General features: G+C 41.1%; 2 protein-coding genes and 3 pseudogenes across 3 annotated transcripts; 4 read left to right on the top strand and 1 right to left on the bottom strand.

The window, feature by feature from the left end:
• The first annotated feature begins 33,760 nt into the window (after positions 1–33,760).
• LOC148035598 (uncharacterized) lies at positions 33,761–71,084 on the top strand. 2 transcript variants are annotated; one of them, XM_087677560.1, is made up of 7 exons: positions 33,761–34,216; positions 35,266–35,318; positions 35,492–35,695; positions 36,279–36,329; positions 70,254–70,321; positions 70,520–70,614; positions 70,698–71,084. In XM_087677560.1, exons 1-6 carry the CDS (start codon positions 34,167–34,169, stop codon positions 70,586–70,588), a joined length of 495 nt encoding a protein of 164 aa, XP_087533686.1. In that variant the 5' UTR covers positions 33,761–34,166; the 3' UTR covers positions 70,589–70,614; positions 70,698–71,084. The 2 variants fall into 2 exon arrangements, with proteins under 2 accessions (XP_087533686.1, XP_087533687.1); XM_087677561.1 differs by lacking the exons at positions 70,254–70,321; positions 70,520–70,614; positions 70,698–71,084 and adding an exon at positions 36,962–37,011.
• LOC148035602 (uncharacterized) lies at positions 37,985–43,768 on the top strand (annotated as a pseudogene).
• Positions 43,487–44,522, top strand: LOC148035601 (uncharacterized; annotated as a pseudogene).
• LOC148035600 (uncharacterized) lies at positions 44,613–45,068 on the top strand. Its single transcript, XM_087678790.1, has one exon. The coding sequence runs from the start codon at positions 44,613–44,615 to the stop codon at positions 45,066–45,068; it is 456 nt and encodes a 151-aa protein (XP_087534916.1).
• LOC148035599 (uncharacterized) lies at positions 52,269–54,940 on the bottom strand (annotated as a pseudogene).
• Positions 71,085–72,089: the final 1,005 nt, after the last annotated feature.

Here is a 72,089-nt window from a genome sequence, read left to right as displayed (position 1 = left end):
TGACAGGTCTCTTGATATTGTGGGCATTGGTGATGTTAGGCTGCAGGTTCCTTCTGGCAGTAGTTTTGTTATGCAGTATGTACGTCATGTCCCTACTTTGACACGTAGTCTCATGTCAGCTGGACAGCTTGATGATGCAGGATATCATGTATGTTTTGGAGACTTTGCATGGAAGATCACTCATGGCAGACTTGTGATTACGAGAGGTGCTAAGGCTGGCAGCCTCTATCCCTTGATTGTATCAGCTTCTTCCCTTGATCATGTTTTGTCTGTGGGTTCTATCCCACATGTATCTCTTTGGCATGCCCGTTTGGACCATATGTCTTTGAAGGGAATGAAAATGCTTTCTGGTTTGCAGTACTTACCGCCCCTTGATTGTGCATGTTTTGATTCATGTGAGCATTGTCTTTATGGTAGGTAGACTAGGTCTACGCATAAGAAGTTTGGTAGGCCACGCATGAGTGAGCCCTTGGCATTGGTACATTCGGATGTATGTGGGCCCATGCCTTGTTAGTCTATGGGTGGTGCAAAATATTTTGTTACTTTCATATTTGATTTTTTACGGAAAGTTTGGCATTATCCCATTAAGCTGAAGTCCGATGTCTTAGCCGTGTTTCAGAGATGGCTTGCATTGATTGAGAACCAGTCTGAGTATAGGCTAAAATACCTAATAATAGATAATGGGGGTGAGTATGTCTCACATTCTTTTGAGCAATTATGTGATGAGAGGGGTATTAAGCGTCAGTTGACTACCCCCTGCACCCCCCTTAGAATGGTTTGGCTGAGCGGATGAGTAGAACCATCCAGGAGCGCGTACATAGTATGCTTAGCCATGTAGGCCTACCACAGAGCTTTTGGGTTGAGGCAGTTAGTACAGTTGTCCATGTCATAAACAGATCACCTTCTAATGGTTTGGATTTCTAGGTTGCAGAGAAGGTATGGACTGGAAAACCTCCCTCTTATGCGCATCTCCGTGTCTTTAGATGTGAGACATTTTGCCATGTGCCCAAGGACAAGAGAAGTAAGCTGGATCGTAAGAGTGTCAAATGCATTTTCCTTGGTTATGGGGATGCAGGCGAGATGGGTTACCGTCTCTGGGATCCGTAGGTGCGGAAAGTCATCTGCAGTGATGATGTAGTCTTCCATGAAGACAAGATGTATCGGCAGCCTGAGAGAGTTGTTGAGATCCGCAGGGTCATATTTCAAGAGGAGCTGAGAGCTCCTGCATAGCCAGTTGGACAGCCTATAGCTGTAGTAGATGCTCATGGTCAAGGTGTTGGACAAGCAGCTGGGCATGCAGCAGAGCCTGCGGTCTACTAGAGACAGACGTCCACCTGATAGATTTCAACCCTCGATACATTATGTCTTGGTTACAGATACAGGAGGGCCTTTCACTTATGATGAGGGTATGCGCAGGGGTGACAGTCACTCCTAGGAGAGGGCTATGCAGTCTAAGATAGACTCCTTGCATAAGAATGATACTTGGGATTTGGTTTCCTTGCCTATGGGCAAGAAGGCTTTTCCATGCAAGTGGGTGTACAAGCTGAAAAGTACCCGTGGACACCCCAAGCTGGCATACAAGGCTAGATTGGTAGCAAAGGATTTTAAGCAGGAGCATGGTGTGAACTTTGATGAGGTCTTTTCTCATGTGGTTAAGATGACCACCTTGCACTTAGTCTTGGCTTTGGTTGCTCAGCTTGACTTGGATTTATACCAGATGGATGTCAAGATGGCTTTCTTACATGGAGACTTGCATGATGAGATTTATATGGAGTAGCCTAAGGGCTTTGCAGAACCTAGCAGGGAGCACCTAGTGTGCAAATTGAAGAAAAGTATTTATGGCTTGAAACAAGCACTTAGGGAGTGGTATCATAAGTTTGATGCCTTTATGCAGTCACAGGGCTACAGCAGGAGTGCTATGGATCTGTGTCTTTACAAGAAGAAAGACCGTGATGGTTCTTTATTGATTTTGGTACTCTATGTGGATGATATGCTAATAGCAAGGAAAGCTTGTGATGAGCTAGATGCTCTTAAGGCTCAGCTCAAGAAGAGCTTTGAGATGAAATATCAGGGACAGGCCGCTCACATACTTGGTATACGCATTAGACGCGACAGGCATCAGGGGCTCCTCTACTTATCACAGAGGGAGTACATTCATAAAGTCCTTGAGCATTTCCGCATGTAGGACATAAAGCCTATTGGCTGTCCATTGCCTTCTTATGTGAAGGTATCACAGGCTGATTGTCCGGCAGACATATGAGCAGAGGGCTGAGATGGCCAAGATTCCCTATGCATCTATAGTAGGCAATCTTATGTATGCCATGATTGCCACTCGTCTAGATATTGCCTTTACAGTTGGTGTTGTGGCATACTATATGGCTACACCTGGCAAGAAGCATTGGGGTGCCGTGAAGGGTATCATGAGGTACCTGAAGGGCACTGCATATATGTGCATATGCTATGACAGCTAGGATATAGGAGTCATGGGGTACATTGACTCTGATTATGCAGGACATGTAGATAGTAGGAAGTCCACTTCCGACTATGTATTCACCTATGATGGAGGTGCTGTTTCTTGGATGTCTAGTGTGCAGAAATGCGCAGCCCTTTCTACTATAGAGGCCGAGTATGTTGCAGCCATTGAGGATTGCAAGAGGGCCTTTTGGTTGGGTCGTTTGGTTGTTGACCTTAGTATTGATGCTATCCCTACACTGCATTCGGATTCTATAAGTGTTATTCAGTTAGCCAAGAATCCAGTCTTCCATGCGAATACGAAACACATTGAGGTGAGGTATCACTTCATACGTGGGGTCATTGAGGACAAGTCTATTGATCTTGTCAAGATCTCGACTAACCAAAATCCTGCAGATCTGCTCACGAAAAGCCTCTCTACACAGCGCTTTGCCTTCCTCAGGAGGTTGATGGCCGTGGGATAAGATGACGTCTTTCCTCATCCTATTGTACATGTGTACATGTTGTACTATCTTCTTCTTTTTTCTTTTCACTCCTCACTAGGGCAAATTCACCTTTAAGTGGGAGGTTGTTGGGGGTAAAGGCACCTTTGCCTAGCCGCCCGTGTATTACTACACTGACAGTCACCACCACTGCACACTGCAGGTGGCAGGCGCCTGTCACCGTCACTTTATTCTTTATTCTTTTAGTGACAATTTGAATAATGGAGGGCCCGGTCACATATTGTGACTGTTGGAGTTCCCATTTCTTGTCTCTCTCTTTCTTGCTCTTGCTCTCCCGCCATAGCTCTTGAGTGCAAGCTTTGATTCTTCAGCATGGTCCCAAGCCATTGAACACCATAATTGTAAAGCTAGCAAATTCCTAAATCATGAAAAAAATATAAATATAAATATAAATATTTGTATTTCTCTCCTCTCCTTTTGGGCTTCCATTCTAAGTATGCATAGATAGAAATGTGGGGTTAATCTCTCTCTCTCTCTCTCTCTCTCTCTCTCTCTCTCTCTCTCTCTCTCTCTCTCTCTCTCTCTCTCTCTCTCTCTCTCTCTCTCTCTCTCTCTCTCTCTCTCTCTCTCTCTCTCTAGCCTATGCAAAGATAGAATCGTGTGTGAAGGTTGTAAAACCAAGGTACCACTAGTGGTGAGGTGGAGGTAGAGGCTTTGAGGAAGTAGATTTGTGGAGGGCACAACTTGTGCAGGGGGTGGGTGTGCCTTACTGTTGCTACCTTCATCCATGTGACTACCGTTACCTCCAACTCCACAAGGTTGCTAAATAGCTTGTGTGGCGTAGCCCTATCAATGAACCTGCTAATCATGTTGGGCTACACCCTACGCATCAACTTTAGCCACCCCTTGTTGCATGCCAAAGTGCATATGTTTACCCACCCACACCACACAAACCCACCCATCAACACACCAAACCCCCCCCCCCCCCCCCCCCCTTTCATGGGAAATTTCCCACTCATTTGCTTGTAACATTCTATTGTATTGTCTACTCTTTTATAAAGATCTTGTACATAATATATGTTTTGTTGTTGATGAAAAAAGGTATTTGTTTCCTCAACTTTCTTTATTATATTGTTGAACCTAAATTGTTCACACACACACACACACACACACACACACACACACACACAAAAGCATATGCTCTTATTCAACTATCTATCTAGTCTTTGGTATTACGTGGTTTGGGTACCCAAAGATTAATAACATGTTGATATTGCTATAAAGGTAATACATAGGCATTGCAATTTAATAGAGGAAAGTATTTGTCCACTTAATATATAAATTTATACTATCTTATAATTGACAAATTTCATGAACCTAAAACCAACCCTATGTAGCATGCTCCTAAGCTAGCAAAATCCTAAATCATGTAAAAATTTCAAAAATTAAAAGCAAATATTTTGATTTCTATTCTCTCCTTTTGGGCTTCCATGCTAAGTATGCTAGAAAGGTGGGGCTACACACACACACACACACAATCTCTCTCTCTCTCTCTCTCTCTCTCTCTCTCTCTCTCTCTCTCTCTCTCTCTCTCTCTCTCTCTCTCTCTCTCTCTCTCTCTCTCTCTCTCTCTCTCTATGACCATGCATTCAAGGCTAAAAACCTCCTCACCATAATTCTGATCTCTCTCTTCTGTCCCTCCCTCCCATCTTCTCTCTTTATCAAAGTGACCTCCCTTCAATTTCTCCCTCTTCATAAGAGCTTTTGTTGTGCCACAAAATATCTTGCACCACTGAAGGATGCATTATAGACCAGACCCCAAACATCCAAATGCACCAACTATAGTGTTCTAATACTATTTTTGACATGTCTGACAAATAGAAGTTTTGCTTGCTTCCCAAATTGGCAAGTAGAGCATACATGTCCTAACTCCATATACTATTTTTAACATGTCTGACAAATAGAAGTTTTGCTTGCTTCCCAAATTGGCAAGTAGAGCATGCATGTCCTAACTCCATATACTTAAATTTTGGTAGACCAAGTATAATCTCCTTTTGTTGCATGGTTTTCAGTTGTGGTATGTTTATATATCCAATGCACTTATACCAAATTTCCACATCTCTGGCAACATCAATCTCACAAGCAAACATGGCTACCTTTAACTCAAGAATAGTATCATCCAAGCTAAACATTCTACCATCCCTTTTATATTTAGCAATAAGCTTGCAACCATTTCCATACTCTTCAATAAAAAAACCATCTCTATTAAATCTAACTTGCAAATTCTACTCTACCATTTTTTGAACAAATAACAACTTTTTAATGATAGATGATACATGCAATACATCATACATACTTGTTTCTTCCCATCATGCATGACTAGCAGTATAACACTTGTGTGCTTGATGGCATAATACATATCATCACCAATACATACATAGCCATGAGACCTTGTGATCATCTCATCAAACAATTCTCCATGCAGAGTCATACGATTTGAGGCACCTGAGTCAATGTACCACTTTTTATTAGCCTTGCATTGCTCAGGCATACCCTTTGATACATGTCATAACAAATAGCCTATTTGATATATCATTAGTAACATTGCTAGAGGATGCACAATTACCATGCTGTCTACCTTTTGCTTTCATGTCAATCTACTTTTTATGATAATATTTTGCTATATATCAATAACCATCACAGTAATGACAGTCTTTGTCTCTATTTGACTGATCATGAGACTCCCAAGAATCACTTATGCCTCTAGGTAATCTCTCCCTACCTCAAAAGGATCATGATCCTCTTTAACCTTGTGCATTTCTCCATGAGTCTAGCCACCTCTAGCTCTTTGACTAGAGTAAAATACGATATCTTAGCTCTGAGAGGTACTCGAACCTGTATTCAAACTAAGTTTGACTTCCTCATGTAGTAGTAATGCAAGTAACTTATCCTAATCAGGGGGGTTTTGTTGTATGGAAATCGATGTGTCAAAGGCTTTGTGTTCCTTACCCAAGCCATTCAAAGTAACTACAATCATATCATCATCCTTAACCTTTGACCCAATAGAAGCAAGCTGACTTGTAATGGTTTTAATTTCCATGGTATAAGCATGCATGCTTCTACCATTTCTTAACGTATTATTGAATTGTTGCTTCAATTGAATTTTTCGTGCATGAGTGGCATTACTATAGTTTTTCATAAGAATCTCCCATGCATCCTTTGGAGTCCAACAGTTAGTGATTTGTATGGCCATAACATTTGATATGCATAAGGAGAACCAATGAAAAAATTTACTAGCTCTTTCCATCCACTACTTATGAGCTCCTTGCTACTTAGGAGTAGGATTTATATCAGGAAATTTTGGATTAGCTTGATCTCTAGTGCATAAATCCCAATAACATCTTATAATCAGGAAGTTTTGCATTCTTCCATAGAACAAAGTTCTTATTATCAAGGTTCTTCCCCAAAATCTGAGTGATTATCTAAGTTCTTATTGCATTAACCATAATGCTACCAGTTTAAGGCAATGCAATGTCTTTACAACTAGGCAACAACAATGCCTTAAAACAATCTCCACAACCATGTTATAATTTACTAGTTGTAGCTGCAAATATCATCAACTGCTTAAGACATAAACCAAGTGTATTTACCACAATTAGTGGGTGGTGGTGTGACCAAGCTCCAATATAGAAAATGCAATTCAAATCCATAGCTTAAAGACTCCCATAAACATCTTCATACATGCACATGACACCCAAAGATTCAATACATCCATTGGAAGTACTTGATCAATATCAAACTGCTTTATGGATGACCTATCTAGATGAGCTGGCTATAAACTGTATTACAACAGCAAAATAACAATTTGGCTAAGCTCAAGACATGCCCGAATTAGCTCAAAAACATCTCAAGTAATCACTACAACACCCAACATCAAAACATGTCCATTTGAGTACCAGTAGATGCATAAAACTCATGCAAACAACGAGACATCCTTGCTAAGAATAGTAATGAACATAAGGCTTGCTATAAGTAGTAGTAAACTAGATCTAAAATGGGAAAACAATGCTCAAGGCATCAAAACATTGCAATATGAAAGCATTCAAAACATGTAAATAATAAAATTGCAATCATTATTAAACATAAATCAATGTTTGAAGTCCTCAACGAACAAGGTACAATAGCAAAATATCACGCAGGAGCTCCAATACATCAAATTTTACCATCCATAAGCATTCTTAAGCACTTTCCAAACATTTTTCTGACATCTCAAGCCAAAATGAGAGTGTTATCCATTGTGGTAAATAGTCAGTCTACATAGGTCTGTGATAAATATCTCAAAATCCATGCAAAATTTGGAAAAACTTTCTTTTGCAAAGTTGTAGAGCACATTGAAATGGTTGGGGAAACTAAGCCCTTTCTCCAAAATCCATTTTTGCAGCAAGATATGGCTTCTACAAAAAAACGGGCTATTATAGGGTTTCTCATAGATTGAAGATCGAGTCCAACTCCACACCTCCAACTCTTGCAAAGCCAAGCTCTCATACTGTGCTCACAGAGAGGGGAAGAGATAGGTAAGAATGGGAGCCATGAATAGAGAGTAGTGTACTCTCTCTTCTTCCATTAGTTAAGTTTGACAAACTCATTATTGTGCCACACATGATTGGTGATAGCTAGCTACAGTTGTATTAAGTATAGTTGGTGTCAATACCACTAATGAGCTTGATTTTCAACAATTTTGCCCTTGGCAAGGAGTTAATTGGATATAGGGAGATGGTTCCACACATGTAATGCTTACAAAGCATTATGCTCATGACATAGTCAAATGATTTTTGACCCTTGTAATTGTGCTTGTTATGGCTCAAGAGGCTTATCTTAAGATGTATTTAAGCATTATTTGTAGTCATTAGTGTCGAGCCCTTGCAAACTAACCATTTGCTTCTATCATCTATAGTTATTAGATTAAACCTTAAACATATCATGCAATGGAAAGACTATTTTGTAAAAAAAGCAAGTTAAGCAAATCCTTGCTTCTCATTCTACCCTTAAAGTCTAAGGTGGTCATTTCTTAATGATGATTCTGCACAACAAGGGTTGACTAAGAACAAGTAGGATTGACAAAGATTTGTATAAAAGCCATATGTTGTGCTTAAATTTCAAAATTTGGATTCTATAAATTCTAAATTCTACATGCTAAGGATTTTTAATAAACATCCTTTCAATCATTTTGAGTACTTCTATGACCCTAGTGTGAGTTTGAAGTCAAAACTATGCAAATAATGTGAGATTGTAGTATCAATAAGACCAAATAGTTACAACAAGCTCAAAGAGTGGTTGGAAATTCTCATTTCTTGAAATTTTACCTTGGATTTTGAAAGTTAGACAATCATTCTACACTTCTAGAAAAAAACAACCTTGCTTTTTTACAAATATACAAGGCTTAAGTGGTTTTAACTATGTAATTATTCTAAGATTGATAACCATGGGGCTAGCCTCATTTGGTGGGAACCTATAGCTTTCCCCTAAGTTGTAAGCCCTGGGGTTTGGTTCTGATGCCAAGGGTTGCATTGATTCTAATGTCTTGATAAAGTCTCAAGTATTAGTTATGCTTATTGTACTTGATCGGCTAGTTGTTTGGCATCTTAAAATACTGCTTATTTTTGCTACCTTTGTTATGCTTTTATGGTTTTAAATATGTAACCATAGAGAGATCTCAATAATCATGAGGCTATCTCATCTTGCTAGGAGCGTGAAGCTTTCCCCTAAGCAATAAGCCCTACAATTTCCAGGGTTGGTTGAGCTTTTTTAGTCTTATTTTTTGTGGATTCTAGGGGATGCTTTGATACTTGGAGGATACTTGAGTGGCTTGTGATTTGGATTTGTAAACTAATACTTGTTTTAAGAATTAAGGGCAAAAAAAAGGGAGATGTTAGTTGCAAACTTGTGGCTTTGGTACCCAAAGGGTGGGGTTGCCTTCATGGAAACCTTGTCTATGCAACAACCTCTTGAAAACCCACCTTGGCTTTATGCTTCTTCTCATGTAGGGGTTTGGTCCTTTGTGTTGGGGCTATTTTCTAGCCTTCTTTGTTTGAGGTTAAGGTTGTATTTGAGGCTTGATTGTTTTTGTACTTCTTTAGGCTATAAAAGTTTCTTTATGGTCTCTTATGGGGGTGTATATTAACTCATTGTTTTTTATTCTTCCACATTGATGCTCATTGGACCTTCATGAGGTCTATATTATTGCTGCTAGTCAAGGAATTGAGTTGAGGGGTTTGAAGGGTTTCCTTGGTACTTTAGCCTTATCATTGGACATGATTCCTTTGACTTAAGGCTATGATGATTTTGGCTCTTATTAAGCCTAATTTAACTCTTTTTGCTACATAATTCACCTTACAACTTGTTTAGTACTTAAATTTATTGCTGAGTAATAGTACTTAAATTGCTTGTAAGTAACAATTCCCTTCTAGCATTCTCAAAATTAGATAAAACATTAAAAAACACAATACACTTTTTGTTTCAATGGATAGAATGATTTTAAGTTCCTAAAAGTAAGTATGCTTGTGTTATAAGCCAAGCACATGTTTTGGTTGCCCTATCTTAGTCTAAGCTTTGTAAGTGAAGGTATTATGATCAACTATTTTCTTGATTTACACCTTGATCAATTGTTGTGGTGCACGTAGTGCTAACTCTCAATCTTACTCTTAGTATCTACATTTTTAAATCTTTCATTTACTTCTTTAAACGCCTCCTTGTCTCTACGAATGATCTGTCTATTATGAATAGGATATGTATATAGTCTAGCTCATCCTCTAGACTCAAAATGTACTTTTGATGTCCTTACATTTTGGATCGAGGCGATCATGCCCTTTATCAAATTGGATATGGAGTCTAGACTTGTAAGAGAGGTTTCCCAATTTGTATGTCCACACATACAACCTCTACTTTATTTCCAAAAATGTCTAGACTATTATCCCAATCCTTCAGGAATCCACAATTGAGATTCTAGAGTCTCTCTCGACCTATCTCATTGTTGATACCTTTTCTCATTGCTAGAGTCATCAATAGTCATACTCATACAATTTGCATTGGTGAATCCTTAAGTATGCTTGTAGATTGCACCTTTAATCCATTGACCACTTCTTAAGAACTCTCATATGTTTTATCTTTAATTCATCCAAAATTTGGGGCAAGTGCATGTTCTTTTTAGATGGATTTACCTGTGCTTTAAGAACTCGACTATTGACATTATTAACACGTGCCCTTGTTTCTATAATGCCCTTCCTTGAAATATCACATATCACTAATCACTTAAACTAGGAGCTTTGCATGATGGTCAACCTCTTCTTAGAGGTGCTAACTCATAAGGCAGAGAGGGTTTTGCTAGGTGTTATGTTCATGCTTAGTAAGCTAGTCTAGCCTTATCTTTGTAAGTATGTATATGGTCCTTGTCATGTTGTCTATCCAAGCTTCTAATGTCTATGTATATGGTCCTTGTCACGTTGTTTATCCAAGCTTCAAATGTCTTCCAAATGGTTGGTGTATAATTGTTACTCAGCCAAGCATTTTTTGCATAGACTTTAACAATTCTGTGTGACTTCTACCCTGACAAACATAAGAATTCGGCCTACTGCACAAAACATCATTTAAACAGCACACACATTGTTAATAACTGAACATTGCTACACTAAACTTTCACTTAAAGACCAAGATACACACATAGAGTATTGAGACAAAGAAGAAGATAGAATGTAAATTGCAAACTACATCTGTCATATTAGAATTTTGCCATAGGCTTCATAACTTCCGCCCCTTGCATCCACCTTACATAACTGAACACTGTTGTGCAGTTGAAAAGCCAAATGTCCATTTTTACTTCCTAAGATATGAAAAGTCACCATACATAAGCTAAGGTTCATACATATGCCAAAAATAATCCGATTGAGATGCTTGCCCTTATACACTTGGCACAACTTGGTGGCTTGAGCCTCGAGCTGACCTCAGGCCCACAATCCCTTGATTTGCTCAGCCACTAGCTTTGTCTTCAGAACCTCCTGCCTTTTTCATTGCATCCTCCATTCCAACTTCCACCTGATGACTCTCCACCGCATCCACCTTTTGAATTCAGTTGCAACTCTAACATCTTGACATATCTTCCAAAGGTTGACTTCTTCACAACCTTGTTGGGTCTTCCTCTGTGACCTTAGGAACAATAACAATCCACTTAAATGTGCGATATCCTCAACCCTATTCACCATCTAATGAGGAACGTCAGGGATCTTCCCATAAAATTTATTCAATCAAAATCCATTTACCGATTTCAACACCAGAGTCCCAAATACATCCTTAAATTTGAAAGTACCTTGTCCCAAATCTTCTATAATCTAATATGGCCCAAAGTATCACAATTTCAGTTTACCTGGATGTGGCCCCAACTTTGAGTTGTATAACATTACCTAGTCACCTTTCTGGAATATTTTAAACTTCACCTGCCTTGCCATCCATGCTTGTCTTCTATTCTGACTTATCTCTGTTGCATAAGCACTCCAAATCCAGTCCTTCTCCAATTTCATCAACTCTCTTTGGTGGTGTAAGATTGAATCCTCTGGACTACCAACACCTTGTTGGTACTCTTTGGTTGCCCATTTGCTTGCAGATGATACGGAGTTGATTACTTATGCACAATCATGTGCTTAGTTGTCAACTCTTCAATGACTGAATTCAAAAAATGCACACCTTGATCTGACACAAGCTCAATTGGACATCCAAATCTTGTCATAATATGCTCGTACAAAAATTTGGTTACACTTGCCACTTTGTTGTCCCTCAAAGGTACTGCTTCCACCCACTTTTGTGGCATAATCTGTTGGAACCAAAATATACCTTGCTCCTATTCTACTAGCTTTTGGCTTAGTTGGACCAACAAAATCCAATCCCCACTTTTGAAATGGCTCAAGTGGCAACACAAGGTGATCTTGCATCCTATCCATCTAAGTGGGTTGTCCAATCTTTTGGCATTGCGAACATTCCCTAGCAAACTGATGTGCATCCTTGAGCAACAATGGCCACCACAAACTTGCTTGCATAATCTTTCTACCTGTAATCTCTCTAGAGAAATGTCCTCTAGTTGTCCCATAATGACCTTCTTGCAAAACTGCCTTCTGCTCCTTGTCTGGAACACATCTCCTAATAATCTAATCTGCTCCTTTTCTGTACAATGTTCTAGCAATTATCATGAATGGCCTACTCCACAAGGCAAACTTCTTCTTTTGATCTTTTGTCATATTAGAGGGCAACACTCCATCTGTCAAGAATTGCATCATTTGGTCATACTAGTTGTGAAAAGCTTGTCCTTGCACTTGAAACAGTTCTGCATTTGGCAATTGTTCCAACGCCCGAAGTGACTCCTGACATGCTCCAACCTGCTAAGATAATCCGCCACAGCATGCTTTTTCCTAGGTGTATGCAGCACCATATAGTCAAACTCTTGCAACAAAAGTATCCATCTTGCAAGTGACTCCTGGCATGCTCCAACCTGCTAAGATAATCCGCCACAGCATGCTTTTTCCTAGGTGTATGCAACACCATATAGTCAAACTCTTGCAACAAAAGTATCCATCTTGCAAGTCTTCCTTCCAGCTTTGGTTTCTTCACGAGTGCTTGATGATCAACATGAAAGATCACCTAATTTCCCAACAAATAATGTCTGAACTTTTCCAATGCAAAAATCATCCCTAAAGCTTCTCGCTCTATAACTGTATAATTCCTCTCAACCAGTTTCAACATCCTACTAGCATAATACACTGGTCTGAACCAATCTCGGATCTTCTCCTGCATCAAAACTACTCCGAATGACAGCCATATCCGATGCATCTACAAACACATGACAAGGTAACTACCAATTGGGCGGTTGGATAATAGGGGAAACTACTAACATCTTCTTCAAAATATGAAATGCCTTCTCCTGAGCATCCCCCCAAACAAACTCAATATCTTTCTTTGTTAAACGAGTCAAGGGAGCACTAACATTTGCCAAATACCGCAAAAACCGATTATGCCATTTAATTTGTCCCATGAACTTTGAAACAACCTTCAAATTGTCAGGTGTTGTTGCCTTCTGAATTGCATTAGTTTTTTCTAAATCGATTGACATTCCTTCCTTAGAAATAATGTGCCCTAATAACTTTCCTCTTTTCACCAATGGCACACTTGTAAGGGTTCAAGGACATTATGAATAATTTGCATCTCTCCAGACATTTTCTAAGATACTCTAAATGTTTAGCCCTCTCACCAAACAATAAGAAGCCATCCATAAAAATCTGCATGAATTCTATCAAGTATGGTTCAAATGTCTTAAAAGCTGCTTTTGAAAATGATGAAGGTCCATTCTTTAGACCAAAGCTCATTACTGTGTATGCAAATACTCCCCAATCTATAATGAATGCAATCTTTGCAACATCCTGATCAACCATCCGGATCTAATTATACCTTGAAAATCCATCAAGAAAGTTATACATCTCATGTCTTGCTACATCATCCAAAATTGAATCCACAAATGGCAATGGGAATGGGTTAGCGATTGTTTTTGCATTCAACTTCCTTAAATCCACACATACACGGATTTTGCTTGACTTCTCTGGCACCACAACTATTGGTGATAATCATTTTGCCTAATCAATTGGCTTAATGAACCCTACTTGCAAAAGCTTATCTAACTCCTCCTTTACATGTTTCGCATAATGTGGATTCATTCTATATCTCTGCTGAATTACTGGAATTGCAACCTCTTTCAAATTTATCTGATGTTTATACACCTCCAAATCCATGCCTTTTAGGTTGCAAGCAAATACATCAATAAACTCCTATAACAACTTCTTAAGATCTGCCTTGAATTTATCATCCAAATTGACACTGACCTTGACCGTGAAACTTTTTCCATCAACTTATCATACAAAAATTATGTCTTGGTAATTGACTCCTTTGGTGCAACCTCCCCATCACTGTATTCAACATCTCCCTTTGTCATAGTCTTGTGACTGACTTCTAACTCCTTAATCAGATTTTGATCTTTACTTACTTATTCTGACAAATCAATTGTTCTCTTAGAGTCCTCCTGACCAACATATTTTTCAATAATTCTTTCTACACCTACTTTAAACGTTGGTACAACAATGGGATTGGCTTCCAAAAAACATGCATCTTCAACCTCTTTATGCCTAAGTCTTCTAGGGATACACCTTGATTGCCTAAGAAAGAGAAGAGAAAACAATGAAAACAACAACGGCAGTTGCAAGCAGTCGTAGACCCCAAGAAGATTGAGATCAAGAGTGCTGAAGAGCTAAGGAATAAAGCATCAAGTCCACCCACGAATGAACCCACTGCCATATCTCCTAACGTCGATGAAACCTCAGACACATCCGTGTGCTTTAAAAAATCAAAGCAACCATTACCATCAACGGTTGCTTGCAACACTCAATCCATTGACAACAGAACTCACATTGACCAATCAAAAGTGGATACAACACTGTCACAACAGGGTGACAAGACTATACTGGTCACATCCAAGGAGAACCATGACACAATAGTAGCAAGGCCTCAGGAGAAACATGGAAACCCCGAGGACATAAGCAATCCTACCATTGACCAATCTTGCTCATCTAGGCCCGACCCCCCAACCATGCTTAAGCCTAGAAAAACTCCCTAAACCTTGCAGGAGATAGCAACTGAGAAAGCCCTCATTGAACATAGAAGTGTTGCAAAATGCTTAACTTAGTTGGATGCTAAACTCAAAGTATTCGCACGTGTCTACATCCTTGTAGACATGGGTGCATTCCCTAAGGAGCAGCTTGAGGAATACTTGCTATTTCCTCTATCCTAGGAAGAGCAAGAATATCTTGATGAGCACTATGACAAGCTCCTACATGAACGCATGTGACTCATCTCTAACGAGGAAGTCGACGACTTACGCTTAACTGTGGCATTCAACGATGTGTTGTGCCAACCAAATCTCTTAGAGATAGAGCAACTAAAGCGACAATTAGAGGATCGAAGTCAATTTGAAAAATGTTAGTTTGAAAACCGCATTACAATGGCCGAACTAGAAGCCCAGATTATAACAGTCTCAAAGGAGTGATTGGCCAAATGGCGGTCTCAAAGAGACCCAACCTATGTGGCGCCAACTTCCTTTCGAGTAATGTGGACTTAGCTGGAACTAGCCAAGAGAACTCTCTGACTGATAAGGTTCTCACTAAGGAGGAGCTACATGTTGCAAGTAGACTCGGACAAGGTACCATGCTACTCGATGTTGCAAAATATCTATTGTTATTGAGTAAGTTGCCACGAGTACTGAATGCGTGTGCCACACTCTAGTACAATCCTGAGTTCTACAATTGGTTTTTATCCTCACGAAGTGACATGGATTCGTAAATATGTACATAAATAAACAATAAGTTTTGTGACCCTATATAGATAATATCAACACACACAAGCAATGATAGTCAAGCGCAGGGAGAGGAGTTGGGTTTGACAGGTTGAGCTCCTCAGGTCCTTCTCTCACCACACGTCTAGAAGTTGTGTGACCATTCCCACCTCCAAGTGGAGGGCATGCAACCCTCATTACCGCCATAAGAAGCCCTGACCAATATCTCTAATGGCATAGATGGGGTGCCATCCCCTTCTATACACCTTTCCCATTTTCGATCTATCCTTTTGGGGATAAGCCCTGCTCCAGTCCATGACAACCAGTCCACGCAACTTAGCATAAGGAAAGATTTTCTATAGCTGGAATACGCCCCGCAGTCGAAGCAAGACGAATATCATCACGGGGGCTGTCCCTCTATACCAAACACTGTATGCCTCACCTCACCCCTCCTTCTCATATGCGCTTGATAATCCACTGTTTAATCCCTTTCATGTAAATAATTCTATCCTGCCTCAAAGCCTAACCTTGATTCACATTTTGCAGATTTTCCCATAGTAGCCATCATGGAGCACACAATGCAGTTGGCATGCAAGGAAACTCTCCTCTGTAGAAGGAAGCATAAGGTACAAGCACCTCCACTAGAGTGATATGTGCCTACCCTTAAGAGGTACACACTAAAAAGAGGCCCCAAGTGACACTGCCCAGGATGCAGGCCAAAAACTCCCCAAGCCAGGAGGATGAAGGCTCAAGGGAGCGCTCGGGGTGTAGCAACACCTGCCATGTAGGCCCTCCCCAAGCATTCGGGCACGAGGTGCTCAAAAGAAGATAGGGAAGCTAAAAACAAGAAGGAATTTGATGAGATATTTCAAAGCATTCTTGAAACGGTAGCAGCCAGGGACTACACCATTTGGGTCCTAGCCGATATCTTCCCTATCCAACCTGATAGGAGCCCATCACTAGTACAGCCCTAGTCGTCTGATCACCCAAACTCACCCCGCTTCATACAAATAGAATAGGCCCTATGTTGTATAAGCTGCTTGCCAAATGCCATTTTGTCATAACTTTTTTTTCTTAAGTGGTTAACGGGGAAAGCTCCCTAGCTATAAACTTCCCTTACCGACTACTGATACATGTCATGCCATTAACAAGTGCCTACGATATGCATTGCAGTCAACACCATAGGATTTTGATAAAGTGATTTCTTTTTGTGATGCATCTGCTCATTATAATTGAGGCATGTGACTTGCATATACTCTCACGAAGTGTCAAGTGGACGCAGGACGACAAAGGTCTTTGTGCGAAAGTGTTCAATGTCCAAGTCACCGCAAGACCACCAACCTCACAAAGAACCGTAACGAAGCCACACTGTCGAAAGTGAAAATCACACTTGCTGATCGCCCATATCGCATGGCCCAAAGCATGATCAGTGGTGGCCACTTTCTCTTTTGGGTCAAACTTTACACCTGGCACTCACGACACATGTTACCTCAATTGTACCAACATCGCACGCTATAACAAGGTTTTGCAAAATCTCCAGTGTATCTCCCCATCTCAACAACTATTCCTTTAGCAACGAGGCTGGGACACAATCGTCGCGGTAATATCCAGCCTCACAACCTTTGAATCTCAACATTTCCTAACCCAATTGAAAGGCTGATAGCCTCAACGTCTTGCAATGGTTGTACTCATGTTATTCTTTTTAAAAAAAGTGGGAAAGAAAAGGAAAACCAAAAAAAGAAAAAGAAAAAGGAAGAAGAAAAGAAAAGAAAAAAAAAACACTCACAATCACAGCACAACACCTAGGGGTCCTCAAATTAGGTACGCCCAGTGACCTTGGTCAGCTGGCTCCGTCCCTAGTTCCCTAGCCCTCTACACATCCCCCACAATTGTTCAGGGCACATCAAGGGTAGGATATACCTAGGGAGCTTGTCTCGCCTATGGTTAGACCTATCACCCTGACCCATTTGCACGATTCCTTTTTGCACTCCGCCTTAGTACCATTGCAATCAATCGTGGTAAGCACTGTACAAATGGCCATGAAAAGTACACTGTACTCATCGAGCACGCCCAGTAGCTACCAGCTACCAAAAGTTTGGTGTCAATGAGTTTGATTATGCTACATCGTGCTGTCACAACACAAAGGATGTCTCATACACCTTCATGTGTACTTCTCCTCAACATGGACAACTTTGCTTCATCCACATGTTATTACGAGGAACCAGCCCGCAGTCTTCTAACTACGTAATATCTAAGTATGCACGAGCACTCACATAATGTCTACACCGAAATATATACACAATTTAAGCCCTCAAGTGCATGACATTACTCTCAGCATGCTTAGAGTTCGACTGTCTCCCAAACTAATCAAACTATGTCTTGTGCACGATAAGAAGACTAGCACTATCCTAGGCAGAGACCACATATGAGAGGTTTTCAATTGCAGGTATTGCAAACGCCAACAAAAGTGCCACCAGCTCTTCATCAACACTCAACTCTGAATTCTTATCCTTCATCATCGTGAAATCCCACCAACGAATCGTTGCCCGCCCGAATCGTCACCCGTCCCAGAATCCCTCGAACATCAACACCTATGCCAACCCATGAGTGCAACTCCCAACAAAAGCTAGCCCTATCCCCCACTTCAACAACCCTATCACCAACCACCCAGGCCAACAACGTGCCCCCAATGACCTTTCTCTGCACCACCACCAAAACTCCTCCAAGGCCAACCATAGCAGTCCTTTCCACCCATGTCTTCGATGCATGCCAAAGCCTGCTACCTACTACGGTGAGTGCCGTGGAACTAGCACTCGTCTAGGAGGGGGGTAATGTTAACCCTCAGACAAACAAGGTGGAAAATCCGAAAGATCTAAAGCAGAAGACAAAGGCCAAGGCAAAAGTAAACAGAAGACAAAGGCGCGCCAATAAAAATATGGAAACACAAGAAGTGCAAAAAAGTCCTAAATAAAGGAAAAAGGTGCACAAGAAAAAGTGCAAGTCAATACTTTTGTAAAAGAGCGCAAGCACATCATGATTTAATTTAAAGAGCGTTGGGCTCTCACCCGTACAATTTGTAAAGGTAGATGGGCGGTAGGAAGGAAGCTAGGAAGATAGGAGGACAATGGGAAAAATGGCTTAGGCCATGGCTGGCCATGTAAAAAAGGGGATAAGGGGATGACCACCCAAAAGGGATTTAGGGTTTTGTATATAAAGTTGAAAAGTGAATGAGAAGCTCATTCTTGTGTGTGGCCAAAAGTGGCTCTCCTCTTTTTCTTCTTCTTCTTCATCTTGCTTGCTTGAGCTTGTGCTTGAGAGAGGGAGTGTGAGACTATGAGGGAATGAGTGTGTGAGGGTGAGGGACCGGGGAGGAGAAACTCTCCATCTTCTCCTCTCTTCTTCTCTTCTCTTCTCTTCTCTTGCTCGCGGCAATGGAGCTTGGAGCGTGGAGCTTGCTTGAAGCTTGCACTTGGATCGTGGAGCTACCAGAGTGCGCAAGAGAGGAGGTAACTCGATCGGCATGGAGGTAAGCTCACTACACTCATAGAAAGATAGCGTGTTGGCTATGTGAGAGGTAGCCATTAGTGCTTAGCTTGGAACGCTTGAAGCAATAAGCCGTCCGTGGGTCTTGGCGGTTGAGCGAAAGCTCCCACACACCAATTTGTCATGCAATTGTTGGTCAAGTCATCATTAAAGGAAGGAAAATGCCTCTTTTGTGGATGACTCAAATACAAGTTTGATCTTGCGTGGAATCCTTGTAAAATCAATGACTAGGTGAAAAGTAGGAGAAACCTTTATGTCACTATTGCAAACTTGAAGGTTCTATCATCAAGAGTTATTAGAAGTTGGATGCCAACGAGAAGAAGAGAAAATAGCAACATTGAGCAACTACTAATGCATTTTGAAGCCTAGGTATAAGAAGAATGACATTGTACATTAGACCACTTTTTTTGGCAAAAGCTTGACTCAATCCTTGAGTGTAGTGGAATGAAGATATGTGGAAGTTAAAGCCTCTAGCATTATTGCATGTAAATCCATCCATGAACATATGTAAATGGGGTTAAAAGCAATACATAGCTTCAAGGACCATGCATTTACCCCAATGCAACTATGATACTTGAGTGCACAATTTATGCATGGTATTTTGACAATATTGTGACTAAGCATGCTAGCCTTCTAAGAAATTATTTTGGTATTTGGAAATGCCTTCATGCAAAAGGCTCTATTTGTCATACCAAATGTACTTGATAATTTATTCAAGTTTTTGGTAAAGAAAAGCATTATCCTTAAGCCCTCCTATTAGAAATTTATGTATTGTGTATAAAAACAAACATGTTGTCAATATCTATAATTACAAAAGAAAAGATTGCATTTTTATTTGGGGATGATAGACATGCCATTCATGGTCATGCATGATAATGACATATAGTTGCATCAGAGACCTCACCTCATGGGCTAGAGAATGTGGATGCCTATGAGAGGGTTGCACACAATGCATACATTGTTACTACTAGGTCTAAAGATTATGCTAAGTTGTGGCATGGGCATTTTGGACACTTGATTTGTGGCTCCTTGGTATGTTTGTTATGCAATAAATGATTTCTCACTTGCCACATGTATAGGCTGTAGGAAAACAAGAGTGTAAGGGTTATATTGTTAGTAAAGTGCAAATTATTGCAATACTTAAATATAATCTAATTGGGGAAACGAAAGAATTTTGCTTGTATATAGTGATGTTTGCAATCTTATGAGAATATATTCAAGTTACTTTGCATCATTGATGACTATAACAAAGTTGCATGTGTTTACTCCCTCAAGTTGATGCACATGTGTTTATGTACACGTTGTAAGTAGATTCTATTAGCTTGAGAAGGGAACACATTATATTCTTATTCCATTACACAAAGAGCATTGGCATGAGTACATGTACAAATAATTTCTTGTATTGTCAAGGCCCAAAAATATATCAAAATCTGTCTGCAATGCCTTACACTCTACAACAAAATGGAGTAATAAGCAAGGAATAAGACTTATAGAGTTGGCGTGATACATGCTAAAAGCACAAATGTTGCCTCATAATTTTAGATTGAAAATAACCATGTGTGATGATTGCATACTCGCTTCCATCTATTTGCACCTTATAAGGATTGGCCTAGTAGAAATCCTTCCATTGCACATATACATGTTTTTGGATAATTAGCTTATACACTTGTACATGGAAAGCAATACAAAAGTTGGATGATAAGGCGATGTCATGCAATTTTTGTGGGGTTTACTAATGGAGACAAAGGCTATAGAATTTACAATCCTATCACACAAAGAAAGTGATTGACAACAAGAATATAATCCTTGTTGAAAATGTTATTCAAAGCTTGCAAAGGCAACAAAATTCATCACTCAATATACATTTGATACCCTCCTTCCCTTTTGTAGTACTTGATAGCTTAATGGAGAGATTTTGAGCGTTTTCAATAATGATTATTTGCTACCTCCATCTATTACATGCAACCACATTTCTTGTGCATTGATTGATACAATCATTTTGGATGAGGTAATGCTTGAATGGGGACCAACCATTGACTCAAGTCAAAATGGTTGCACAAAATTAGCTCTATTACTATTGAGGATAGCACTAGTTACTTCATTGCTTAGTGGCACATATGTGAGAACTTATATGTATGCTTCATCTATGCTCTCGTTTCTTCATTTGTAATAGAGAGGAATTCATCTCATGTGAAAAGCAAAAGCTTAGTGTTGATTGAATGCATGCCATGCAATATGAGTACTTAAGAAAGACACATGGAATATCCTTATTGGTACTAGATCAATCTACGAGTTGAAGACATGAAAGAAAATGACAACATTGATTGCTACAAGGATCTACTTATAACAAAAAGTTATGATAAACAAAAGGGGATTGATTATGATGAGACATTCGCACCTACCTTATGTATGACAAGGATTTGGTGACTTATCACATTGAAAATTGATTATGGCTAGAGTGCATATTGACATTGAAGTTGCTTTTCTCAACGGTACATTGATGAGGAAGTATAGAGTTTACAACCTCATAATTTTTCTATTAACTTGCATTAGGAAGTAAGTGTTTTGCAACCTTGTAAATTTGGTTCTTAAGGAAGGAGCCAAATATATGATGATTGATGAGTGATATGTACGAATTTAAGCTAGCACCTCAAACTTGATGTGATAAGGTAAATGAACCTTGTTGGTGCATGGATTCTTCGACAATTTTATTGAGAGTACACCCTATGTTATGAAGCATAAATGTTCTCTACTAGCAATAAATGACATTAATGGTATGTGTATAATTTTCTATCCTCCACTGGTTTGGATGAAGTTGAAATTTAGCCGTGCAAATTAATTGGTATTCTACTTTTGAGATGCCATACTTGGAATTCTATAGTACTACTTAAGTATTAACTTTTTGTAGCAAAAGGATGTAAAACAATGTGCATCTAGATTTTTTTAAAAGATTGTGTTTATGCATGTAAGCTTGTGACTAATGTTATAAAACCCAAAGTATATCTTAGTCTTCAAGATCCATGTGATCTTGTTGATGCATTCTTATATCAACAAGATTATGGTATCTTCTTTGTGCCAAGCACACCTAGCCAAACATGTAATTTTTCATCTCACATGTCAACATATTATTCATAGCCTAGATTCAAAGCATTGGTAAGATGCAAAGTAAATATTTCATTATATGCATTGTGCATATGATTATGATTTATTCTATCCATGTGTAGGAACCCATATAACATGTTTTTGGGGATTCTAATTGGACAAGTTGTTATGACACAAAAGTGTCCATTAGCATGTTTTATTTTTGCCTTGGTGCCTTATGTATATTTTGGCTCTAGCCTCCTAGTGTGGCCAATTCCATCTACAAAATTAAGTATAGGGCAGCTAGCCTTCACAACCATATTTGTCTTTGACTTAAATGACTTGATTTTTATGTGTGCTTATCAATCATCTCCTTTCCACACTAATATTTAAAGTACTTTGGAAATTCTAAAGATTATTGTCTTCCATGCTTGTAGGAATCACACTATGGTATGCTATCATCACATATGGGAGTGGCTCGTCTTAGGTGAGACTCCAAAGTTAGTGGTTCTCTACATAAAAGGTATCATATATTTTTATATCTTCATCTTTCCATTACGTACACATAGCATGACAAAGTTGTGGGTTGGATTTGCAAGTTACATACATGGTGTAGTAAAAACCTTTAGACATAATATATTTGGAGTGGTATAGTTACACTTATGAAAGGATATTAACTTACTTGAAAGTGTGCTCAATAAGTTATCCAAAATCAAAGCACAAATGGTCAACTGTAGTCAATGACCTCAAATTTGACCTAATTTCAAAACCTAGTGTTTGCATGAAACTACTTTCTTATGGGTTATTAGACATATTAGTTTGTTGAATGTAGATTCAATTAACCTAATTGTACAAGAAGATTCGAAGTCCTCACAAAATGCTAAATGTACATACATTTCACACTATGGGATATCACCTCTCAATATATAGTGTCACCTTGATGATCTAAAAGGTCATTTTTTTGTTTCTCCATCATCTCTTTAGATTTCCACTATGTATGCCTTGCATAACTAAGTTTTGTTTGCATATGTAAATTTCATCCGTAATTTAGTAGAAGCTTTCACATAAATGCATTTGGAGTAGTGTAGTACAAACAATAAAGGACATGATATTTGGAAACATGAATGAAAGTGAAATCTATGGCTTTGTATATGTAAGCACACTCATATTGCTACTTGTTTTCGAGGCTTCTAGACATTGTCTCATGATATCACAAAGTTGATAATGAAATGACCTTCAAACTCCTCAAAAAATGGTAAATATGTAATACATTTATGTACTACTTGCTATCAACTATGTTGAGTATTGCTTTAATGATTTGAATGAAATTTGATAAGTTTGGGTAACATCTTGATAAATCAAATTGTTGGATTTAGGGTTGCATGAAGCTTTAAGAAGAAGAAGAAGAAGCTTGAGAGGGCGCAATTCAAAAGTCTATTGAGTGATATCACAAGAGAAGCTTTACAAGACTAAGTATGCCCTAAAGCAAATAGGCATATAGACAAGGGCAAGAGGAGAAACCTCTTGAAGAGGAAAAATGTGCCTTGATAGTGCTATTGTTCACACACATCAATATTGAAATATGGCAAAAAATCCCCCTTAGGAGTGGTGCATTGAACAAGAGGTGGAACTCATGTATAGGGAAATGTCGAGTCCAATGGACTATGATTAATTCACAGGGGGGGGGGGGGGGAGGCCCAATGGTTTTGCAAAAATCTTCAAAAAACTCATGAAGCAAAGTCATTGTGAAAAGATATGCAAGGTTATCTTGTCTTGGTATGTAGGCCAATACAATCTCTCTTACAAATATTCTCTCTATGACATAATGATAATACACCTCAATGTGGTTAGTACATGCATGGAACATTGTGCTACATGCAGCTACTAATGTACCTTGACTGTTAATGAAGATGGTAATGGCATGTGACTGTCCAGCATCCAAATCAACCAAAAGGCATTTGAGCCAAACACACTCGATTGTAGCTATGAAAGTTGCTTTGTGCTTAGCTTCACAACTAGAAATGGACATAGTAGACTACTTCTTGCTCAACCATGATATGAATGAGTTGCCAAGCATGAAATAAAAACCACTTGTGGCATGTGTCGTAACAACTAGCCTTAAAAAAATTGAGAGAACATGTAAATCTGGTAGCAAGTCATTGTGAGAGACAGAACGAGTGTAGGTAGATAAATGCATATCCAATTTTTACTATTATACAATATTTGCACAAAGCCATTTTGGTATAGTCACTCTCTTGTTTGAACCACCATAGCTCTTGCTTCTCTCTTACTTTCACTCATGCTTCCACTCCTGATCTGCCTTTCAATTGGTATGAAAGTGTGCATTTAAGGAGCTTCTTCAACATTGTATTTAGCTACATACCAAGCTATGCATCAGTCCCATGGAGTTTCCACTAACTTTAGCTTGCTCTAGGGTTGCTTGAGCACTTTCGAGGGAGTGTTTGAGCATTGTCAAGTGCCTTATTGTGGCCAAAATAGGGCAGAAGCACCCCTATCCTAGTAAGAATAGCTCATCTTATTTGCGTGTCCTAATTCTAGCCTCTATTCGAATCACATGGAGCTCATCAGTTCTTGCCTACTACTTGTGCAAATCATTGGCAACCACTTGAGCATTATTTTGGCATTTGCAAGCTAGTCTTGAGTGCTATTTGGAGCCCTTGAGCTCAGCAGTCATTAACTATGAATACATGGCAGGTTTGATGTATACTATCTAAGTAGCATATATTTCAATGTCTACTATTGCTTATGTGATGCTTATGGGGCAAGTTTGTAACACTCGCATGTTGGTTTGATGCTTAGGCAACCTCCTTGGATTAATTAGAGCTCAAATAGCTCAACATATGAAGGGTTCTTTGCTATAGCAAATTTTGTATAGCAAGCATTCTCAGTGAATGTCTATGTATTGAATGCTTACATAGTACTTAGGTATGCTACATGGTTGTGTTTGATGATTGGCATTCATGTTTATAATGAGATATGCTTATGTTGAGATCTACATCTTGGATTTGAGCTAGGTTGGTTGGGTTTAGATGGTGGCTATTTGCTTCACCGATTTCCACTTGTAGGCTTGAAAACATATTGAATGTGTGTCTCTTATTGTCAGTGGGTTGTTAGTGGTTGATACATGCTTGGTATGCATTATGTTATGCATCTATGTACCTAACACCTTGGATATTTTGACAATATTTGGTACTTAGTGGTTCATACTCTAACTTTACATTGCTAGTTGAATTGTACATCCTGATTGCTACCCAAATTTTCCTAGCATTGGGAGCTTACTCTTTGCATGTCTACTTATGATTACATGTTGATTTATTGCAGTTTAATGGATAGCCATGATGAAAAGTAGTGTTGAGCCATTTCCTTGAGACTATAAACACTTGCATTCAATACTACAGTACGTCTCGCTTCTAGGCAATAGTGTATTCGCTCCATCTTCCTCTTACTGCATGCTTTTTGGCTTGGTTTTGGAATTGATTTGCTATTATTACAGTAGCTCATACTCTTTTTATTTGACAAACATAATGGTAGGTGCTTCAAATACTTCCAATGATAGTGCTATCTTCAATATAGAGAAGTTGGATGGCAATTACTTCCAGCATTGGATGATAGATTTGCCAAGTATTGGTGCAAAAGAAGCAGGTCAAGCCATTGAAATTAGAGTGATTACTACTAAAACTTTATGATATAGAGGGCTAGGAGAAGAGCTTGATGAGCTATGTAAGCCTACCATCAAAGCAAGTATACTTCAATGTCATTGAAATTGATGGTGGTGCTTATGCATTATGGAAAAAGATTTGTGATCTCTACAATAAGTAGAGTCTTGCAACATAGCTGTATTGGCTTAAGAAACTCATGGACCTTCTTATGAAGGGAAATCTATGTCTTCTCATTTAAATGAGTTCCATTCCATTTTCAATTAGCTTACTTTGCAGGGCCTCAAGTTCGAGGAGAATGTTTGCTTATCACACTATCTAAGTTTTGGGATACATTCTACACTATGGCTTTTAGCTCAAGGATGTAGACGGTGCTTTGCTTACAAAAGAAGTAAACACAGAATGTTGATGTAGCTTGTACTTCTCATGCCCTTAAAGTGAGCAAACATGGCGATAGTGGGAAAAATAATATTGGTAGAGACTCACAACCCAACAAGAGGCAAATCTAAGTCTCATGGGCAATCAAGTTGTAAGTCCCTGGTCCTAAGTTCTCTCTTATTTGCCATTATTGTGGGTATTGAAGTCACATAAGGCCACGATGCCAAAAGATGCACCACGATAGGTGCGAAAAAAGGCAAAGGAAAAGAACAAGATAATGCCAAATCTTTTGATAATTGCAGCATGGCTCCTAATTCCAGTATTAAGGCAAAAGAGATCAATGCCCTAAAGTATAGCTCAAATGATTACATACTTGTTGCTTCATCAGTTGATGCTACTTGACTACTTAATGCTCAATTTGCTTATTCTGAGTATTGGCTTCTTGATTTAGGGGCTTTTTTCCATGTTACTCCTCATCGTAATTGGTTTTATACCTACTGTGCTATTATAGGTTCAATCATACTCAGTGATGATCATGTATTCAACTTTGACCAAAAGCCTTATCTCTAGTAAATAATAGTATGTCCTTTGGTAATTCTACATGGAAGATTGTATGGGGCAACCTCATTTTGTTAGAGGTGCCAAGTTTGGTAGTCTGTATCCTTTGCTTATATCTAGATCTATTGATCATGTATTGGCTATGACCAATCTTCCTCATATATATCTCTAGCATCACTGCCTTGGGGTGTATGTCCCTTAAAGGAATAAAAATACTCACTCATTTGCAGTATTTTTCGCCTCTTGACTACTCATGTTTTGAGATGATTTTGATCATTGTTTATATGATGGTACGTGTAGACTCATAACTCACAAAAAAAATTCGGTTCTATATATGTAGGTGAGCTACATTTCAACACTTTCCTAGTATGGTAGAGAACCAATGTGGGCATAGGCTAAAATGGCTATGATTTGATAATGGGAGTGAATATGTCTCTAAGGCATTTGAGTAATTTTGTGATGAGAGGAGTATCAAGTGTTAATTGACCTCCCCATACACCCACCCTAAAATAGTGTTATAGAGCATATGAATAGGACTGTTCAAGAAAGAGTGTAATATACTTAATCATGTAGGTATACCATAGTACTTTTGGTAGAGGTAGTTACTACTCCAATTCATTTGATTAATAGATCCCAATGCACTCCTCTTGGTAGTAAAGTTGTAGAGGAGGTATAGTCTAGTAAACCTCACTCGTATATATACTCGTGTATCTTTAGATGTGAGGCTTTTTGCCATATTCCCAACGACAAATGTAGTAAGCTAGATCCGAAGTGAGTCAAATGCATCTTTCTTGGATATGGTGATGCATGTGAGATGGGCTATCACCTTTGGGATCTGTAGCCTTGAAAGGTTGTTTGCAAACATGATGTCATATTTCACCAGGAAAAGATGCATATGAGACTAAAGCAGGTAGTTGAGATATGTAGGTGATCTTTCATGTGAGTAGCCTCCTTTATTATAGCCAACCCCTAGTTAGTTAGATAGTCTGCTACAAGTGTTAATGTAGTGGCCTAGGATTCACTTGTTGTGCAAGATCATGATGTTAGGGATTGAGAGAATAAGCCATGCAAGCCCCATAGATAGTCTTGAGATGCTCTAGTAGAGCCTCATGTCCTTCTAATCATTTTGAGCCCTTTATGCATTATGTCATGGTGACAGATGCTAGTGAGCCTCTTACTTATTATGAGGAGGTTGTGCATAGAGGTGATAGTCACTCTTGGGAGAGGGCCATGTCGTTTGAGTATGATTAATGTAAAAAAACCACACATAGGATTTAGTTCCTTTGCCCAACAGAAAACATACATTGCCATGCAAGTGGATGTACAAGTTGAAGAGTATCTCTGGTCACCCTAAGCTAATATATAAGGTTAGGTTGATTGCTAATGATTTTAAGTAGGAGAAGGGACTTGATTTTGATGAAATATTCTCGCATGTGGTCAAGATGACTACCCTACACTTAGTATTGGCCTTAGTTGCATAGATGGATCTTGGCTTGTACTAGATAGATGTGAAAATGGCTTTCCTTCATAGAGACTTGCGTAAAGACATTTATATACAATTACTTAAGGGCTTTAAGAAAAAGGGCAAGGAATACTTGGTGTGCAAGTTGAGGAAGAGTCTTTACGGACTTAAGTAGACACCTAGAAAATGGTATCATATGTTTGATGCCTTTATGCATTCACAGGGTCACTCCCATAGTGTTTGATGGACTTAAGTTAATGCCAAGAGGCATATTCCATGGTGGATTCCGTGAGGATTTTCGATGGATTTCGTAAAACTAGAGGCATATTCCACGGTGGATTCCATAAAACTATATTTATTTACCGGGGCTTGTACATAAGATGGATTCCTTGTGTGAGAAGTTGATGGGGACACCTGCCCTTCTTGAGCATTTTATTAATTAATATGCACATGGGTGATTTTGCAAAATTCATATTAATTAATTAAGCTTTTACGAGTTTAGAGTGTGCACTCGAATTAAATTAAGGTTAGGGCAGTGTTCCGACCTATTTTAATTATTTGTAGCTGAAGACTGCTAGGTATTCACTATTGTTTATTTGTTTTATTTATAAATAATTGTGAATGCTTCAGTTGATGTGTAGAGCAAGTAGTGGTGGCTTTGTGTAACACTAGGTGTTAGCGTAAGTCCAAGTGTAAATTTCATAATTATGATTAGTTATATTAAGTATAATATATAATATTATGTATTGATATGATATTGTATTATTAAAATTATTACTCTATTTATAAGTTATAAGTTTAAACTTCTTTAGTAATAATTAGATGATTGTCCTTAGTACTATTAATTTATTTGTTTTTAATATAGATTGTTTTAGAATATGAGATTTAAGATATGCTTTTATTGAAGAAAGCTTTTTTTATGGAATACCTTGATATTTTCTTAATGTGGTTAAGTTTTAGAAGGCTTTTCTAATTTTCTTCATAAAAGCAACAAGATCGCGTGCAAAACAGGAGAACATGGTGAAAATGGAGTTTTTTCATTTGTCCCTTATCCGAAATCGGAGTTTAGAGCTTCAAGAGTCGTTTTGGGGGTTTTGTCATGCTCCGAACGTGACGGTGATATCAAAACGTCAAGATTTAAAGCACTGAATTTTTTGCAGCATGTTATAGGATACCTCTTGACTCTTAAAACTCTGTATTTTAATAGATATTAGTACTTTCTTTGTAATTATATGTAAGATATGAATGAAAATATCCATGTAAAACTATAATATGTAATTAAGGATGCCAAACCATGGCTTTTGCCATGGGGGAGGTTGGGCCCAATCGTGCGTTTTTCTCTTGTCTTTCTCAGTCTATTGAGTTATTCAAATCCTCTTATGTATTATAATGTTGTTTGTATTTAATCGTTGAGATGTTTGATTTGTTAGATTTTTCCACTAACTTCTATTATGTATGTGTCATAAAGTTGTTTATGATTGAGATTTGATTTGCTAGATTTGCCACATGTTTCACTTCGTAACATAAGTAGGCACCTAGAAAATGGTATCATATATTTGATGCCTTTATGCATTCACAAGGTCACTCCCATAGTGATGCAAATTTGTGTCTTTACATGAAGAAGGCCGATGATGGTAGCCTTATCATTTTGGTGCTAAATGTTGATGATATGCTGATTGTTGCAAGTGCTCATGATGAGCTAGGTGCTTTGAAGATTCAGCTCAAGAAGAGCTTTGAGATGGACACGAGGTATGCATCTTACATACTTGGTATATACCTTATGCAAAATCACTCTAAGGGACTCCTCTACTTGTCATAGAAGGAGTACATTCATAAAGTGATCGAGTAGTTCTATATGCAAGATGGTAAGCCTATTAGATGCGCATTACTTTCTTATGTGCAGGTCAGTCAAGTAGATTGTCCCTAGTTAGAGAAGGCTGAGATGGCCAGATTTCCATATGCATCCATGGTGGGTAGCTTGATCTATGTCATGATAGCTCTAGGAGCTGACATAAAATTTATAGTGGGAGTTGTGGCTTGTTATATGGCGATACCTTGTAGGTGACATTAGGACCACATGAAGGATATTATGAGATACCTTGAGGCATTGCATATATTTGCATGTGTTGTACTGGCTAAGATATTGGAGTTGTGGGCTACATAGACTCTGATTATGTAGAACATGCAATAAGTAGGAATTCTCTCTCTAGCTATATCTTCATTTTTGCTAGAAATGCTAATTCTTGGATGTCTAGGGTACACAAATGCATGGCCTTATCTACTATAGAGACCAAGTACATTGTAACCATTGAGGCTTGCAAGGAGGCCCTATAGTTAGGCCATCAGACCTTGGAATGACTATGATCTCTACGTGGCATTCAAACTCTATGAGTGCCATTCAGTTGGCACATAATCCGATCTTCCATGCAAACTCTAAGTACCATGAGGTCTGTTACCACTTTATTAGAGAGGTGATTGAGGACAAGCAAATAGAGCTTGTCAAGATCTTGAACGATTGATGAGAATCTTGTAGATGTACTTACTAAAAGTCTCCTAGTAGAACACTATACATTTCTTAGGAAGATAATGGGCGTAGAATGAGATGATGTATATTCCTCATCCTATTATACTTATATGTACACATTTTACTTTATCACTTTTCTCATGTTTTCTCCACACTCCAGCACATTCACCTTTAAGTGGAGGTTGTTAGGGGGGTTGAAGGCCGTCTATGCTTATCTGCCTACATTTCTTTGTACTACCTACTCACCCACATGTATACTACAAGTGGCGGTTGCCCATCAATATCAGTTTATTTGTATTATTTACATGACAATAGAATAAGGAAATGCACAGTGATTGCTGGAGTTCCCACACACTGTCTTGGTCTCTCTTACTTGAACCACCATAGCTTTTGCTTCTCTCTTGCTTCCCCTCATGCTTCCACTCCTACTCCACCTTTCATTTTTGTTACACTTGCATATTCCAAAGCACCACTAGGACGTACTTTCATTCCATGCACAAGGTCCCAAATCCCTTTTGCAACCAATGCATGATGCATCATATAATCCACAACGGATAGTTAGTTCCATCTAACTTTGTTGTTAATGCACAATGTTCAAAAGCCCTTTTGTAGCTAATGATGCATAATATAAGCCCATTGTGTATAGTTGGTTCTATTCGACTTATCCTCAATAGCCAACACATGGAATACATCATTGTTTTTACTAGCCATGGCCAATAACTGTACTAGATGTAAAAGTTGCCTATATAGAGGAAAATATGTATAAGACCAACATGTGGTATGTAGCATAGCGTAAGGGCTTTTACTTACAAAAATGAGCATAATAAAAAAATTTACACAAAAGGACAAAATAGTCTATGCATTACTAGCAATGGTTCAAATACAAGTTGGAACAAAACCAAATAAAAATTTTGACTACACCCAATCCTATGGGCTTGCCCACAATATTTGTTGACCTTTGAATGATCATTAAATCTCATCCCAATCAAAGGAAATCAAGTGGAGGGTATTGAAGACTCTACCCAAGGGATCAAAGTCAACTATAATATTAATTGTTGCATTTAGGGTTATAGGAATGCTCCTTCACAAGACAATCTTTACCACAAAATGAGGTTTGTGCACATAATCATATCTTTTAGTTTGACGAGTTGCATTGAGCACTTTTTCACTTGTTGGCTATTCCAACTCTTTGTAGTCTCATGAAATGCCAATTTTGGGTTAAGCATGGACTCATTTTGGGGCATGTGGTATCCAAGAATGGCATATGGCATCACCATTGATGTGTAAAATTTGAACTATCATCATGGACTAATGCAATGAAATTTTAGTGCTTTTTAGGCCATATTGATTATTGTAGGCATTTTGTATCGATTTATGTTGCTATAGTAAGTCTTTTGTACAAGCTCTTAAATATTTGGGATTGGACCAAAGAATACCAATTTTACATACAAAGGCTTTTACAATAGCATTTATATTACAAGCTCAAAATCAATCAATCACATTCCTCTTTGGATGCATATTACTCCAATTTCTAACTTGGTTGGCATAACGTGGATTTTTATGTGAGTTGTGCTAGTAGACCGCTCATAAATGTCGAAATGAATTATTCTACTACAAAACAAGAAGGATTGGAAATGGTATATATGGTTAATAAACTTTGACATTGTTTTCCTGTCACACCATTCACACGTTTTGTAGACCATTCGGCCTAACTTTACTTGATTAACAAACCATGTGTTGCAAGATGCATAACTAGATGGCTTCTACATCTATTAGAGTTTGATTTTGCAGTGATTGTGTAAAAAGAGAAATAGCACCTATATTGTTGATAAGGTGTCAAGAATAACAACTAGTGAGAAAGCAATGAGTCAACAAGCAACATACATGGCTACACTTGAGACTATAGAAATGGCAATAGGCCATCATTAGGAGTATGCAACTACTCCCTATAGAGCTATCCAATACCAACAAACAAAGGATTATATCAAATAAATTGAAATGGATACGTTTCGTTGCGTTTTACATTCAGGAAAAGGGCTTGAACTACATTTTTAACAACAACCACATCCCTACTAACAATCTCTTTGTTCAAAGATGGTTATAAAATCTATGCCATTTACTTTCATAGTTGTGTACCTCACAAGAATGGTCATTATAGCCTTACCATTCAAGTTTGTGCACTAAGCATATGAAAACCCAAAAATGCAAAGAAATATTTTTTGCCATGCCAAGCCTCATAAGGAGTAATTGTTTACAAAGCCTTAGTTGGACTTGTTATAAATATAAACTCACACCATAGTTTCCAGATAGAAGTGAAGAGGAAAGTTTCCATGCCTTATGAGAAGCAATTGTTTGAAAAGCCTTAATTGGACTTGTCGAAATGTAACTCACATAATAGTTTCCAAATAGTAGTGATGATGCAAGTTTGCGCTTTCAATGTGTACTATGCCATTTTCATAAGAGATATGTTTTTCATCATAGTCATGCCATTTTACTACATTGTATGTTAATGCTTGATGCCTTATTTAGTATGAAACTTCTCGACATGTACTCCCCTTTGCATTGTGTAAGTTATGTTCCAAGAAAGTCTATGATGTAATTGTAATAATGTTACCATTGTAGCCATCATGAATTGTGCATCTATTAGCCACCACAAACATAATTGTAAAACTGATACAATAGATTGTTTTTAATGCCTAAAACCTAAATGCACTACCAATGCTATTGTAAGTTGCATTTTACCAATGCCTTACAATTGTAACCTTTTTTACAAAGGCATGTATTGATCCAGACATGAGATATCAGAATCAAAGATTGACAATATTGGAGTCATGCATAGAAAGATTATAGTTGCACTAGGTGGTGAATGCCCAGAATCGCACATGCTTCACTTGCAATTTGGCCCTCTTAGATTGCTTAGTTTGCATAGTTGCCCATCTCTTGACTTTAGTCACAAACCACACCCCTCAATAAGAACACCATGATCTTGCGCGCGCACGCTCTCTCTCTCTCTACACACACATACACATATGTATGTATGGGATTAGGATCAACAATTCATCACACAAAAGATACTAAATCATCACAGCTTGACTAAGTAACTATCTCTATCTCTATAAGGTATGATTTTTGGAAGTCACCGAGTAACTCGTCTGGACTGAAATATATAGTATTCTGAAGTCACCTGAACATTGGCCGTGTGCCAACTCAAACTTTAAACGGCTCAAGCCTCTTGAGTCTTGCTGCATGCACTTTCGGACCCTACTTTCACGGAAGGGGGGAGGCAGAGAAGGCTGGGTGCAATATATTTTATGATGTGCGTGTTTGCGTACCGAGCCTTGGGTTGCAGGGAACCATAGGAAAGCAGACAAAAAGGGCGCAGCAGCGGCCTTCCCTCCCGGCCCCCCAAAATCACAGGTGCTGCCTTCCTTCCTTCCTTGCTTGCTTGCTTGCGAGATTGGCAGCTTCTTTTGATACCATGATATAGCAACAAAGAAAGAATGGAAAAGAAAGAGAGGCTGCGAACGGCGGAGGGCATCTCGAACTAAGAAGGATAGAAGAGTTCGAAGATCGGATCTTTCAGGAGCTCAAGACAAACACTCCAATAGAGGCAATGCTGGAGAGTAGCAGCAGCGATCCATTGAGACGCCACCCGAATCACAGGTCGCTTACCTCTCCCTTTCCCCCAAACTCAAAGTTCACCTTCCGCAGATTATTGAGCATCAGCGACGGTTATTAAGCAGACGAGCTTGCTTTAACCTAATCATTTTTATTGCGTTGAAATTTACGCCTTCGAGCACGTCATTTTTCTCGCTGACCATGCAGCCATCTTCTGCTTGGTCTGATGAGGAGCAACAGCACGTTCGCTGCTTTTGATGTCTTCCAAGTTTTACCAGTGGTTTTAGCAGCTTACTGTCAAGCAGCTTTAATCTAATCTACGCATCACGTGAGGTTTCGTGTTTCGTCATTTCATCATTCAGCTTCAAAAATCTAGAAGGTCGAAAATTCTAAATCACAGGGTCGTACAATGCTAGTTGCAACTTCCTTTTAGGCATGCGCCTGATGATCGAGCTTGCCCCGTGCAAGTGTTTCTGCATGTGATCACGTAACATATTTTCAGCACTAAAACAGTTGGAGCTCTGTAATAGAAATGCGGCAATGCATATCTGAGCTGTCATTCACTGGATAGAAATCACCTAAGTCACCTTGACCTCTTTATAGTGGACGTTTTGCCAAGTGCTGTCTGTACTCTGTATGTTCTTCCTTACCCTTGTGATCTGCTCGACTCAGGCTCCCATGCAAAAATTTAGATAAGATAAATCTATCTTGAGTTAGAGTCCAGTCATCTCTGGCTGATGGTGTGTCTGGCAGTTTGTACGATCTTAAAACTTCCCAGCGATTGTCTTCTTTTCAATAACAGTTGAGAGAGGCCATATGGATGCCTATGGTGATAACTGTTCTCTTCATGCCCAAAAGCTCTTAAAGCCAGTTTGAATCTACCAGACATACACAAAAGCTTATGAAGGGCTTTTTGAGTTGGGCTATTTATTAAGCTGATCCTGCTGGTGTACTCATTGTTTCATGGTATATGATTTGACATATAGCTTTTGTTGGTGACATTGTCATGAATATTAATCAAATGTTCAAGCAACATTGCTGAACTTAACCAATTTGTAATTTTGTGTTTTTGACAATAGTACTTGTTTGACCAGAGCTCGCACTAACAAGTGGCGTAATTTCCGAGGTGGAGTTCCTCAAGAAGGAGGCAAGTGCTGTACAGTAACATTTACTGCTGTTGAGAGTTAAAGGGACAGTCCTGAACATTCTGATTGAGAGGAAAAGTGTGTAATTGCTTGTCACTTAAAACAATTTGATTTTCTGTTGTCCTTTGTGAAATTCTTATTCGGTTCTTATCTGGTCCCTAATTCTTCTGTACAGATCATGTAGAGAAGCCAAACATTTCAGGAAATGAAACTGGAGAGAAAGCAGGAGGGTCAAACTCTAGGGTAGCTGGAGTTTTAGGGCAAGCAAACAAGACTGATAAAGTGTATAAGGCTAGTGAGAATGAAACATCAGTATCAGGATGTATGGCAATGAATGGTTGCAGCAGCAATAATGAAACTGCTCGGTTTATGAATGAGAGTAAGTTATGAAACTAAACTGTCGGTCAGCCATAAGTCAAGAAAAAATTTCTTCTAAACTTTGTTTGCCCTGTTTTGTTGTTTCTGCAAAAGTAGCCTAGTTGTGACAACTTGGAACTATTTTGAGGCTCTTTTAAAGATTCAGATCTTACTCAGCCTCTAGCCCTTTGGCTTGCTTGTGCATTTCTGTTTGAGTGGGCAGCCATCATTTTTGGGGTGTAGGTGAGCAAGATGTATACGTGTGATTGCATGCAGCTGTTTTTTAAAAGCTTAACAAGACATAGCTCGCATAATTTGTAACTTGGACATTTGGAGTTGCTGTTGCTGCATTGAGCCCAAGTACTTATATCATAACATACAATAGCACACTCTTGCATATTGCTTTCTGATCTGCTTGGCCATCCTCTGACGTAGGCTGGGCCGGTGCCATGTTTGCTTCACAGCAGTCAGTCGATAGCTATACATGAAATTCACATTGGAGGGATTAATTTTCCAGTTTTAATGTGTTACTGTTGTCTTGGTGAAAGCAAAAGCCAGCTCATTCATATGGTCTTTGTACTCACCTTTGGGTCGGTTATTTGCAGGATGGGAAGCTGCATTGCGGTTACGGAATGATACATCTTTAGATATTGCAGGTATATGCCCACCATCAAGTGAATAAATGATTGCTGATATGTGAAAAGCACTAGCATCCATTAATTGATTTTAATACCTATGATGGTTTAACAAACAAATTGTATGGAGATGCGTTGTTTCTCATAAATGTGCTTAGTTCTTGAGTATTTACCAAAGAAGAGTTGAATGACTTGGTAGCTGAGGCTCAACAATGAAGATTGCACGGTCTTAGTTGCTTTAGCATCTATCTTCCTTAATTTCATGACATCTTCTACAACATTGGGATATTTTAATGCATAAGACATGTCCTTCAGTTCTTAGCCCCTTCACATCTATTCTCATATTATTGTGCATTATGGATCCCTTGTAAAGAAATGGTAGGGTCTGTAGTGGAGACAATAGATTGTATGACAAACACTAACAATGCATGAACTCATGCAGACTGGTTGATCAGATTGAGCAGATTATGACTGCTGCAGAGAATTGTGGTATATATATATATATATATATATATATATATATATATATATATATATATATATATATATAGAGAGAGAGAGAGAGAGAGAGAGAGAGAGAGAGAGAGAGAGAGAGAGAGAGAGAGGCACAACGGCCTGCAGAAGGAGACAGGTTCAGTTCTGTTTTGTGACAGCTACTCAAGACTGGAATAAACTGTGTAAAGCGTAATCCTCAGATATGGAGAATTTGCAGGAATCTAATGGTATTGATATGGCCTTTCTAGACCAGCATATTGGAAATGGGGATGATAAAGATTTGGCAGAATCTGATGGCGATTCGTTAGCTGAGGATTCTGGGCAGTTAATGGAAGGGGACGAGATGGGTAAACGTCGCAAGATGTCAGTCGAAGAACCGGACTTGTGTGCCCTGAATTTACCTCAGCAAAATGTTCAAGCCTCGTGCTCTTAGACTAATGAGTCTTTTCAGTTTATGCTGGTCTTTGCCAATCATTTGATGTCGGAATATGCTCAAGCTAATTAGGGTAAAGCGAGTTCTTTACCACAAGGGGAACATGTGGTCGCTGTTATGGGTGCTGATCTGGTTCTACAGCAGATTGCTGCCTTCCATGAGAGGGCTGCCATCTTTTATCTTACAGGAAGGACCCCATTGATCTCCAGCATCTGTGCATGGCTGCTATCCATGCCAAGGTAGGTTCAGTACGTACGTACGTATCGTTACTGTACGGTACGTATTGATCGTACATTTTGTGTACGTATGGAACATAAAAAACGTGATCATTTTTTTCATGTAAAATTCGGGGCCCAAAACGTGATGTGCCTAACGATTTCTGCATTGCTTGGTTATTTGTGGATTTTCCTGGGCAAATTGAGACAAAAGCCCCAAACGTGTTCACTGTTTCAGTGTTTGCAAGTTACGTGAGCTATAGGAGGCGCCAGCATGCATAGACCAGGTACGTCTCGTCTCTCTCTGTCTCTCTCTCTCTGCGCTCTCTCTCTCTCTCTCTCTCTCTCTCTCTGTGGGCTCACATTCATGCATGCTGGAGTCTCTCTCTCTCTCTCTCTCTCTCTCTCTCTCTCTCTCTGTCTCTCTCTCTCGCACGTGCACGCGCACGCTCGCTCGCTCGTGTTGATTCTTGTGCACGCGCGCGCACATATTTACCGATGTTTTTCTCTCTTATCTTGCTCCAGGAGCCATCATGTCGAAACCAGTCAATCCCTATTGAAAGGAGTATACCAATATACTCCATATCGTCAACACTCCCAGGCAAGCTGGTTCAGGTAGTCGCAGGTGGTCATGCAAATTCTACAATTTCACATTGACCAGTACAATTACGCGTGTGGTGAAGCATTTGACAGGCATCAATTGCACAAACAACTGTAGCGCGTGCAAAAAGCTGCCAAAAGCTGTTCGAGAGAAGTTGATTGCTGAGAACTTCCCAGCAATGGGGCAGCAGCAAAAGGCCAAGGATCCCAGAAAACACAAGACGCCTTGCACGATGCTCTTATTGGGGAGTTTCGTGATCCTCCTACACAAGTAGAGGAGAGTTTTGTGTCTCAGCCTGTTGCCTCAGAGCAGCCATCTGCTAGTAGGAAGAGGGCTCGTGTCATGCAGGAGGAGGAGGAGGAGGAGGAAGGTTCTAATGATGTGCATGTGCCTAGGCAAACCACCTTGCCTTCACGTGTGCATTCTCAGTCTTGGGTGAGAGAGCGTCAGAAGGTGGCTGAGATGGAGATTGCTCGCACTCTCATTGAGTGCAACATCAGTTTCAATGTCTTAAGGACTGAGCAGTGGAAGAGGATGGTTAGGGCCATTGCCCAAGTGGGTGCTAGTGCTACAGATTCACGGTGTGGGCTGGATTACAAAAAAATGCGCACCAGTGCACTTGACGAGCAAAATGCTTGTAGGAATCACACTATGGTATGCTATCATCACATATGGGAGTGACTCGTCTTAGGTGAGACTCCAAAGTTAGTGGTTCTCTACATAAAAGGTATCATATATTTTTATATCTTCATCTTTCCATTACGTACACATAGCATGACAAAGTTGTGGGTTGGATTTGCAAGTTACATACATGGTGTAGTAAAAACCTTTAGACATAATATATTTGGAGTGGTATAGTTACACTTATGAAAGGATATTAACTTACTTGAAAGTGTGCTCAATAAGTTATCCAAAATCAAAGCACAAATGGTCAACTGTAGTCAATGACCTCAAATTTGACCTAATTTCAAAACCTAGTGTTTGCATGAAACTACTTTCTTATGGTTTATTAGACATATTAGTTTGTTGAATGTAGATTCAATTAACCTAATTGTACAAGAAGATTCGAAGTCCTCACAAAATGCTAAATGTACATACATTTCACACTATGGGATATCACCTCTCAATATATAGTGTCACCTTGATGATCTAAAAGGTCATTTTTTTGTTTCTCCATCATCTCTTTAGATTTCCACTATGTATGCCTTGCATAACTAAGTTTTGTTTGCATATGTAAATTTCATCCGTAATTTAGTAGAAGCTTTCACATAAATGCATTTGGAGTAGTGTAGTTACAAACAATAAAGGACATGATATTTGGAAACATGAATGAAAGTGAAATCTATGGCTTTGTATATGTAAGCACACTCATATTGCTACTTGTTTTCGAGGCTTCTAGACATTGTCTCATGATATCACAAAGTTGATAATGAAATGACCTTCAAACTCCTCAAAAAATGGTAAATATGTAATACATTTATGTACTACTTGCTATCAACTATGTTGAGTATTGCTTTAATGATTTGAATGAAATTTGATAAGTTTGGGTAACATCTTGATAAATCAAATTGTTGGATTTAGGGTTGCATGAAGCTTTAAGAAGAAGAAGAAGAAGCTTGAGAGGGCGCAATTCAAAAGTCTATTGAGTGATATCACAAGAGAAGCTTTACAAGACTAAGTATGCTCTAAAGCAAATAGGCATATAGACAAGGGCAAGAGGAGAAACCTCTTGAAGAGGAAAAATGTGCCTTGATAGTGCTATTGTTCACACACATCAATATTGAAATATGGCAAAAAATCCCCCTTAGGAGTGGTGTATTGAACAAGAGGTGGAACTCATGTATAGGGAAATGTCGAGTCCAATGGACTATGATTAATTCACGGGGGGGGGAGGCCCAATGGTTTTGCAAAAATCTTCAAATAACTCATGAAGCAAAGTCATTGTGAAAAGATATGCAAGGTTATCTTGTCTTGGTATGTAGGCCAATACAATCTCTCTTACAAATATTCTCTCTATGACATAATGATAATACACCTCAATGTGGTTAGTACATGCATGGAACATTGTGCTACATGCAGCTACTAATGTACCTTGACTGTTAATGAAGATGGTAATGGCATGTGACTGTCCAGCATCCAAATCAACCAAAAGGCATTTGAGCCAAACACACTCGATTGTAGCTATGAAAGTTGCTTTGTGCTTAGCTTCACAACTAGAAATGGACATAGTAGACTACTTCTTGCTCAACCATGATATGAATGAGTTGCCAAGCATGAAATAAAAACCACTTGTGGCATGTGTCGTAACAACTAGCCTTAAAAAAATTTGAGAGAACATGTAAATCTGGTAGCAAGTCATTGTGAGAGACAGAACGAGTGCAGGTAGATAAATGTATATCCAATTTTTACTATTATACAATATTTGCACAAAGCCATTTTGGTATAGTCACTCTCTTGTTTGAACCACCATAGCTCTTGCTTCTCTCTTACTTTCACTCATGCTTCCACTCCTGATCTGCCTTTCAATTGGTATGAAAGTGTGCATTTAAGGAGCTTCTTCAACATTGTATTTAGCTACATACCAAGCTATGCATCAGTCCCATGGAGTTTCCACTAACTTTAGCTTGCTCTAGGGTTGCTTGAGCACTTTCGAGGGAGTGTTTGAGCATTGTCAAGTGCCTTATTGTGGCCAAAATAGGGCAGAAGCACCCCTAACCTAGTAAGAATAGCTCATCTTATTTGCGTGTCCTAATTCTAGCCTCTATTCGAATCACATGGAGCTCATCAGTTCTTGCCTACTACTTGTGCAAATCATTGGCAACCACTTGAGCATTATTTTGGCATTTGCAAGCTAGTCTTGAGTGCTATTTGGAGCCCTTGAGCTCAGCAGTCATTAACTATGAATACATGGCAGGTTTGCTGTATACTATCTGAGTAGCATATATTTCAATGTCTACTATTGCTTATGTGATGCTTATGGGGCAAGTTTGTAACACTCGCATGTTGGTTTGATGCTTAGGCAACCTCCTTGGATTAATTAGAGCTCAAATAGCTCAACATATGAAGGGTTCTTTGCTATAGCAAATTTTGTATAGCAAGCATTCTCAATGAATGTCTATGTATTGAATGCTTACATAGTACTTAGGTATGCTACATGGTTGTGTTTGATGATTGGCATTCATGTTTATAATGAGATATGCTTATGTTGAGATCTACATCTTGGATTTGAGCTAGGTTGGTTGGGTTTAGATGGTGGCTATTTGCTTCACCGATTTCCACTTGTAGGCTTGAAAACATATTGAATGTGTGTCTCTTATTGTCAGTGGGTTGTTAGTGGTTGATACATGCTTGGTATGCATTATGTTATGTATCTATGTACCTAACACCTTGGATATTTTGACAATATTTGGTACTTAGTGGTTCATACTCTAACTTTACATTGCTAGTTGAATTGTACATCCTGATTGCTACCCAAATTTTCCTAGCATTGGGAGCTTACTCTTTGCATGTCTACTTATGATTACATGTTGATTTATTGCAGTTTAATGGATAGCCATGATGAAAAGTAGTGTTGAGCCATTTCCTTGAGACTATAAACACTTGCATTCAATACTACAGTACTTCTCGCTTCTAGGCAATAGTGTATTCGCTCCATCTTCCTCTTACTGCATGCTTTTTGGCTTGGTTTTGGAATTGATTTGCTATTATTACAGTAGCTCATACTCTTTTTATTTGACAAACATAATGGTAGGTGCTTCAAATACTTCCAATGATAGTGCTATCTTCAATATAGAGAAGTTGGATGGCAATTACTTCCAGCATTGGATGATAGATTTGCCAAGTATTGGTGCAAAAGAAGCAGGTCAAGCCATTGAAATTAGAGTGATTACTACTAAAACTTTATGATATAGAGGGCTAGGAGAAGAGCTTGATGAGCTATGTAAGCCTACCATCAAAGCAAGTATACTTCAATGTCATTGAAATTGATGGTGGTGCTTATGCATTATGGAAAAAGATTTGTGATCTCTACAATAAGTAGAGTCTTGCAACATAGCTGTATTGGCTTAAGAAACTCATGGACCTTCTTATGAAGGGAAATCTATGTCTTCTCATTTAAATGAGTTCCATTCCATTTTCAATTAGCTTACTTTGCAGGGCCTCAAGTTCGAGGAGAATGTTTGCTTATCACACTATCTAAGTTTTGGGATACATTCTACACTATGGCTTTTAGCTCAAGGATGTAGACGGTGCTTTGCTTACAAAAGAAGTAAACACAGAATGTTGATGTAGCTTGTACTTCTCATGCCCTTAAAGTGAGCAAACATGGCGATAGTGGGAAAAATAATATTGGTAGAGACTCACAACCCAACAAGAGGCAAATCTAAGTCTCATGGGCAATCAAGTTGTAAGTCCCTGGTCCTAAGTTCTCTCTTATTTGCCATTATTGTGGGTATTGAAGTCACATAAGGCCACGATGCCAAAAGATGCACCACGATAGGTGCGAAAAAAGGCAAAGGAAAAGAACAAGATAATGCCAAATCTTTTGATAATTGCAGCATGGCTCCTAATTCCAGTATTAAGGCAAAAGAGATCAATGCCCTAAAGTATAGCTCAAATGATTACATACTTGTTGCTTCATCAGTTGATGCTACTTGACTACTTAATGCTCAATTTGCTTATTCTGAGTATTGGCTTCTTGATTTAGGGGCTTTTTTCCATGTTACTCCTCATCGTAATTGGTTTTATACCTACTGTGCTATTATAGGTTCAATCATACTCAGTGATGATCATGTATTCAACTTTGACCAAAAGCCTTATCTCTAGTAAATAATAGTATGTCCTTTGGTAATTCTACATGGAAGATTGTATGGGGCAACCTCATTTTGTTAGAGGTGCCAAGTTTGGTAGTCTGTATCCTTTGCTTATATCTAGATCTATTGATCATGTATTGGCTATGACCAATCTTCCTCATATATATCTCTAGCATCACTGCCTTGGGGTGTATGTCCCTTAAAGGAATAAAAATACTCACTCATTTGCAGTATTTTTCGCCTCTTGACTACTCATGTTTTGAGATGATTTTGATCATTGTTTATATGATGGTACGTGTAGACTCATAACTCACAAAAAAAATTCGGTTCTATATATGTAGGTGAGCTACATTTCAACACTTTCCTAGTATGGTAGAGAACCAATGTGGGCATAGGCTAAAATGGCTATGATTTGATAATGGGAGTGAATATGTCTCTAAGGCATTTGAGTAGTTTTGTGATGAGAGGAGTATCAAGTGTTAATTGACCTCCCCATACACCCACCCTAAAATAGTGTTATAGAGCATATGAATAGGACTGTTCAAGAAAGAGTGTAATATACTTAATCATGTAGGTATACCATAGTACTTTTGGTAGAGGTAGTTACTACTCCAATTCATTTGATGTTGCAAAGGCTCTTTAAGCTTAGGGATCCACTTTTGCAGACAGTTGTGGACCCAAAGTGGAGGGACATGTCTCATGCACAAAAAGAGGCAACCAAAGCCATTGAAAGGCGTATCCTAGATGAGTCTTTTTGGACAGAGGTGCAGGATTTGACAGTGGCTTTGCAGCCCATGTATGTGATGCTACGAGTCATGGACATGGAGGGCTCCACATTGGGTTTGGTTTATCACCTCTTCATGCAGATGAAGAGCCATATCACAGCATGCCAAGCCTTGTCCTAGCAGCGGTAAGTACTAGATTTTATTCTTGTACTTCTTTATGACTGCTTGCATATGCTATTTATTTATTATTAAATTTTAATGCATAGGCTATATAGTACAGCACATGCATTGGCCTTGCAATGTGTCTAAACTTTGATGTTGCTGATTTTTGCAGTCGAGATGATATCTTGACTCTTGTAGAGAGTTGGTGGAAGTTTATGAGTCGTCCCATTCATGGGATGGCTGCTTTACTCCATCCTTTCTACAAGACCCCAGGCTTGTTCCATGAGCAGTATCTCATGCAACTGAAAGACAAGTTCATCGCACGTATCTTTGACGAGGAGGAGCAGCTTCAAATAGACGCAGAGATGTGCAGCTTCATAAATAACTTGGGACCATCATTTTCACGGGCGGTGGCATTGCGTTTGGAGGCTACTAGTCTTCCTCTCACATGGTGGCAGAGTTATGGTCGGCAAGGTCTTCCACGTCTGACTTATTTGGCTCTATGTATCCTGTCACAGGTAACTCACTCTTTGTGCTCTCTCCTCTCTCTCTTTCACTCTCTCAAGTGTAGCAATGGCAATTATCAAGCCAATGACACCTGCAAATGCAGGATTGCTCAGCGGGTGCTTGTGAGCGCAATTGGAGTGCTTATTCTTTGATTCATACAAAGATCCGGAATCGCCTTAGCACTTCTTAATTGGAGAAGTTAGTGTATTGCAAGGCCAATATGAGGCTTGTGCATGCCTACCATGCCTTGGGGACACCGAAGTAGGTTCAAACTAGTAGCTATTTACATGTTTGAAATATTATATCTCTATATTAGTATTTAAAATTTACATTATTATTCAATGTTAACAAATGTATGCTATGTTGCCATCTTGAACAGGCTGATCCCTCACATATAAAGCTGGTGGCTGATCCGAATCATCCGATCACAGATGAGGACCAGCATATTAGGGATGAGGAGGAGGAGATTTTGCGTATGCTTCATAGAGAGATGGAGGAGGTGGATAGGCGTGTGACGAGGTCATGCGCACGTGCTTATAGCATTCCACTACGTGAGCAAGCTGCAAATCCAGAGAGTGCTCGACAGAAAGGCATTCGCAGAGGGAAGCTACCCATTCGGACTCCTCGGCGACGTGCGAATGAGGCAGTTCGTCTCATTTACACTGACGAGGAGGATCTAGGTGATGCAGTCCAGGCTATAGGCCCTGTGATGGTAGAGCCAGAGTTTGACGACGATGGCAATGTCGTGGCGGATGGAGACATGCTCTCTTCAGCCTCATCATCGTTCTCTTCTGATCATGAGTTTTGCTAGAGCCTAGGCAGTGGACTGTGGGCACTAGTGACTACAGTCAGATCTAAAAATTTTGAATTTTCATATATTTCAGTTGGGTGTTTTTATTTATGACATATGTATGTTCTATTAGGAGCCATCTTGACTTGACATTTGTCACCTTGGTGGATTGTTCCTAACTTCCTTGTTAGCAATTGTACGTTGTTTGATGCAGTGTACTGTGTTATGTTTTGGCTCTTTATCATGTAGACTTCCTCAATGTTAGTTTGATAGTCTCAAATTTCAGTTTTCACTATTCAGTGTTATGCACGTGTTAAATGTTTAATGCTTAAAGGTTTCAATTGTGATGTGACATGGTCATAAGTACTAAGTAGGGAATGTATATATCTTTATGCTTAATGTACAGTGGGAAACACCCTAAAATATCCTCTTGTTTATTATTTTTTTACAAAGGTACGTATTTTTACGTACATAAAAAATTTATCCATACAGAACGACGTATAGTATGTATCTATACGTGCCGTACATTACGTATGGAACCACCTTGCAAAGCATTCATGCCTTATTCTTGTTACGGGAGGCCAACTGAGGCTCCACCAACCCCTCTCCAAGAGATCTCAACATGAAGGGAAGAAGTCGCGAAAGATGGGCAGGAAAATCAACCACATGGACCCAAATTGGGCATGCCTACCTCAGTATCTCCTGAAATTCGGCCATAGGCCTCCATAGAACCATATGGACTAACTAGCCATCCATGAACAATGGGATTCTGAGCCCACACTTTGAGGGAATGGAAGAGGACCTAAAAAAAACCCCTCAAGCCATCATAGATTTCTTCCACAAGGGATGCCTAGTCTTGCCTTAAAACATCATCCTAACACATCTCCACCTTGGCAAGCATGGATCAAGGTGGTTCCTGTCAGAGTGCAGCGGTGCGGAAGCGTAGGACTGAGAGAGGGAGAACGCAGAGAGAGAAGGGAGAGAAAGAGACAGTGGACGATGAAGATCTGCTGTATAAAGAATGCTGAATACAAAGATATACACGGGCGCAGTGCGCTGCACTGCGTGTCTCCACCTCGACGATGCAACCTGCTGTCCACCTCGAAGTCTGCTGCAGTCTGCACTGTCTGCTGTCTGAAATCTGTGAACAGAGACAGAAACTGCGCGTCACCGGTCTGTAATCTGCGTCAGAGAAGTGTGTCCAGACTGCTGAAAGTGTCGACTATAAATAGCTGAAATCTGACATGAAATAAGGCGCCAGAAATAGGGCGCAGCCAGAAAATAGGTCGGCTGCATTAAATGCAGCCGACTAGGCTGCAGGCAGTCGGACTGCCACGTGGCAGTCCGACTGCATAGTCCGATTGTGCAGCTGCCCTGCTGGTCCGACTGTGCAGCTGCCCTCCAAACAGGCTATGATCTCTAACACCCCCTCTCAGAGCCTGGACAGGGCAGAAGCCTGAGGGAGCTGGAATGTCGCCGAAGTAAAGCCTGAGGAAGCGCCTTCGTAAACAAATCCGCAAGATTATCCTCCGTCTTGCAATACTCCACAGTGATGGTCTCATCCAGAAGCTTTTCTCAGATGAAGTGGTACTGGATCTCAATGTGCTTCGTCCGGGCATGAAAAACAGGGTTCCTTGCCAAGGCAATGCAACTCTCATTGTCACATCGCAGCAATGTAGGACGAGTCTGGGGGCACCCAAGCTCCTCAAATAATCTCCGAAGCCACACAACCTCGCATGTGGTGGAAGACGTGGCCCGATACCTCGCCTCAGTAGACGAAAGGGCTACCGTGGGCTGCTTCTTGCTACTCCATGAAATAACACCTGCACCCAAAGTAAAACAGTAACCTGTAGTAGACCGCCTGTGGTCCACGTCACCGGTCCAATCCGAGTCGCTCCAACCTGCAAGTACAAGATCTGACCCATCTGTCCCTGTGGAGTAATGAATCCCCAAATCAGACGTCCCCCTTAGATACCGAAGTATCCTCTGAGCAGCCTACCAATGCACCGTCTTAGGTTCACTCATGAACCCTGCCAAGAGCCCAACAACAAAATATAGATCAACCCTGGTGTTGAGAAGCCAAATCAAGGACCCAATCAACTGTCGATAGCGGGACGCATCCGCCAAAGGAGAAGCCGAATGGGAAGTGGCCTTCCAGTTCGGATCCATAGGAGTAGAGAGGGCCCGACAATCTTCCATCTCAAAAGATACCAAGAGCTCCTGTACATATCTCTGTTGAGAGATAAAGATCCCCCTCTGAGATTGATAAATCTCATGGCCCAAAAAGAAATGGAGTAGACCCAAATCCGTCATCTCGAACGTCCGATGTAAAGCTGACTTCGTCTCCTGGACCTGCTGTGCAGCATCACCTGTGACAATCAAATCATCAACATATAAGACAAACAACACACAACCATCCTCGGAAGTGTGAACATACAGCTGCGGATCGGCCTTGGACCGCCGATATCCCAACTGAGACTGGAGGAACGAATCAATCTTCTCGTTCCATGCACGCGGGGCCTGCTTGAGGCCATACAAGGCCTTCTTCAACCTGTAGACTTTCCCATCTGAAGAACCAAAGCCAGGAGGCTGCTCAACATAGATCTCCTCCTTCAAATCACCATTCAGGAAGGCCGACTTCACATCCAACTGATAAACAGGCCATCTCTGATGGCCAGCCAAAGCAAGAACAGCTCTAATGGTCGCCATATGAGCTGTGGGGGCAAAAGTGTCATGACAGCCAATCCCTGGGCGTTGTGCAAAACCTTTAGCAACAAGGCGAGCCTTGTGCTTATCCAAAGTACCATCACTGAGATATTTGGTCTTGAAGACCCACTTGACTTCAATCACCTTCTTCTTCGGGGGGCGGGGCACGAGTGACCAAGTGCCATTCCTCTCAATAGCCTCCAACTCAGCTTCCATAGCTTTCTTCCATGGGGCGGATTGTAAAGCCTCCTTCACGGAGGTGGGCTCTCGATCCTGCATAACACGGGTCATCAAACAATAGTTGGAGCAAACCAGCTCCGTAGAATGTGCCTGGTGCCGCCGTGACCGCCGCGGACCATCCTGCGGTCCCCACTCCTCAGGAACCCCCTCGATCCCTGAATCACGGAGTGTGTCACGGGCCTAGCGAGGAGGAGGCCGAACCTCCCCTCGTCGTTCTCCATCAGCAGAAGACTCTGGAGGGGAGGCCGAACCTCCCCTCGTCGTTCTCCATCAGCAGAAGACTCTGGAGGGGAGTGTGTCACGGGCCCAGCGAGGGGAGGCCGAACCTCCCCTCGTCGTTCTCCATCAGCAGAAGACTCTGGAATATCCACCGGTGGTAACTCCTCAGAGGTGTCCGGTGGAATTGTAGACTCTGTGTCAGAAACAGAATCATAATCAAAAGGCACGGGCTCCAGTGGTACTGTAGAAGGAGCCCAACTCTCCCCTGGATCTCCAAGAACGGGATGCTCCTTACCCGTTGAAGTAGCCGGAACCTCCACAAACCGCACATCACGGCTAGTGTACACATCCCGCTTGACGGGATCATACAGTCGGTAGCCTTGGGACTAGGAGCTGTAGCCAACAAATACCTGTTTTCGGGAAGCCGCTTCAAATTTATCACGGTGAGCCTTGGGAATGTGAACATAGGCATCACAGCCAAAGACCCGAAAGTAAGAAACATCTGGCTTCGTCCCAAAATAAGCCTCAAATGGAGTCATTCCTTCCACGGCCGAAGTAGGGGATCGATTAAGGATGTGGACTGCAGTAGGCACAGCCTCGGCCCACAGAACCTGAGGGGTCTGTCGGTGCTCCATCATGGTGCGCGCCATCTCGATCACACTGCGGTTCTTCCGTTCAAGAATACCATTTTCTTGAGGAGTATTGGTATTGGCAAACACCTGGTGAATTCCTCTATTTGCACAAAACCGAGCAAACTCATTAGACACAAATTCACCTCCCTTGTCGGATCGCAAGGTTTTTAACTTCCGGCCTGATCGGTTCTCCTCAAAGAGAAGCCAATCCTTGAAGTGCGAGAAAGCTTCTGACTTTAATGCCAAAAAATAGGCCCATGTCATCCTGCTATAGTCATCCACGATCAGCATGAAGTACAAGCTCCCACGCAGGGACTCATTCCTCATAGGGCCACAAAGATCCGTAGATACTAGCTCCATCGGTGAAGTAGACCGCCGCGAAGCTGTGTGGGGAATGGCATCTCGATGCTGCTTCCCCCGAATGCAGGAGACACATGGCTGCTGGCTAACCACTATATCCGGCAACCCTCGAACAAGCTGTCCACGTGACGCCCTCTGAAGATAGTCATAGTTCAGGTGACCAAACCGAGCATGCCATAATTCAGACTGTGATTGTGAGGTAAGAAGAAGAGTAGAGAGGGCAGTGGAAGACTTCAGTTTGTAAATGCCGTTCTCCTCATATCGAGATGAGAGAACCTTCCTCGATCCACAATCAAGGACTCGCACCGTAGAATTGTCAAACTCCACCAAAAGACCAAGGGAGCAAATCTTATGAACTGAAAGGAGATGGTACCCTAATCCTGGTACATGCAAAACCTCTAAGGTATGGATACCACCTCGTCCATCCGGAATAAGCTGTATCTTACCCCGACCTGCAATAGAAACTGAAGAGCTGTCTCCAATGAGAATCTGCCCACGCGAGGGTCGCAGCTGGGCAACACCATCTGATGAAGGAGTCATGTGCCGTGAGGCACCACTATCAACAATCCACTCTTGAGCCTGGGGAGCTGTCATCGCAGCATCGGAAGCATTCGGTGAAGCGTCCTTAATGACAGCTAGATGAAGAAATGCAGCTGATGAGGGTGCAGCCACCGCTCCAGAATACTTAGTGTCCTTCTTCTTGGTGTCCTTCGTGTCTTTGTCAGGGCAATCCTTCTTCCAATGGCCAGTCTTTCCACAAATATGGCATGTGGAGTCTTTGTCCTTGTCCTTCTTGGACTTGTTATCCCCCTTCTTCTTCTTTTGGTCCTTCCCTTCTTCTGAGAGGCTTGACTTGTCAGCGCCTCCGACTTGGAAGCATTCTGTCCCTTTAACTGTTCCTCTTGGTCCAAGACCATAGGAACCAACTCTTTCCACCGAAGAGTAGACTCTCGGCCCGTAGCAATAAGGGCAGAGTAAAATGTACCGAATCGTGGCGGCAACTGGGACAATAGTGTGATTGCCATGTCTTCGGAGGAAATCGGCTTCCCCGCATTCTGAACCTGCATCTGTAGCTGCCTTAGCTTGTTAATGTGCTCCCTTAGCGAAGAAGACTTATTTACGGACAAGGTCCGCATCTGAACCTCCAAAGAAACCCTCTTCATTAAGGTCATCCGATTGTACATTTGATCAAGCTCTAGCCATATCTCACGAGCCACCGTCAAGTGCTCGATGTGAGTGATCACGGCTGTAGTGCAAGATAGGAAGAGAAAGGATTGAATCTTGGCATTCAGTTTGTCCCAATGAGACTGGGCCCTGGCCAACTCCGCACGAGCATTGGAAGAGAGTTTGGACTCATCTCTTACCGAGGGCCGGTCAATCTCCTCCTGTACCAACTCCGCCAAATCATAGGACTCAAGGATGGCCAACATCATGACGCGCCAAATGCGGTAGTTGTCGCCGTCGAGCTTCTGATCTGTAGGAAGAGCCGGTAAGACAGGCACCTTCCGGTCCATAATCGCCTGGAACTCCAAGTCCATCTCTGTAGACATCTTCACTTGCAATGCCTTCTCAAACGCAAAAGCAGCCCCCTCTGACTGGGAAAACTCAGCCTGCTAAGGCTCTTCCGCGTCCTGTAGCTTCTTCACCCGCCGGAGGCGATGAAAAAGCAAAACCTGCACTTGTGGGCTGAAAACTCAAACTTTCTCTGCGTCAAACAGCAGTAAACAGCAGCAAATCCACCACCTGTACTCCTTTCCTGTGCGCCCACACTCGTTTCAGCCTTGTTCCAAGGCGCAGCCCTCCTGTCTGCCCTTAAACGCAAAAAACACAAATTTGTGTCGCGATGGAAACTCCTCTTCAGGTTGATTCTGCGCTCAGTTAGCCCTCAAACACTGCTCTGATACCATGTCAGAGTGCAGCGGTGCGGAAGCGTAGGACTGAGAGAGAGAGAACACAGAGAGAGAAGGGAGAGAAAGAGACAGTGGACGATGAAGATCTGCTGTATAAAGAATGCTGAATACAAAGATATACACGGGCGCAGTGCGCTGGACTGCGTGTCTCCACCTCGACGATGCAACCTGCTGTCCACCTTAAAGTCTGCTGCAGTCTGCACTGTCTGCTGTCTGAAATCTGTGAACAGAGACAGAAACTGCGCGTCACCGGTCTGTAATTTGCGTCAGAGAAGTGTGTCCAGACTGCTGAAAGTGTCGACTATAAATAGCCGAAGTTTGACATTAAATAGGGCGCCAGAAATAGGGCGCAGCCAGAAAATAGGTCGGCTGCATTAAATGCAGCCGACTGGGCTGCAGGCAGTTGGACTGCCACGTGGCAGTCCGACTGCACAGGCCGACTGTGCAGCTGCCCTGCTGGTCCGACTGTGCAGCTGCCCTCCAAACAGGCTATGATCTCTAACAATTCCATACGTAATGTATGGCACGTATAGATATGTACTATACTTCGTTCTGTATGGATAAATTTTTTATGCTCGTAAAAATACATACCTTTGTAAAAAAATAATAAACAAGAGGATATTTTAGGGTGTTTCCCACTGTACATTAAGCATAAAGATATATACATTCCCTACTTAGTACTTATGACCATGTCACATCACAATTGAAACCTTTAAGCATTAAACATTTAACACGTGCATAACACTGAATAGTGAAAACTGAAATTTGAGACTATCAAACTAACATTGAGGAAGTCTACATGATAAAGAGACAAAACATAACACAGTACACTGCATCAAACAACATACAATTGCTAACAAGGAAGTTAGGAACAATCCACCAAGGTGACAAATGTCAAGTCAAGATGGCTCCTAATAGAGCATACATATGTCATAAATAAAAACACCCAACTGAAATATATGAAAATTCAAAATTTTTAGATCTGACTGTAGTCACTAGTGCCCACAGTCCACTGCCTAGGCTCTAGCAAAACTCATGATCAGAAGAGGACGATGATGAGGCTGAAGAGAGCATGTCTCCATCCGCCACGACATTGCCATCGTCGTCAAGCTCTGGCTCTACCATCACAGGGCTTGTAGCCTGGACTGCATCACCTAGATCCTCCTCCTCAGTGTGAATGAGACGAACTGCCTCATTCGCACGTCGCCGAGGAGTCTGAATGGGTAGCTTCCCTCTGCGAATGCCTTTCCGTCGAGCACTCTCTGGATTTGCAGCTTGCTCACGTAGTGGAATGCTATAAGCACGTGCGCGTAACCTTGTCACACGCCTATCCACCTTCTCCATCTCTCTATGAAGCATATGCAAAATCACCTCCTGCTCGTCCCTAATATGCTGGTCCTTATCTGTGATCGGATGATTCGGATCAGCCACCAGCTTTATATGTGAGGGATCAGCCTGCTCAAGATGGCAACATAGCATACATTTGTTAACATTGAATAATAATGTAAATTTTAAATACTAATATAGAGATATAATATTTCAAACATGTAAATAGCTACTAGTTTGAACCTGCTTGGGTGTCCCGAAGGCATTGTAGGTGCGCACAAGCCTCATATTGGCCCTGCAATACACTAACTTCTCCAATTGAGAAGTACTAAGGCGATTCCGGATCTTTGTATGAATCAAAGAATAAGCACTCCAATTGCGCTCACAAGCACCCGCTGAGCAATCCTACATTTGCAAGTGTCATTGGCTTGATAATTGCCATTGCTACGCTTGAGAGATTGAAAGAGAGAGAGAGAGAGAGCACAGAGAGTGAGTTACCTGTGACAGGATACGTAGAGCCAAATATGTCAAACGTTGAAGACCTTGCTGACCATAACTCTGCCTCCATGTGAGAGGAAGACTAGTAGCCTCCGAACACAATGCCACTGCCCGTGAAAATGATGGTCCCAAGTTATTCATGAAGCTGCACATCTCTGCATCTATTTGAAGTTGCTTCTCCTCGTCAAAGATACGTGCGATGAACTTGTCTTTCAGTTGCATGAGATGTTGCACATGGAACAAACTTGGGGTTTTGTAGAAAGGATGGAGTAAAGCAGTCATCCCATGAATGGGACGACTCATAAACTTCCACCAACTCTCTACAAGAGTCAAGATATCATCTCAACTGCAAAAATCAGCAACATCAAAGTTTAGACACATTGCAAGGCCAATGCATGTGCTGTACTATATAGCCTATGCATTAAAATTTAATAATAAGTAAATAGCATATGCAAGCAGCCATAAAGAAGTACAAGAATAAAATCTAGTACTTACCGTTGCTAGGACAAGGCTTGGCATGCTGTGATATGGCTCTTCATCTGCATGAAGAGGTGATAAACCAGACCCAATGTGGAGCCCTCCATGTCCACGACTCGTAGCATCACATACATGGGCTGCAAAGCCACTGTCAAATCCTGCACATTGTCCAAAAAGACTCATCTAGGATACGCCTTTGAATGGCTTTGGTCGCCTCTTTTTGTGCACGAGACATGTTCCTCCACTTTGGGTCCACAACTGTCTGCAAAAGTGGATCCCTAAGCTTGAAGAGCCTTTGCAACACCAAAAACATGTATGCAAATCTGGTCTTGGAGGGCCGCACCATATCTAGATTACTATGGCTATGAAAGATGGCTAAAGCCTGATGCTTCTTTCGAAAGAATGTGGTCATCCTAGTAGCATTTGAAACTGTGGGCTGCACCCAAGGTAGTTTGCCTATGTCCTCCATAAGCAAGTCTAGACAATGGGCTGCACATGGAGTCCACACAATGTGTGGGAACTCCGCCTTCACCATTTTTCCCATTGCCTTGCAGTTGGATGCATTATCTATAACAACTTGGACCACATTCTCTTTATCAATCTCCATGATGGCTGTACGAATATGCCCATAGATAAACTCACCTGTGATCTTCTCTCCTGCCTTCCTTGCATCTACAGCGCGCAAGAAGTAAGTACCAAGACAAGAGGAGACAAGTATATTTATGATGTGCCGCCTGCGTATATCACTTCATGCATCAGAGATGATGGTGCATCCAAACTGCTGCCAGCCAGTTTTCACTGGGACCAATGCCTTATCTATTAAGGCCTTTTGCTCGTCAAGTGCACTGGTGCGCATTTTTTTGTAATCCAGCCCACACCATGAATCTGTAGCACTAGCACCCACTTGGACAATGGCCCTAACCATCCTCTTCCACTGCTCAGTCCTTAAGACATTGAAACTGATGTTGCACTCAATGAGAGTGTGAGCAATCTCCATCTCAGCCACCTTCTGACGCTCTCTCACCCAAGACTGAGAATGCACACGTGAAGGCAAGGTGGTTTGCCTAGGCACATGCACATCATTAGAACCTTCCTCGTCCTCCTCCTCCTACATGACACGAGCCCTCTTCCTACTAGCAGATGGCTGCTCTGAGGCAACGGGCTGAGACACAAAACTCTCCTCTACCTGTGTAGGAGGATCACGAAACTCCCCAATAAGAGCATCGTGCAAGACGTCATGTGTTTTCTGGGATCCTTGGCTTTTTGCTACTGCTCTCATTGCTGGGAAGTTCTCAGCAATCAACTTCTCTCGGACAGCTTTTGGCACCTTCTTGCACGCGCTACAGTTGTTTGTGCAATTGATGCCCGTCAAATGCTTCACCACACGCGTAATTGTACTGGTCAATGTGAAATTGTAGAATTTGCATGACCACCTGCGACTACCTGAACCAGCTTGCCCGGGAGTGTTGACGATATGGAGTATATTGGTATACTCCTTCCAATAGGGATTGGCTAGTTTCGGCATGATGGCTCCTGGAGCAAGATAAGAGAGGAAAACATCGGTAAATATGTGCGCGTGCGTGCACAAGAATGAATGCGAGCGAGCGTGCACGTGCACGTGCAAGAGAGAGAGAGAGAGAGAGAGAGAGAGAGAGAGAGAGAGAGAGAGAGAGAGAGAGAGAGAGGCTCCAACATGCATGAATGTGAGCCCACAGAGAGAGAGAGAGAGAGAGAGAGAGAGAGAGAGAGAGAGAGAGAGAGAGAGAGAGAGAGAGAGAGAGAGAGAGAGAGAGAGAGAGGCGAGACGCACCTGGTCTGTGCATGTTGGCACCTCTTGTAGCTCACGTAACTTGCAAACACTGAAACAGTGAACACGTTTGGGGCTTTTGTCTCAATTTGTAGGAAAATCCACAAATAACCAAGCGATGCAGAAATCGTTAGGCACATCACGTTTTGGGCCCCAAATTTTACATGAAAAAAATGATCACGTTTTTTATGTTCCATACGTACACAAAATGTACGATCAGTACGTACCGTATGGTAATGATCCGTACGTACGTACTGAACCTACCTTGATGCTTTGGGATACAGGGAAACCTTGCCTGACTAAAGTTCATTTTCAGGTTTCAGGGTTGCAAACTTTGGTCTATGTGTTTAAATGGGGTACATTTGTTGGACACTGTTTTAGGTGTGGGCAATTGGGACATTTCATTTCAGAATGCAATAGAAGCCAGGAGGTAATGCAGCCATCTTTGGATCGTGATTTGGATATGCAAGGCCATCTTCCGTAGCAGGTAGCTCAGCAGCCTGAAGTTGCTTTTGAGGAGATTGTCCAATAGGGATAACTAGGTGGAAAGAAGGCTGCTTCTCAAGTTGGAAATCGGCATGCTTCACCCTCGGGGGGACCAAAACTTGACTCCTCAGGATAACTCGTGGGTTTCAGTGGTTCGCCGTAATACTAGACAGGAGTCTCGGTCTACTCCTGTTCACCCAACTCCCCACACTATTACCAAGACATTTCAATGCCGAGGTAGGGGATTTTATATGAACCCTTGATCTGCAGTTAGTGGTAATGAAAAAAGGGTCTCTGATACTGCTTTGCACTTTGATCCGCGAGGGAGAATGGTGCCTTCTCGGGATGTTTTCCGCGCCCAGCAACAATAGTTTCCTTCTTGTACTTCAATTGCTAGTCTGCAAAGGGCATATCTGGTTGATGTGATTTGAAGCGAGATTGAAAGATTTTAGGCAAGCAAAGCAGTTGATATTAAAGGGAAAGGAAAGGTGGGAATCCGATAGTTTTCTTTTCTGTATTTCATAATGAGAATTGCGTTATGGAACGTTAAAGGTATCTCTTCGGGCAGTAAGCAGTATGGAAAGTTGTGTTAGTCAGCAATTGGGATGTTCTATGTGCCGTGGAGCATAAACAACATGCTTTGGCAGGATCATCTGCTAAGGCAAGTGTACAATTTTCCCGTAAGGGACACTATCTAAGTGGCTCCTTGCTCCATGTGCATTCTCATTGTGTAGCATTAATCTTTGCATCTTATTGTAGAGAGCACCCTTGAGTAGATCTAGATCTATTTCTACTAGCGATTCTTTCACCACCTTACCACCACACCCACATAGTTCCTCTTCCTCTTCCTTCGTCACCGAGAACAAGTGGTTGGGATAGCTTCTCGTTTTGTGATGTGTTGGGGCTAACCATCATCTCTCTCTCTCGTTTGGACACAACTACTTGACAAGGAGCAAATCGTATCTTCTCTAGCAAAAAAAAGAAGAAGTTTAATGTGGTTTCATTTGTCTTTGCAGCTCTTGGTAGGCCACTGGGCAGCCAATGAGCACCCTTGGTCAAATGCCTTAGCCTCTTAGTAGCAATCACTTGAGCTCCCTTGGTAAGATAACCATAGTCTCTCTAGTCTTGGTAGGCCACTGGGTAGTTAACATTTTATCCGATGCTTTGGTTGCTTTGGGAGTGGGATGCCATGGGATAAAAATGGTATAGAAACATGGGACGGGGGATGGTGAAAACTAGGGAATGGGGACAGGGAGTGGGAAAACGATACATTAAAAAATTGCATTTTTATATGTAAAACAAAGTTCAAGTCATCAAATTCGACTTACTATACTAAAATACATAAAGAAGCACATTTTGAGCTTTTAAAATACAAGTTTTCATTATATTTATTAGCATGTCGCACAATGAGCACAAGATGAGCAAATGGTAAGCGAGGAACGATATGGATTAACTTTGAAGATTGATGGATTACAAAGGAGCATCCATCCACTATCATGATTCATGTGATATGAAAACTCAAGACTCCAAACTAAAGCCAAATTTTAATGGACAAATGTCAAATAGACTAAACAATAAAAAGTAACTACTAATAAGAGATCATGACATCTGACATCACATAGGCAATTGATTGTGAGGCTGTAACCAGCCATAAAGCAACATACAAAAGGAAACATCAGCAAGGATCAAGCCCAAACCTAGAGGGCATTATCATCATCAATAGCAAAATGAGCATCTGTAGCTTTTGAATTGTTGGCCTCATTATCATGGGTTCTAGTTATAGTCTCCATAAAACGAGCATGCTCCTCCTCTTGCTTCATCTCCCACAATGGGTAAATGGGTCAGCTTGTTATGTAACACTTTTGCAAAGCATCCTTAAGTTAGCACTAACAAAGACCAAGTCATTTGCCTTTTCCATTCCAAGACAATTTTTCTTCTTGGAGGTGATATGATTGTAGATGCTTCATAATTGCTCCAAGCAAGAGGAGCTCAGTGCTTAACTCAAGATGCAGATGTCTAACTTTTGCAACTTTGGTCCATTTGATCCAAAGTCCTCCCATGGGCCACCACAAAGGTGCACTAATCTTGCAATGGTTCAACCGAGCATCATCATAGCCATAAGAGCCTCATCTTCTCCTATACATAGCAAGCTGATCTCTGAGCTTATGCTTGGTATCTATATTAGGCACCATGTGCCCTAGAATAAGCTTTTAATGTAGATTCAACTCGATATCATTTTCTTGATCCTTATCTTGAAACTTGGGGTCCACAGCAAAGGTAGCTGAATGTAAAGGTGAATTGTAGGCATTCCACCTCCCAATACATAGATCATGTAACTTATATTTCTTTGCATTAGGTATTAAATCTTTTGACTTCTCAATCATTTTATCCATCGTCTCATACACTGTGCCAATACATGGCTGTATATAATCAACAAGAGTCTCAACAAGTGTATGATAGGATGTATCATTGCATCAAAATTTTTTTACATCCTTTCCAAAGTCATTGCTTTGCCTTTTTCTTATATAACATATTGATGGTAGTGGCTGCTAATGGAGAAGTATTAAATTGATTAATGATAATTAATTGTCTCACTCCACCCATGCACTCTCTAAGGGGTCCCAACATTAAAAAGTCATATACAAGCATGTTTCTAAATACTTTAATATCTTTCTTGATCTCTTTTGGAACTCATAGCGAAGGAATTGGTGATTTAAAATAGAAACCATTTGATTTGCATCTTGTATCACTGGCTGAACCCAATCTAACTCACCAATATCCTTCGAAAGGTTGTTTAACCAATGTGCATGCAATAAGAAAATGTAATGTGCTTGTACACTCCTTGAACAATGGCACGTGCTGCCTTGTTTGTGGTCTCATCATCAGCCACAAAACCAACCATGAGATGTGGCGCAACTCAATGGTAGAGATCCACTTAGCTCCAAGCTGATCTGTAGACTTCCTAGCCCGTTAAGCATCATGGGATGATATAAAATACATCTCCCCTTGTGAGTAAGCCACAATTTCATTCATCAGCAATGAGTGTGATATCATTCTTCTCCTAGTCTCTCTTTATGGTTGCTGCAGCTTGCTTCACAATACACTTCTCCTCCTCAAGCAATGCAATGTGTAAAGTCTTAGAAGAGGGGGGTACGTAGTTGGGCCCATACTCTCTATCCTTCGTCAACATTGTTGTAAAGTACTCCGACCTATGGACATAAAATGATAACATGATAAGTGTTATGATAACACGATAAAAGAGTAAATAGTAAAGACTCAAATGTGAATTTGTCAAAACCTAGTTGTATGGAAGGCAATGTGGTCATGATAGAAGAAATGAGCCATAGTAGCATTTCTCTCTTCTTTTTTCATTGGGTCCCAAATTTCCTCAAGAGTAGTCTAGCGTCTAGTGGTCGATGACAAAGGCACTAATGATGCAAATGAATTGAATCCACGTGGTGTGGTTGCTATGCTTGGTGTTGCAAATAAAGGTCTAGATCCATCAATTGTTGCTGTTGTTGCCATTGCTGCAAGTCAATTGCCACTCATGTAGGCCTCCATGCAAATAACGCCTCTTGACCAAGCCATGAAGTCTAGAACCTTCCTTCTCTTCTCTAGCGTGACATTGGGGCAAAATCGCACCTCAAATCTTGGCTTGTGCAATAAATGAGCCCTTACTTTATTTACGTCCATAGTTGTCTCTGTACGACGTATGGTACGATTTGTACGGTACGTATCCGTACGTTTTTCTAGGCCTATTTGGGCCACCTGGTTTGTGCATCCTCGATCCCGTGTCCCGCGTTTCCTACGCCCCTGTCTTTACTCCTGCGTGCTTTGCTTGCTTGCGTGGCACTTTTTGGGGGGGGGGGGTGGAAAGCCTTGGATACCTCATCCCACCCCCTTTTCCAGCCATGCACTCCCTCCCAGTCCTCTTTGGATTCCTTCCAGCTGGCAGCTCTCTCTTTGACTGTTGACCCCTCTTTGACTGTTTGAACTTTGACCCTTCTCTCATCTACAAAAGGTGCTCCTCTCCTCCATGCTTCCACACCAATTTAGCAAGCACTTACCATTCTCATCTTCCTCTCTTGGTTCTTGATTCTTGAATGGACTTGTGATTTGTCATTCTCAAATCTCACCTCCCATCCTCTCTTTCCCACACCCTATCGAAGCATCAAGAGTCAAATCTCATCTCCCATCCCCTCTATCCCACACCCTATCAAAGCATTTGCAATTCTCATCTCCCATCCCCTCTCTCTCACTCTTGCTCTTTCAACTTTACCCCAATCCTCAGACCTCTCCGGTCTCCCTCCCTTTCAACTTTCAAGACTCAAGTTTCAAGAGTCGAAACTCAACCATCTCTCTCTCTCTCTCTCTCTGTGTGGGATCTCTTTATCCGTCATCGGCACTATGACTCATAAGAAGCACGAGGTCTTCAATTTGCACGCGATCTATGTGGAAAGGAACACAAAGAAGTCTAACTCCCACCATTGGACATGCAAGTATTGCGGGAAGCGCTATACAAGTGGTGCAACTCGGCTTCTCCAACATCTTTCCAAGATAGGGGAGCAAGTTGCTCCATGCAAGGAGATCCCTCAAAATATCGTAGAGGAGATTCTCGCCAAGATGAGAGGGGGATCCACAAGAGGAGAAGGAAGTGGCTTATCGGCACCAACTCCTATGTTTACTAACGACGAAGCATCAAATGTGGGTGTATCTTCAATTGATGTGGGAGAGGCATCTACCATTGGTGGCAGGGTTGTCATGTTCGACGGTGTCTGATTAGTGCTGTCCGATACTAGTACGATACTAATCGGACTAATAAATCTTGGACCTGCGTCCGATGAAAAAAATTGTACATATAAATTTAATACCTAAATTGAATGTTGGAACTCAAAGTAATACACTTGAAACATTTAGAGACTTTATACTAGAAGTTTATATATTAAGAGCTTGAGGATAGAGAGGATGGCCGATGGAGAGCTTGAAAGTGGAGGCAAGGTGGAGATATGGTGAAGGAGAGCTTGAGGGAGTGGGGTTAGAGAGCAGAGAGCTTAAAAGTTGAGCTTGAAATTTGAATTTGAAATTAGAGAGGAAAAGAAAGGGAGAGAGTATAAGCCTAAACAACACCTATAATTTACCCCAAAAGCGATCCCAAATGGTCACAAACATGCACTTGAAACAATCGGATAGTTTCCATCGGACGTGATTGGACACGTCGTACTGGACAGGACGGATCGGACAAGTTGACCCGTCCATTGGACGTGGACAACAACAAGGATTGGTGGTGGGGGCTCCATATCCGCAGACAAAGAGTGGAGACTCATGCAGTGTCGGAGAGACAATCCTTTCTCTCTTAAGCTCGTGGTCATGTGCATGGATTGGTTGCCTTTCTTAGAGAAAGGCAACGATTTGCAGACATTGAAATTGCATGCACGGTGATTGAGTGCAATCTTGCATTCAATGTCCTAAAGCAAGAGCAATGGAATAAGATGGTAAAAACCATTGTCAATGTGGGTCCATGTAAAGGATGGACCGGTGTTACATACAATGACATGAGGATGAAAAAGATTGATGAAGAGGAGAGGATTGATAGAGCTCTTGATCCATTTGGGCCGCATGGATAAAATATGGTTGTTCCATTCTCACCGACGGATGGAGTGATCGTAAGAAATGGAGCATCATCAACATACTTGTCTCGTGTCCACTCGGCACTTATTTTTTGCAGGCCGTAGATATCGGCAAGAGGGGGGGAAAAACGACGGGCGCATTCATCTACCGCCACATTCAGCAAGCTATCATTGAGAAATACATTGCAATTTGCCTTTTAAGTTTGTTTCACTTTCTTTCATTCATTATGATAATATCATGATTTATAATTGAATTTTGATTTATGCATAACTATCTATCTCCCTATTTTAATAATTAATTTCTCTCTAGTATCTATGATCTATCTTGATTCTCTCTTTCCCCTCCAGCCGCAAGGCCTCCAACCCTCCGGCCCCATCTCTCTTCATTCTTGAAAGTTGAAAGTTGAAAGGCTCAAGTTTCAACTCTCTCTAGACTCTCTCTCTCTCTAACCTCCAATTAATTTGTAAATTATGGTTGTAGGTGGGCCCCCTCAAATGTGGTGCAAGTTGTTACCGATAATGTATTGAATTGTCAACGCATGGGTTGTTTGCTTGAGGCCGAGTTCCCTACGATTGTGTGGACTCCATGTGCAAGTCATTGTTTGGACTTGCTCATGGAGGACATTGGGAAGCTCAAGTGGGTGAAGAGGGTGGTTCGCAAAGCTACATCAATTGTCACATTATTCACGTTAAAGGTAAAGGTGCTTGCGATGTATCGTAAGCATTGCACATTGGAGTTGAAGAAGCCTTCTTCAACTCGCTTTGCTTACATGTGGTTACTTTTGGAGTGCTTTTATGAGGTGCGGTTCCCGCCTTGCGCCAAACAGTGGTGTCCACTCTATGGAATGAGTGGGATGAGTATGAGATAGAGGAGGCCAAAGCCATGCAGCGCTTGTGCCTTAATGGGTAATTTTGGCAAAAAGTCCGTGTTGTTGTCGTTGTCATGACTCCCTTTTATAGGGTGTTACTTCTCATTTACTTCTTTAGAGCGGCATTGGTGGAGGCACGTGCTTGTAGAGTGGTCAAAGAGCCACAATGTGCACATGTTTTAGAGATAGCAGAGAGGAGATGGGTGTGGATGCATGAGCCCATTCATGGTTTTGCCGCATTGGTATATCCAGTCTACAAGTCACCGGCGGTCATGGATGATAGAGAGTTCTGTTCGGACTAGCTTACTTATTTGACTCGTGTGGTCCTTGTGGATAACCACAATGCAGTGCTGGAGGAGCTAGGATGCCATGCATATCAGAGAGGGCATGTGGCTTTTGCTTCTCCTACTTGTTGGAGGAGAGAGTCACTTGTGAAGCCTTTTTTTTGGTGGCAAAACTTTGGATACGCATTGGAGACCCTTCAGCCCTTAGCCATGAGGGTCCTTGCCCAAGATTTCTCTTCGGATGCATGTGAGAGAACTAGGATGCTATGCATATCAGAGAGGGCATGTGGCTTTTGCTTCTCCCACTTGTTGGAGGAGAGAGTCACTTGTGAAGCCTTTCTTTTGGTGGCAAAACTTTGGATACGCATTGGAGACCCTTCAGCCCTTAGCCATGAGGATCCTTGCCCAAGATTTCTCTTCAGATGCATGTGAGAGAAACTGGAGTGCCTATTCTCTCATTCACATAAAGATTCGCAATCGGCTTAGTATACGACAGTTAGAGCGGCTAGTTTGTTGCCGTACTAATTTACGTATGATGAGGGCTATGATGAGCATGGGTAGTCCGAAGTAGGTAAAGTTTAGACACTTAACCATAACATTTAAAATTTGTTGTTTTAACTTTTAAACTTTGAAGTTTATACTTTACAATTTAGACTTCAGCATTTACAATGATCAATCTTACATGCATCACTGCATTGTGTAGGTGAGTATTGATACATTCAAGTTGATGGGCAACACTCTTTCGAGTATATGTAAGGAGGTGGACAAAGAGGAGGAGATGATTTTTGTAGAGCTCTATAGAGAGCTTATAGCAGCAGATACTCGTGACACTCGTAGTCAACATGCTCGTGGGCAAGGAGTTCGAGTAGGTGGTAGCAAGGGTATGGTCATTCGATGTCCTCCATCATCAAGGAGGGGTGGTTGAGTGGCTTGCAGACATATGTAAGGCGGGGCTCTAGTAGCTCACATCTTGTGTCTCATGATGACATCCCTCCCTTGCCTACACCACCACCACCACCTAGGGAGCCATCATTTGATGATGATGGTAACCTCATCAGTGAGGATGAGTATGAGTGTGTCTCATCATTGGATGTCGAGGAGTCATCTTCAAACTCTCTTGATGAGCACTCAGATGGTTTTGATGATGATGATGATGATAGTGATGCCTCATCATAGATTCATAGGTCTCTTTTTTTTTTGTATCAGATATACTAGATTGTAGTTGTATCGTATGTTTTACGCAGCTCATGTGACCGCGATGGTCACCCTCATGTATTCATCTTATTCTGTAATGAAATGGCTATTTCCACTTTAAACATGTATTCTATGATCTATCATTTAATGATTTATGATTTTTGTTATTTAAAAAATCATCATTTTTTCGTACTAATATCGTACCATACCTTATAAAATCATAAGGTACCATTTAGTACCGTATTTTATCGTACCGTATCGTATCATACCTTTCGTACATGACAACTATGTTTGCGTCAGTCGCATGCTAATAAGAACACAACTTGCATGACCAAGTTTGCGATCCTCCTCCGCTTGATCGGCGTTTGGCATTTATCTCGTCCCACCATAACAATGTACCAGAGCATTTGCCTCTCCCTCTAGCACGACGAGTTGGTTGTGAAGGAGCCATGTGGAGACGGGAGTGTTGTGCTGATTTTCAGGTAGGGGCGCAAGCACAACTAGCAGGTAGGCCCAAGGGTCAAGCATGGGGTTTTGGGGATATCAAGTACTTGCTGTAGCCTGCAAGAAAACAAGGTGGAAGAGTAGGATTTAGGAAGAACAAAAAGATGTCTAATTAGTGATGAAGAAGACTGGTGCTGTGCATAGCTAGGTAGCTTGTAGTAGGTGAGACGGATAGGTGGCGAAAGGCAAGGAGCAAGCGGCAAGCAAGGAGGCATTTAAGGGGCATGGGGGACGGCATGTAGGTGTGCACAAGTTAGAGTAGCCATATGAGACAAGGGGTGACCACATGTGTGAGATAGCGTGCATAGAAGATGGAGGAGTGGGTGCGAGAAAGAGGGCAGCCCAACCCTAACAAGCCATCCCTTGACAGTTCATTGAGCATAGCATAATCCATCCCTTAGACGAGGGGATGGCTTCCTCTTGTTGGAGGCGTAAAGGGGGACATTCCTCAGGTCGCATTGGCATTCCACTTGACCAGATCATGATGGGATGGTGTTCCAGCATCTTGAGGGTCCAAGACAGCCATCTCCTATTTTAATGAAAAATGGGATTGAGCTTTTCTTCCAAGCTCTTGTTGGTTCTAGTTTTGGGCCAAAAAGAGGTTGTTGAGCTAAAAATGCATTACAAACTCTTGACAGCCTGTCCTACACAACATAATCTATCCTCGGGATGGGGGGATGGTAACCCCTTGTTGGGGACGTGAATCGAGATATCCCCCGATCTGCATGGGTGTTTCGCCCAACTAGATGGTGATGGGACGATGTTCTGCTGACGTATAAGGTGTAGGTATATCCTATTAAGCGAAAATTAGAAGTCTTGGCTATATTTCACCATTGGCTTGCTTTGATTGAGAACCAGTGTGGGTATAGGCTGAAATGCCTAAGGTCAGATAATCGGGGTGAGTATGTCTCTGAAGCCTTTGAGCAGTTTTGTGATGAGAGGGGTATTAAGCATTAGTTTACCACCGCGTTACTCTTGGGAGAGGGCCATGTAGTCAGAGTATGACTCCTTGCAAAAAAATCATATGTGGGATTTGGTTCCTTTGCCTAGTGGCAAGTGTGCTTTGCCATGCAAGTGGATGTACAAGTTAAAAAGTACCCTTGGATGCTCCAAGCCAGGATACAAGGCCAAAGTGGTTGCTAAGGGCTTCAAGCAGGAACACGGTGTGGACTTTAATGAAGTCTTTTTTCCTGTTATAAAAATGACTATCCTTCGCTTGGTATTGGCTTTGGTTGCTTAGCTTGATGTGGATCTTTATCAGATGGATGCCAAGATGGCTTTTCTTCACGGGAACTTGCATGATGAGATTTACATAGAGCAACCTAAGGGCTTTGCAAAACATGGTACGGAACACCTAGTGTACAGATTGAGAAAGAGTCTTTATGGCCTTAAGTAGGCACCCAAGGAATGGTACCACAAGGTTGATGCCTTTATGCATTCACATGGATATTCCTGCAGTGATATGGATCCATGTCTATACACAAAGAAGGCTCATGATGGCAACCTTATGATTTTGATCCTCTATGTGGATGATACGTTGATTGCTATGAGTGCTCATGATGAGCCAGATGCTTTGACAGGTTAGCTTAAGAAGAGCTTTGAGATAGACATGGGATAAGCCTCACATATTCTTGGGATGTGCATTACATGCGATCACTCTAAGAGGCTCCTCTACTTATCATAGGAGTACATCCAGAAGGTCCTTCAGCGTTTTCATTTGCAGGATGTTAAGTCTATTGGCTGTCCTTTACCCCCTATGTGAAGATTAGTTAGGTTGATCGTCCGTAGTCTAATGAGCAGAAGGCCGAGATGGCCAAGATCCCTTATGCATCCGTAGTGGGAAGTTTGATGTGTGCCATGATAGCCACTCATCTTGACATAGCATTTGTAGTGGGAGTTGTGGTATACTATATGGATATCCCTAGCCAACGGCATTGGGATGCCGTCAAGGGTATTATGAGGTACCTAAAGGGCACAACAACTATGTGTATCTCTCATAGTGGCAAAGATACAAGAGTCGTGGGATACATTGACTTTGATTATGTAGGACATGCAGACTGTAGGAAGTCCACCTCTAGCTATGTCTTCACCTTTGCTGGAGGTGCTATTTCTTGGAGGTTGAGGGTGCAGAAATGTACGGCCCTATCTACTATAGAGGCAAAGTATGTTGCATTCACTGAGGCTTGCAAGGAGGCTCTCTGGTTAGGCCATCTGGTGGCGGACCTTGGCATTATTGATATGGTTGCTACATTGCATTCGAATTTTATGAGTGCTACTCAGTTGGCCAAGAATCTAGTCTTTCATGCAAAGAAGAAGCACATTGAGATGAGTTACCACTTTATTCGAGAGACTGTTGAGGACAAGTCCATTGAGCTTATTAAGATCTCAACTGATTGAAATTTTGTTGATTTGCTCACTAGAAGTCTCTCAATGGAGCGTTTTGCCTTTCTTAGGAAGTTGATGGGTGTTGGATGAGATGATATCTTTCCTTATCTTGTTGTACTTATGTACATTTGTACTTTGTCACTTTTTTCTTGTTCTCTTCTCACTAGGGGTACATTTGCCGTTAAGTGGGAGGTTGTTGGGGTAAAGGCACTTGTGTCTAGGCGGTTGTGTATTAGTTACATTGACAGTATCCACACACCTGTACACTGCACGTGATGGGTGTCCATTACTATCACTTTATTCTTTATTTTTCCAGTGACATTTGGATAAAGGGAAGGTTGGTCACACATTGTGACTGTTGGAGTTTTCACGTCTCTCTCACACACACACATACACACACGCTCCTTTCACCATAGCTCTTCCTTCCACTCCGTGCTTCCATTTCAAGGCTCACTCCCTTCACTCCAATGATGGAGAAGCTTAATAGGGCACCGTAGGATCCCTAGAAGAAGTGCCTAAGAAATAATGATTCAAAATTGAGTTGCATGTGAGTCTCACACAAAGACTAGCCTTCAAAATATGCAAGAGCAGAGCAGTGTAGTGTTAGAGAGTGACGTCCACCAAAGACGGATCCCAAGTGCTATGACCACGAATTGGAGTGACGAAAAGTGAGGAAAACACCAAACACTGATCACGAGAGAGTCAAGAGATTGAGGCGACTGCCAAGATGGTGCTTGAGGAGGATGTTGATGATAGAAAGTTGCAAACACAGCAATGAAGGATTTGCTAGGAGGAGGGCACAAACTCCAGCTGTTGCTAGGTGTGGCGAAGGGCCAATCGCTAACAGGAAAAGGTCGCATGATGAAGGGAAGGGCTGCCACCTAACACTAGGGACTGTGGAGTCCAAATGCAAGCAGCAAGTAGAGTTGGCGATGACAAGGATGTCGAACGCAATTGGAGGGAGGGCGCCAAACATTGGGCGGCAGCAATGAATGGAGACACCAAGCATTGGAAGAGCTGTGGAAGGTGTAGCAGCCATTGGAAATGGAGAACCATCATGTGGATGAAGGCTGTTGGCTGAAATTTGCACAAGAGGAGTGAGAACTTGCACAAAAGGGATGAGGCTGAATGGTGGCAACATGTGTATTTCTAGATACTGATGTCCCAAAAATTAGGGTTTTGGGGGACTAGCGGAACTCTCTCGAACCACGAACCAAATTTACATTTTTCATTAATTAAGCATGTTTTGGGGCTGTTTGAAAATGCTAATATGCTATAAAGCATGTTTTAGCTCAATACTCTCGAGTCTTAGCTCACCTTTGCCTTGGTCCTTGAGACAGAGAAGTTGGAGGCTTATTGTTTCGCTTTTTGTTTCTATATTTCCTCATCTCCATTGCACTAGATTGTGTTGATTGTGGTGTGACATACATTCTACGTTGCTCTATATGCCTTAGCATTTCCTTACAAGGCTCACCTGTTAGATTGTCTTTATTGTGTGATGTACATTCTATGTTTCTCTTTGTTTGCCCTAGCATTTCCTTACAAGGATTACCTCAAGCCTAGGAAGTAGCAACATGTTATGCAAAGGTCCCACCCAAAGGCTTGATACTCGTACCATTGGCCCACACCATCCCATTGTGTGGTTGGATAGGGCCTAGGGTCTAGAGCCCAAGAGCCATTGCACGAACAATGTTGGACAAATGAGCCCCAAGTTCCTTTTATGTAACTAACTTGCCTAAACTTAATGTGCACTAGACTCGTTTATACGACTAGACTCTTTAGCTCAACCTAAAGTGATGTGACAACATTCACACCTAGTGACCCCTAGTGGCCAATGCTATGTGGGTGCCCATCCATGATGTCCAAGGATGTAACACTTTTGCCTTGTATACTTCATCAATATTGGCATAGCGCACTAGGAGAATCTTTTCTATTGAATTGCTTGTTCTTGGAGATTAGTGTCTTATGTTGATAGCTAGATGGCAAGGTTAGCCCTATGAGATTTGGTTCATTTTTTAGTAGAAGCTTTTCTTAACGGCTCTACATATTTACCTAAGGGAATCGTGATTTAAGGGACCAGAACTTTATGACAAATTCTTGGTACTAACAAGCTAAAAGCCTTAGTTTAGTATCTTGTTGGACAATGTTTCGTTAATGTGGAGTATGGTGAATGACGATTTAATAGGAGGCTTATGCAAGAGAAGTTGAAGATTGCAAGGGTAGCATAAACACTTTGCAAGGTCCTGGGCAATGTAGTACACTAATCAAAGTACAACTCCTTGACGGTTGCAGAAAGCATGCGGGTGGTAATTGGTTGTTATCATTATTGGAAAGGTTGTAACTTGTTCTAAGGTAGTTAGTTGTCATTTTAGAGTCACTTACCTGTCTTCAATGCCAAGATCGTTGCTGAGGACGACAATTTCCAATGTTTTTAGGCAGCTATTGAGTCTAGCAATTGGGTAGCCAATTTGATATTCTCTGCCCATGTGATGGAGGATAACTTCCTTAGGCAATGTGCTGGAAGGTCTAAAGTATCTCAACAGTTTATGATACATTCAAGCCGCATGATGTTTTGAATTGAGCATTGGTTTTGGACTTTATTGGTCATTTAGGCACTCCTGATTAAGCATCAGTGGTGAACTGCATGCCATTATTTGGTAATTTGGTATATTTTCTCTTTTGCAAGCAGTACACATTTATATTCAGTTACTGATGTATAACGTCAACAATGAAAGGTCTCTCATGACAATGGAAGATTGCTTTCCACTTGTTGGTCATGCCCTGATAAACTCAGAGACTGGGAAAAATTTTGTTCAAACTGATAATTATTGTACATATATAAGTTATCCATTTTTTGGAAAATCTTGGATACTTTAGCCCTGATATAATAATTGAGGGGTTGCCTAGATAACACGTTTGTTGTTCCATTCCTCTTTTGGGCACATGCTCAATGTCAAAGTGAAGTGGGAAAGAAACTGCCACACTGCAATCATCTAGGAGCCATATCCTGCTGCGTTTCAGTAAATTATACATCCCTTTCATGACCAATAAGGGAATGTGTGCATTTTCTCTTTTCCATAGATCAGACCACCCATGAGCATAAAGTCAACATCCCAAAGCTTTTCCTCAGCCTGTGCTGCCAGAAATGTGCATACAAGATGAATAGGAAGTAAACAATTGATGCAAAAATCTCCATCTTTTCTCCCACAGCAAATGTTATCTACTCTAGCACCACAGGCTTTTCCAATGCGAACTGTAAATTTGTCAGGCCACTGAGGGACAGGAGAGGCTCCAGAGCAACCGTGATCCTGGCACCTAACTGACAGGTGGTGTTGGATGTTATCTCCTACTGGCAATATGCTGTAGAACAATGCAAGGAGATGACTGTCTTTTGCATTTTGCTGCTCTTACTATACTCTAGAATAATTCAACGAAGGTGACTGTCTTTTGCATTTCCCTGTTCTGCTTATTTTTTCTGCGAAAAGGCAACAGATTTTATTCTCTGTTTTTTTAAAACAGTGGGAAGTTGGGCTTCCGCATAGGGATGATAAGGCCTGAATTGGGGTCCATTGGTTGGAAATTAATTTTCTAATGCAAAATGATTTATGATGGTTCCAATACGAGGGAGGGATAGAATATTCACGTTGAAAATAACACCTTGAAAACTGTTCAATATATGCAGATCGTCCTGTTGTCTATTGTAGCTCAGAAGGAAATACTGTCTGGGGTTCATCTAAGGTTTCTTATCCGGTGAGTTGATATTTTCCTTTCCTTCGTAGTCTCCTGTCTGAGGCTGCCCAGCAGTCATTGACTGGCAGTTCAGTAGACTAGGTGAAGTATTTGCAGTTTTCAACTTGCTGATGTTAAGCTGTAAATTGAATGTGTGTAGTCACACATATTATTGTTAAGTCTTGCTATGGTCCCTCAAAAAAATGGATCCTCTTGCAGGCCCCTGTAGGGCCTGTAGGGGACTTTATTTCAGAGGAGGGGAATGCAGCGCGACAATCACAGCACTAACAAGAGTCTGTCCGTACTAATCTGAGGTTAGTGAGTTGAGGTTCTTTCTTGACGATGAGGGAGAAGAGGAAGCAATAAAACCATGTTAACAACAGCATCATTATTGCAGGTAGCTTGGGCTTCCAGAATGACTATGGACAAAAAACATCGCTAATGTTAGGGAGAGTAAGAAGGATGTCTGTAGAAATAAACAGGATGTTGTTCTGGCCAAAAGGGCCCCTTGTCTGGAGATGGCATCTGCGGTCAACTCGATCATTTCCTAGTTAAGTTGATCGATTCCAGCTTGCATTAATTTAGACACAGAGTGACCGGGATCCTTCTGGCTACAAGAAGACCAGGTGGAAAGACAATTTCGAAAGACTTATAAGCTGAAGTGTTTTCTGTATATAACATGTTGAGCTATTGCAAAGCCAAAGCTCGTTAAGTCTCTTGCCCTAATTACTAATTATGATCTTGAACTGTAATTGTTGAAACCTATAAATGGTCCTCGAATTCAGATCATGTGTACCTCAATTTATTTGTGAAGAGATTGATTAGAGTATGGTACACGTCTCCTTATTTCAAGCCTTCCTTGTAAGCATGAACCCGAAGGATGAAAATGGTACTGCAGTTTGAATATGGTACATTATCTCGTTTCTTTGTGTAGTTAGCACCCTGCACCCTTTCTCTTTGTCAGAATATAAATTTTGAATACATCCTTGAAATTCAGTGCTCCCACACTCCCAGTTCATAGTGTAAATTTCCCTTCAAGTGGAGTTTTGCTGCCACCTAATTATCTTTTGCTCCACTAGGAAAGACTCACTTGTCTTGTGGTTATGCCCGTGTAAATGGTTGAGAGAGACAGAGAGAGAGGAGGGAGCTTGATACAAAGAGATAATTTGCATGAAGATCGTACGATTTAGTGCTAATTTGTAACCGAGCATAACAAAAGTCCTCCATGGCACCATAAATCCTGTCATCGTCAGGTTGGCCATTTGAGAGAATTTCTTGACCATCAAAAAGTAATAGGATGTCGAGTCTCGTACTTTGTCGACAGAGAGTGTCCCCCGAACAATACAACGGTGCATCCTTCAGAGGTCATATTTGGGAATTAAAACAGAGCATTGGATATTCATTTGTAAACGTTTTCCATGATGGTAATTCTTCCTAGTTAATATTGTTTTGAAAGCATTCGTCAAAAAGCTCCAGAAACATCAGTTCTTAAACCTAGACTAACATTAAATCTGGTAGCATAGACCCAGTCTTCGATTATCATTCATTCATGAGGTTGAATTTTGTTTTGGCTACCATTAACTCTCTCCCGCAACTTTTCTTTGGCTACCTGCTTGTCGTCCATTTACTCTCCCTCGCAAGGGTTCCAGAACGCACTACGACTCCGCTCTTAGCAAGAGGCTTAGAGATCTTGTCTTGTTCCAGTCCGTTGCTGATCTTATCATTTTGATAGGTGGCTTGCGGTGAAAGCCAAAAAATCACCTGGTTCAGAAGGAGAGAGGCATGCCTC

The sequence above is a fragment of the Lygodium microphyllum genome, chromosome 5 (assembly GCF_053477565.2).
Source record: "Lygodium microphyllum isolate KBCC chromosome 5, Lygodium_microphyllum_v1.1.10, whole genome shotgun sequence".
Taxonomy (NCBI): Eukaryota; Viridiplantae; Streptophyta; class Polypodiopsida; order Schizaeales; family Lygodiaceae; genus Lygodium; species Lygodium microphyllum.
Note: the sequence above shows the minus strand (reverse complement) of the source record. Positions and strands in the feature narration are given on the sequence as shown.

Excerpts from the sequence above, each read along its gene's own strand:
- LOC148035600 (XM_087678790.1), top strand. The coding sequence starts at position 44,613 with ATGCTATGTTGCCATCTTGAACAGGCTGATCCCTCACATATAAAGCTG.
- LOC148035598 (XM_087677560.1), top strand. The coding sequence starts at position 34,167 with ATGCTGGAGAGTAGCAGCAGCGATCCATTGAGACGCCACCCGAATCAC. Across the intron at positions 34,217-35,265 it reads AGACGCCACCCGAATCACAG|AGCTCGCACTAACAAGTGGC; the intron begins GTCGCTTACCTC and ends TTGTTTGACCAG. Across the intron at positions 36,330-70,253 it reads TACATCTTTAGATATTGCAG|ATCGTCCTGTTGTCTATTGT; the intron begins GTATATGCCCAC and ends CAATATATGCAG.